This window comes from Cherax quadricarinatus, chromosome 56, assembly GCF_038502225.1.
Source record: "Cherax quadricarinatus isolate ZL_2023a chromosome 56, ASM3850222v1, whole genome shotgun sequence".
Taxonomy (NCBI): domain Eukaryota; kingdom Metazoa; phylum Arthropoda; class Malacostraca; order Decapoda; family Parastacidae; genus Cherax; species Cherax quadricarinatus.
Window position 1 is genome coordinate 17,197,425 of NC_091347.1, and position 72,089 is coordinate 17,269,513.

At 39.6% G+C, this 72,089-nt stretch overlaps 2 protein-coding genes across 10 annotated transcripts in view; both read left to right on the forward strand.

Moving 5' to 3' along the window:
* Positions 1-10,625: 10,625 nt before the first annotated feature.
* On the forward strand, positions 10,626-29,427 carry LOC128700688 (uncharacterized). Of its 5 annotated transcripts, none has more exons than XM_070097107.1 (4): positions 10,695-10,730; positions 13,442-13,550; positions 14,923-15,023; positions 25,449-29,427. In XM_070097107.1, the coding sequence occupies exon 4, from the start codon at positions 25,551-25,553 to the stop codon at positions 27,768-27,770; it is 2,220 nt and encodes a 739-aa protein (XP_069953208.1). In that variant the 5' UTR covers positions 10,695-10,730; positions 13,442-13,550; positions 14,923-15,023; positions 25,449-25,550; the 3' UTR covers positions 27,771-29,427. The 5 variants fall into 5 exon arrangements, with proteins under 5 accessions (XP_053649969.2, XP_069953206.1, XP_069953208.1 ...); XM_070097108.1 differs by lacking the exon at positions 10,695-10,730 and adding an exon at positions 10,754-10,776; XM_053793994.2 differs by lacking the exon at positions 14,923-15,023 and having other exon boundaries at positions 10,626-10,730.
* A 21,154-nt stretch (positions 29,428-50,581) lies between these two features.
* Positions 50,582-72,089, forward strand: part of LOC128700686 (ionotropic receptor 93a-like) — a 97,485-nt gene continuing 75,977 nt past the window's right edge. For 2 of the 5 annotated variants that reach the window (XM_070097110.1, XM_070097114.1), the window contains exons 1-3: positions 61,764-61,923; positions 64,390-64,649; positions 69,552-69,803. In XM_070097110.1, coding sequence (XP_069953211.1) covers positions 64,532-64,649; positions 69,552-69,803 — 370 coding nt within the window. In that variant the 5' untranslated portion in view covers positions 61,764-61,923; positions 64,390-64,531. Of the gene's footprint in view, positions 50,925-61,763; positions 62,004-64,389; positions 64,650-69,551; positions 69,804-72,089 lie in introns of those variants that run through there. The other 3 variants (XM_070097112.1, XM_070097111.1, XM_070097113.1) reach the window with 3 other exon arrangements.

Sequence of the window (72,089 nt, forward strand, 5' to 3'; positions counted from 1 at the left end):
ATGCATCTGGAGAAGAGAGAAGTGTAGAGGATTATTATTATTATTATAATAAAAAAGAAGCGCTAAGCCACAAGGGCTACACAGCAATCAGAAGACGTGTAGAGGAGAGAGAGAGATTTTGGGAAATGTTGAGTGAATGTGTGGGTAGTTTTGAACCATGACGAGGCCTCAGTAAGGAAGTTCACAGCTGACCTAGAGACTGTTGATTGGCCTACAGAATTCTCCAAGGCCAATGGTATTGATGACTGGACAGACATTTTTCATAACAAATTACTTAGACTATACAACAAACATTGTCCTATAAAAACAAAACAGATCACAAACAAACGGCTTGGTTGCCCATGGCTAACCAGCACCATTCTGAAATCCATTAACAAGAAACACCAATATGAAAAGCAATATAGACAGGGCTTAATACACAAAGATATTCTTAAACACTATTCATCAGCTCTCACCAAAGTAATAAAGAAAGCCAAACAACTATACTACTCCAGTAGATTCACAAACACTAGAGGAGATATAAAAAAGACCTGGAAAACACTCTCTCAGATTCTAGGGACCCACAAACTGAGAAAAACCAAGAATATTGTCCTAACTAAACCTAATGAAACACCACTACATCCCACTGACACAGCTAACAAGATAAACGACTTCTTCTCAACCATAGGATCTAATCTCGCCAGTAAAATCCCACATACCAATGCCCATGCTGGGGACTACCTAGATGGGAATTTCCCTAATTCCTTCTATCTTGCACCAACTGAGCCCACGGAAGTCACTGAGATTATAAAGTCACTTAAAAATAACTCGGGGAATCTGTCTCATGTCCCACCATTACTGTACAAGCGAGCGGCCCATGTCCTTTCGCATGCTATTTCATTACTTTTTAACAAGTCAATAGAGACTAGCACCTTCCCGAAACTACTCAAGATGGCAAGGGTTACACCAATACATAAAGGTGGTGACCCTACAGACTTAAACAACTATAGGCCAATATCTAACTTACCATTGCTATCCAAAATCTTTGAGAAACTCGTGCACAGGAGACTGTATTCATTTATAACGGCTCAAAACATACTCAACCCCTGCCAATTTGGATTCAGGAAAAATAAAAGCACTAATGATGCAATCATAAAAATGCTAGATCTGCTTTACACAGCATTGGAAAATAAGGAATATCCACTAGGAATTTTTATTGACCTAAGAAAAGCTTTTGACACAGTAGACCACGACATCCTACTCCACAAACTTGATCATTACAGTATAAGAGGCCATGCGCTTGCTTATTTCAAATCTTACATTACTAATAGGTATCAGTACGTCACCATTAAAGACACAGCATCAGCAACACGGCCACTTGATACAGGAGTTACGCAGGGAAGTGTCCTTGGTCCCCTGCTCTTCCTCATATACATCAATGACCTTCCAAACGTATCCCAACACCTGAAACCCATTCTCTTTGCTGATGACACGACTTATGTCATCTCTCACCCTAATCTTGCCACCCTCAACACCATTGTGAATGAGGAGCTGATTAAAATATCGACTTGGATGACAGCCAATAAACTTACGCTTAACACTGACAAAACCTACTATATTATGTTTGGTAGCAGAGCAGGAGATGCACAAATTAACATTAAGATTGACAACACTCTAATTACCAGAAATAATGGGGGCAAATTCCTAGGCTTATACCTTGACAACAACCTGAATTTCAGCACCCATATCCAGCATATAACCAAAAAAGTATCCAAAACGGTTGGGATCCTCTCCAAGATACGATACTATGTGCCGCAAAATGCCCTTCTCACACTATACCACTCACTTATTTATCCATACCTCACCTATGCTATTTGTGCTTGGGGATCATCTGCAGCAACACACCTAAAGCCAATAATAACCCAACAAAAAGCTGCAGTAAGAATAATCACTAAATCCCATCCCTGGCAACACCCCCCCCCACTCTTCATAGACCTAAACTTACTCCCAGTTCAGTACATCCACACTTACTACTGTGCAATCTACATCTACAGGGCCTTAAACTCTAATATCAACCTTAACCTAAAACGTTTTCTTGATAGTTGTGACAGAACCCACAGGCATAACACCAGACACAAACATCTCTACGACATTCCCCGTGTCCGACTAAACCTTTACAAAAATTCAATGTATGTCAAAGGCCCTAAAATCTGGAATACCCTACCTGAGAACTCTAGAACTGCAGACACATTCATCACCTTCAAAACTACCATTAGAAAACATCTTATCTCCCTGATACACCCCGTCAACTAACTACACGAATACCACCTGGTGGTTCACACTTACACTCACTCACTCATTTGACCATAAACAGAAATATTAATCTCAATCTTAAAATAATGAATCCTGTGATACTCCAATACTGAAACTATGTACTGTGCCAAAACAAAAGCATTCACATTGCTAAACTCACAAACTAGTATTTAGTCACTTAGCCATAATACCAACTTACCTCATAATTTGTAATATTTTACAATTAAGAATAAAACTAAGTCTGCCCGAAATGCCTAGCCATGCTAAGCGTTCTAGTGGTACACTCTGTAATCACATTTTTACTACATGTAAATCACACAATATCCAAATTTCTGTAAACTCAGCATTGTAACCCTTATAGAGAATAAACTTTGAATTTGAATGTGTGAGAGGAATGGCAGTTGGGGATTTCAATGCTAAAGTGGGAAAAAATGTTGTGGAGGGAGTAGTAGGTAAATTTGGGGTGCTAGGGGTAAATGAAAATGGGGAGTCTTTAATTGAGCTATGTGTAGAAAGAGGTTTGGTAATAAGTAATACATATTTTATGAAGAAGAGGATAGTTAAATATACAAGGTATGATATAGCACGTAATGAAAGTAGTTTGTTAGATTATATATTGGTGGATAAAAGGTTGATGGGTAGGCTCCAGGATGTACATGTTTATAGAGGGGCAATTGATATATCGGATCATTATTTAGTTGTAGCTACAGTTAGAGTAAGAGGTAGATGGGATAAGAGGAAGGTGGCAACAACAAGTAAGATGGAGGTGAAAGTGTATAAACTAAGGGAGGAGGAAGTTCGGGTGAGATATAAGCAACTATTGGCAGAAAGGTGGGCTGGTGCAAGTATGAGTAGTGGGGGGGGGGTTGAAGAGGGTTGGAATAGTTTTAAAAATGCAGTATTAGAATGTGGGGCAGAAGTTTGTGGTTAAAGGAGAGTGGATGCAGGAGAAAAGAGGAGTGATTGGTGGAATGATGAAGTAAAGGGTGTGATAAAAGAGAAAAAGTTAGCTTATGAGAGGTTTTTACAAAGCAGAAGTGTTATAAGAAGAGTAGAGTATATAGAGAGTAAAAGAAAGGTGAAGAGAGTGGTGAGAGAGTGCAAAAGAAGAGCAGATGATAGAGTGGGAGAGGCACTGTCAAGAAATTTTAATGAAAATAAGAAAAAAGATTGGAGTGAGTCGAACAAGTTAAGAAAGCCTAGGGAACAAATGGATTTGTCAGTTAAAAACAGAGTAGGGGAGTTAGTAGATGGGGAGATGGAGGTTTTGGGTAGATGGCGAGAATATTTTGAGGAACTTTTAAATGTCGACGAAGAAAGGGAAGCAGTAATTTCATGCACTGGCCAGGGAGGTATACCATCTTTTAGGAGTGAAGAAGAGCTGGATGTGAGTGTGGGGAAGGTGTGTGAGGCATTACATAGAATGAAAGGGGGTAAAGCAGCTGGAACTGACTGGATCATGACAGAAATGTTAAAAGCAGGGGGGGACATAGTGTTGGAGTGGTTAGTATCTTTGTTTAATAAATGTATGAAAGAGGGGAAGGTACCTAGGGATTGGCAGAGCATGTATAGTCCCTTTATATAAAGGGAAGGGGGACAAAAGAGATTGTAAATATTATAGAGGAATAAGTTTACTGAGTATACCAGGAAAAGTGTATGGTAGGGTTATAATTGAAAGAATTAGAGGTAAGACAGAATGTAGGATTGTGGATGAGCAAGGAGGTTTCAGAGTGGGTAGGGGATGTGTAGATCGTGTTTACATTGAAGCATATATGTGAACAGTATTTAGATAAAGGCAGGGAAGTTTTATTGCATTTATGGATTTAGAAAAGGCATATGATAGAGGGGTTAGGGGAGCAATGTGGCAGATGTTGCAAGTATATGGAATAGGTGGTAAGTTACTAAATGCTGTAAAGAGTTTTTATGAGGATAGTGAGGTTCAGGTTAGGGTGTGTAGAAGAGAGGGAGACTACTTCCCAGTAAAAGTAGGTCTTAGATAGGGATGTGTAATGTCACCATGGTTGTTTAATATATTTATAGATTAGATTGTAAAAGAAGTAAATGCTAGGGTGTTCAGGAGAGGGGTGGGATTAAATTATGGGGAATCAAATACAAAATGGGAATTGACACAGTTACTTTTTGCTGATGATACTGTGCTTATGAGAGATTCTAAAGAAAAATTGCAAAGGTTAGTGGATGAGTTTCGGAGTGTGTGTAAAGGTAGAAAGTTGAAAGTGAACATAGGAAAGAGTTAGGTGATGAGGGTATCAAATGATTTAGATAAAGAAAAATTGGATATCAAATTGGGGAGGAAGAGGAGCATGGAAGAAGTGAATGTTTTCAGATACTTGGGAGTTGACGTGTCAGCGGATGGATTTATGAAGGATGAGGTTAATCATAGAACTGATGAGGGAAAAAAGGTGAGTGGTGCATTGAGGTATATGTGGATACAAAAAACGTTATCTATGGAGACAAAGAAGGGAATGTATGAAAGTATATTAGTACCAACATTCTTATATGGGTGTGAAGCTTGGGTTGTGAATGCAGCAGCGAGGAGGTGGTTGGAGGCAGTGGAGATGTCCTGTCTAAGGGCAATGTGTGGTGTAAATATTATGCAGAAAATTCGGAGTGTGGAAATTAGGAGAAGGTGTGAAGTTAATAAAAGTATTAGTCAGAGGGCTGAAGAGTGGTTGTTGAGGTGGTTTGGTCATTTAGAGAGAATGGATCAAAGTAGAATGACATGGAGAGCATATAAATCTGTAGGGGGAAGGAAGGCGGGGTAGAGGTCGTCCTCGAAAAGGTTGGAAGGAAGGGGTAAGGGAGGTTTTGTGGGTGAGGGGCTTGGACTTCCAGCAGGTGTGCATGAGCGTGTTCGATAGGAGTGAATGGAGACGAATGGTATTTGGGACCTGACGATCTGTTGGAGTGTGAACATGATATGTATGCAAGGGATGGGGTTCATCTCTCTGGGGCAGGGGTGGTAGCACTTGCAGACTCGATTGAGAAGGCCATTGGTGAAATGCCTATGATTTTAAACTGATGGAAGATAGAGGTATGGGTGTGTGTGGGAAACAAGCAGGTTGCAACACTAGGGTTGGAAACAGTAAATGTATAAAAGGCATTCAGCATGAAGTTATAAATAAAGACAATAGAACAGGTCAGCAAACAAAGGGGGACAGCAGAGGGCAGCAAGGGACTAGCTCCCTTAAGGTTTACTATACTAATAGCAGGAGTGTTAGAAATAAGATAGATGAGCTAAGATTAATTGCAAGTGCAGGAAACATAGATATTATTGCTATAACAGAGACCTGGCTCAATCTGAAAGATAGAGAGATGCCCTCTGAATGTCACATACAAGGCTATAAATTATTCCACACTGACAGGGTCAACAGGAAAGGTGGTGGAGTAGCGATGTATGTCAGAGACAATTTAAATTGTTGTGTTAGACAAGATATTAAATTAGAAGCGTCAGCCACTGAATCTGTTTGGTTACAGCTTCTCGAGGGCCGAGAAAAACTAATTTTGGGTGTGATTTACAGGGCCCCAAATCTTGATAGGGAGTGCAGTAAACTTCTATGGGACGAAATTCGTAAGGCATCTACATACGAAAATGTTGTGCTAATGGGAGATTTCAACTATAGACAGATTGACTGGAGCAATTTGACAGGAAATTTAGAGTCGGGTGACTTTCTTGATACGATCCAGGATTGTTTTTTAAAACAGTTTGTGACAGAGCCAACTAGGGGAAATAACCTCCTTGACTTGGTTCTTGCCAGTAGGGAAACACTAATTAATAATCTTGAGGTTAATGATGAGCTTGGGGAGAGTGATCACAAATCACTCAGTTTTAACATATCATGGAATTCCCCTAATAATGGCAATCAAGTCTCCGTCCCTGACTTTCGCTTGGCTGATTTCATAGGACTGAAAAATTACTTAGGTGGGCTGAACTGGAATGACCTGACTAGGGGTCAGGTAGGTGGTGATGGTTGCCGATATGATGCTTTCCAGGGCATAGTTCTAGCTGCTCAGTCAAATTATGTTCCAAATAGGGAAATCAGATCAAACAAAAATGATCCTAAATGGATGAACAATAGATTAAAATATCTGATTGGTCAAAAGAGAGGCATATATAGGCAAATCAAAAGAGGAGAGGGGCAATTAAGAAATCGATATATTCAGTTAAAGAGAGAAATAAAAAAGGGAATTAGAAAAGCAAAAAGAGATTATGAGGTTAAAGTTGCAAGAGAATCGAAGACTAACCCAAAAGGATTCTTTCAGGTATACAGAAGTAAGATCAGGGACAAGATAGGCCCACTCAAAAGTTCCTCGGGTCAGCTCACTGACAGTGATAAGGAAATGTGTAGAATTTTTAACACATACTTCCTCTCAGTTTTTACACAGGAGGATACCAGCGATATTCCAGTAATGATAAATTATGTAGAACAGGACGATAATAAACTGTGCACTATTAGGGTCACAAGTGACATGGTCCTTAGGCAAATAGATAAATTAAAACCTAACAAATCCCCAGGCCCTGATGAACTGTATGCAAGGGTTCTAAAGGAATGTAAAGAGGAGCTTAGCACACCTTTGGCTAATCTTTTCAACATATCACTACAAACTGGCATGGTGCCAGATAAGTGGAAAATGGCAAATGTGATACCTATTTTCAAAACAGGTGACAGGTCCTTAGCTTCGAACTATAGACCAATAAGCCTAACCTCCATAGTGGGAAAATTTATGGAATCAATAATTGCCGAGGCAGTTCGTAGCCACCTTGAAAAGCATAAATTAATCAACGAATCTCAGCATGGTTTTACAAAGGGGCGTTCCTGCCTTACGAATTTATTAACTTTTTTCACTAAGGTATTTGAGGAGGTAGATCATGGTAATGAATATGATATTGTGTATATGGACTTCAGTAAGGCTTTTGACAGGGTCCCACATCAGAGACTATTGAGGAAAATTAAAGCACATGGAATAGGAGGAGAAATTTTTTCCTGGATAGAGGCATGGTTGACAAATAGGCAGCAGAGAGTTTGCATAAATGGGGAGAAATCAGAGTGGGGAAGCGTCACGAGCGGTGTTCCACAGGGGTCAGTGTTGGGCCCCCTGCTGTTCACAATCTACATAAACGACATAGATGAGGGCATAAAGAGCGACATCGGCAAGTTTGCCGATGACACCAAAATAGGCCGTCGAATTCATTCTGACGAGGACATTCGAGCACTCCAGGAAGATTTGAATAGACTGATGCAGTGGTCGGAGAGGTGGCAGATGCAGTTTAATATAGACAAATGCAAAGTTCTAAATGTTGGACAGGACAATAACCATGCCACATATAAACTAAATAATGTAGATCTTAATATTACGGATTGCGAAAAAGATTTAGGAGTTCTGGTTAGCAGTAATCTGAAACCAAGACAACAGTGCATAAGTGTTCGCAATAAAGCTAATAGAATCCTTGGCTTCATATCAAGAAGCATAAATAATAGGAGTCCTCAGGTTGTTCTTCAACTCTATACATCCTTGGTTAGGCCTCATTTAGATTATGCTGCACAGTTTTGGTCACCGTATTACAGAATGGATATAAATTCTCTGGAAAATGTACAAAGGAGGATGACAAAGATGATCCCATGTATCAGAAACCTTCCCTATGAGGATAGACTAAGGGCCCTGAAACTGCACTCTCTAGAAAGACGTAGAATTAGGGGGGATATGATTGAGGTTTATAAGTGGAAGACAGGAATAAATAAAGGGGATGTAAATAGTGTGCTGAAAATATCTAGCCTAGACAGGACTCGCAGCAATGGTTTTAAGTTGGAAAAATTCAGATTCAGGAGGGATATAGGAAAGTACTGGTTTGGTAATAGAGTTGTGGATGAGTGGAACAAACTCCCAAGTACCGTTATAGAGGCCAGAACGTTGTGTAGCTTTAAAAATAGGTTGGATAAATACATGAGTAGATGTGGGTGGGTGTGAGTTAGACCTGATAGCTTGTGCTAACAGGTCGGTTGCCGTGTTCCTCCCTTAAGTCAATGTGACCTGACCTGACTAGGTTGGGTGCATTGGCTTAAGCCGGTAGGGACTTGGACCTGCCTCGCATGGGCCAGTAGGCCTTCTGCAGTGTTCCTTCGTTCTTATGTTCTTATGTTCTTATGTGAGCAGGGTAATATTTAGTGAAGGGATTCAGGGAAACCGGTTATTTTTATATAGCCGGACTTTAGTCCTGGAAATGGGAAGTACGTCTGCACTCTATAGGAGGGGTTCGGGATCAGGGCCAGATTACCGCATAGGCAAACTAGGCATTTGCCTAGGGCCCCGCACATTTGGGGGCCCCGTGGTCCAAGGGGTTCAGGGGCTCATCCAAGACTGCACATGGTCCAAGTGCAAAGGGGTTCCTACCTAAAAAGTTCAAGTGTTTGGAGAGTAAAATTGATTTTTAAAAATTAATCAAAACAAAAATAAATAATGCAATAAAATAAAATAAAAATAAATAAACCTAACCATAGATGGCAACACTCAACACGCCTTTGTTTACATCAGAACAGCTGTGTTTTCCCGCTAATGGGTGAGTATGGGAGATTCCTCTCCAATTTTCTGTAGTAATTACACGTTATCTAGTAATACTATGCTGTCTTGAGTTTATTCTCTTTAAAATGCATGATTTAACAAGATAGTTATAATGGCTGTTGGTAAATGGTTTTGGTTGTCTTGATGTACTTTCCCTATTAAATTTAATATAAATAGCCAGAGTGTATTTAATTAGACCTTAAACAGGCTCACACCGACCCCCCTCCTCCCCCCCCCAAGCTGGAAGGGGTCGCTTCGCTTACCCGTAACTCAAGGGGCCCCGCCAATCTGAATAACCTAGGGCCCGGAGACTTCTTAATCCGGCCCTGTTCGGGATATTAGCAGTTTGGAGGGATATGTTGTGTATCTTTATACGTATATACTTCTAAACTGTTGTGTTCTGAGCACCTCTGCAAAAACAGTGATTATGTGTGAGTGTGGTGAAAGTGTTGAAAGATGATGAAAGTATTTTCTTTTTGGGGATTTTCTTTCTTTTTGGGTCACCCTGCCTCGGTGGGAGACGGCCGACTCGTTAAAAAAAAGACAGAAAAGGCCAGATTTTATCATCATACACTGAAACGGCCAGATTTTATCACCATACATAGGCCAGATTTTATCATATAAATTTGTAGATTTTATGATCATACACTGAAAAGGTCAGATTTTATCATACACTGAAAAGGCCAGATTTTATCACCATACATAGAAAAGGCTAGATTTTATGATCATACACTGAAAAGGCCATAGTTATGCACTACATTTCGGGCAAACATGGGGATAAACATCTTAAAATAGTAAGCACTAAAGGAGATGTGAACAATGAATTTAAGTTTGACGTCTCTCTCTCTTTAATACATCGACTACCTCCCACCAAGGTAGGGTGACTCAAAAAAGAAGAAACATTTTCACCATCATTCATTCAATCACTCTCTTGCTAGAAGTGTGCTGGCATCACACCTCAGATTAGTAAGTTTATTAAGTACAGGTACACATAAGTACAGTTACACAATTTAGGATATTAAAATTATTATATAGTATAATATGTGTAAATTTCCTAGGATAACCCAAAAAAAAGTTAGACGAAGTGACTTGTTTGTATTTGGGTCCTTGTAATATTTAATTATTACGACCCTCTGAACTACACTATCCTCACCTTCCTTCAGAGTGCAGAGTACCGGTTTCTCATTATCTCTTCAAAATGTTACCTTGCTTACACTCCAACAGCAAGTTAAATCATAAAAATCACTTGCCTCTACTCACTCTTATCTAACAAGCCTGTTTTATGTCCTAGCCTCTAGCACTCATAACCTCCTTTACCCCCCAAATAAAAAATGGTTATAACTATGACCATAATTTTTAAAGGGGTGGACTAGTAAGCCAGTGCAAAGCCTCGGTCAGATGACCAAAAGCTCCAGCTGCGGGTCATCATCTGACTAAGACCCGCGTCAGGAAACACTTGTCCTGTTTCCCAAGAAACTTTAAGTAACCTCTTAGTCCATCACTCCCATCCAGGGACTACCTTGTCCTTCCTTCCACACAAAATGTATATACCCTCTTAATTATCCCATTTTTCTTCTCATTTCTGTCTAGGTACTTATGAATTTTCCCTCGTCTTGATTTTTCGATGTGTGAAATATTTTCCTTTATATTCAAATGAATATTTCTACACACCAATAGAAAATTATCTTCAAAACTTTCAGTTCACTCAACAAATTTATGAAAACAAAAATGGGTTCAGTTGTCAAGGGATAACGGGCCATAAGTAAATAATAATAATAAAAAGCGTTTAAAAATGGCGTAAAAAAGCTATAACCTTTCTCCCTAAAATGAACCTGTTATTAATGGAGTGAATATATATGAACGTAAGTTCGAAGCAGCCGGGATTATGGAGTAAATTGATGATTGTTGGTGAGTGCCAGAGAGAGTGACAGGTGAAGTGTTAGGGAGGCAGCAAGTGTTAACAGTGCCAACAGTGAAGCTATAACACTTAATAAGTGAATCACCTGAATATTTATCCTTTAAAAGAGGTGCTATGACACTGGTGAAGAGCTCTTGATTCAAGGGAATTGCATATCCGTTCCTTGGATGGAACCAGAATGCCCCTCATACCCCAGGCACTGCATGACCCATCCCCCCTCCCCTACGTGTTTAACACTTCCCATTAATAATATATTTTACAATGGTGTTAGGACACACATGTTACAAACACACAAAAAGTACGTCATAATGATATAACTCAGGCTAATAAACTCAGTGTGACTTAATTTCCACTGGACTTCTTGCTCTTGTAATAAAATGATACTGATCATGTTTAGTGGGAAATGTCACACTAGTAGCAACTGTTTTATTGGTACAGTTTTGAGATTGTCACTTAGGGCTGCCGACCCTCACTGGTTAATAATGCCACCCTAGAGAAGTCACGTTTTAATTTGTAGATTGTAAGTAGGTACCTCTCAAAAGAAGTTGTGCTTTTCATCCAAGGAATTGAAAGTATCCTTTCCTTCCTTGGATCAAGCCCAATTGATTCTTACATCATATGAAACAAATAGTACCTACAAACTTAATAGTCTATAATCCCACTAATTTTTTTTTTTCATAATAATGTATAATGATATGCCCTTATAGTCTTAAGTTAGGCTAAAAGTTGTCTGAAGTGATCTGTGTGACCGCGGGATTTTGACGTGCAAAGTGTCGCTCAATTCTGTGTAAAAAAATAAATTTATATTTCTATATTTCCCAGGTGCTGTACAACCCCCTATGGGCTTGGCACTTCCCCTGAATATAATGATGTAAATTAAGTTTTAATTTTGGCATTTAGTAAACCTATAATTCAGTGAACTAATATTGGAGAGAAGATGGTCGGTGATGATGTTTGTGGATGGAAACGAAATTGTTTTGCTGTGATTGTAATAATGAACAATTCTTTTGTCTGTTGTTTCTGAATCGGTTGACCCAGTAGATTTTGTTCTGTATTTCTGATGCAAATTAAATTGATTGCTTACTCTACAAAATTTTATTTTTCACAGTAGTCGTGAGGATGCATGATATTAGTGCTCGTATAAGTATTACTGTACGTATATTAAATTTATGTTCATTACTCTTTTCATGTGTACATAATATCTGTGTGCTGTCTAGACCATAGCAAAAATAAATAAATCTTAGTTGTCTTCCTCTGCTCCACTTTTGTAATAAAAAAGAAGGACTGTGAAGGGCTGCAGAAATGTTGTCTTATGTATGAAAATTCCAGTGGAAATTAGTCACTTTGTTTTACTTTTTTGGGGGGGGTTACCCTAGGTAATTTACACATGTTAAACTATGTATGATAATTGTACTTATTTGTACCTGTACTTAAATAAACTTACTATAGAAGAACATATGTAAAGTGAGGTGTTATGATGAGATTTTTTTTTATATTATTGATTTTCTGTATCACAGTTAAAAAAGTCATAGTCAAAATCTATTTCCCCCAAAATATAATTAGAAGCTGCAATGACTGAGTTATACTTCATTTGTGATATAATTATGATATATAGTAGTTCCCCGTATCCACGGGGGATATGTTCCAAGACCTGCCTTGGATGCCTGAAACTGGATAGCAATTAGCTGCATGTCTTTCTTATATTTACACACATACCTATGATAAAGTTTAATTGATAAATTTCACACAATAAGTGAAGAATTAGCACTTTTTTGCTGATGGGATGCACTTCACAGCTTCTCTTAGGCTTTGAAGAACTGCCACCATCACTACTTTTGTGCTTGGGGTCATTATTAAGCAAAATTAAGGCTTATTTTCAGGCCATGGTGAACCATGGCAGCCGAATCTGTGGATACAGGGGTCATACTTTACTACATATAATTTGATACATATACATGCTCAAAAGAAAAACCAGTTAATATGCATTATCACTCTCCAGACAGTCATCCTCGGCCATATCTTTGCCAAGTTGACTTTATAATCTGATTACACATAAGTTTATAATCTGATTACACATAAGTTTATACGCTCTCTCCAAAACCATTAATAAATAGCATTAAAAACCATTAATAAATAAAAACCATTAATAAATATTTCAAAACTGACTTTGGCAAATGATTCTTTGACAATTTGGATTTTTAGTATTCACTCTTGTTGGAGGTCAGTACAGTACTTTCACCATAAGTTATGCTAGCTTTCAGAATATGTACTGCTAAATTGTATTAGGCTGAAGTAGGTGTGATACCGAAAAGTTCCACTGAGCTATCTATGTGCTAAAAAAAATTCATTTGCTATTGATATTCAAGTACTTTTCTTCTTCATTAAAAACTTCACACTGTTGTCTAAAGGTATTGCTTCCTTGGCCATTTTATCCTCCTTTATTTCTTTCCCTCAATGCTACCGCCTCTCTACCATCTTTCACATCTGCTGTCTAGCACTGATTTACCCTTAGCACTTAGCATTTTCCATGAATATAGTGATATTAATACATAATTGGCTACTTCAGAAGTGTAGAGAAAATTGTTCTGCCTAATAATAATGCTGCACAAGCAGCAATATTGTGCATTATCTATTAATTGAACTTGATATTTGCAGAAATGGTTTTTAGAAGCTCTTCATGATTAGATGTTATTTCGCTGAGGAGGAATATTTGTCATTGGTAAATGCCTTCAAAGGAATCAGCAATGCTCTCTTCATTATTAAGGTATATTTTTATGGATATCTATAACAAAATTTTCAATATAGGTACTCGGAATGCTACATTTTTGTGGTGTGGCTTCTTATTTTAGAAGTACACACCTGTACAGTATAGAGTAGCATTTGTATATGCTGTACCAATAAAAATGCTACCCTATTCACTATATGTTAAAATGTTTTACACCAACTGGAGTTACTTTAAGCCTCCAGCATTTAAATCATATTTTGAATGATTCAGCTTTAATCTCTGAGTTTGTATGTATGTACAGTAATTTATATTTTTAGTTGTAGTTCATAAATAACAAGAAGGCACAATAACGTGACTGGAGCAATACACAAATAACCCCCACATAGGAGAGAGGAGCTATGACGACATTTCGGTCCTACTTGGACCATTTACAAAGTCACACTAACAAAAGGAGAGGAGGGGGTATGGATAGGCCAGCAGACAGGGATGAGATAAGAGAAGTAGTAGGAAAGGAAGAAAAGTAGTGGAAAAGGTAGTAGTAGTAGTTGTAGTGGAGCCAGCCAAAGACTAAGGAAGAGGGGCACTACAAAGGAGCTTGGGGCTCACAAAGGGTAGGAACAAAAACACAGGGGGGAGGGAATAATAGTAATGGACTCAAAAAAACACCAAGGCAGAGAAAGAAAACCCACAGGAGAAAGAGGAAAGAGGAAAGGGAAGAGGGAGAAGAGGGAAAAAGTATGAGATTGTCACAGGTGTTCTGAAGTTTGGAGCATTTTACAGAGACAAAGCCAGGACTAAGATTCATACATGATTCATGCCTTTGGGTTTTCTTTCTCCTGCCTTGGGTTTTTTGGTCCATTACTATTATTTTCCCCCCTCTTTGTTCTTGTTCCTATCCTTTGTGGGGCCCCTAGCTCCCTTGTAGTGCTCCTCTTTCTTAGTCTTTGACTCCACTACTAGTACTACTACTACCTCTACCACTACTATTTTTCCTTTCCTACTGCCTCTCTTGTCCTGTCCCTGTCTGCTGGCCTATATATACTCTCTCCTTCTCTCCTTTAGTTAGTGTGACTTTGTAAATGGTCCAAGTCGGACTGAAACGTTGTCATAGCTCCTCTCTTCTATGTGCGGGTTATTTGTGTATTGTAGTTCATGTTTGTAATTAACAGTACATGAAGCTAAGCTCATATTATTCTGTTTTTATTATTATTTTTAAAGTTTTTAGCCTTTATATCATACTACTGTCTTTTGGGGCCCCTTCTGGTGATTTCCCAAACTGTAATTCAAGTACTGTAAATGTTTTTTGTTTTACATTTTTAACGCACTAGATATCTCCCACCGAGGTAGGGTGACCCCTGAAAAAATTTAGGAAACACATTTACATTCATTCATTCATTCACTGTCTTGCCAGAAGTGTGCTGATGTCAGAGTTCATATTGCCCTCCAAACTGCAACAACCTCACCCCTCCTTCAGAATACAGGCACAATACTTCTCAACTCCAAGGACTCGAGGTAGACTACGTAATTGGTTTTTCTGACTCCATTCATAAGTGTACCAAATTTCTGTATCAGAAACTACCAATCTGTTTTCTTGTATTATACTCTTTTTTATGGACTTAAAAGCACAATCAGATCTTGATGCATTTTCCCAAAATGGATTATGAGTCATAAAATTTTGTTTGAGTTTGTTATAACATGGGATGTATAGGATCTAATAATACAGTACTTGTCTGACATACACACACTGTGGAATCGTAATACAGAGGATATTTTCTACAACTCCATTGTTTACACCAGGTCATCTTAATGGGTATGACTTACTTCCACTCATGGGTCCCACCCACCTGTAATAGTATCCTTGATTATTGTACCTCACCACTTCTTCTATTGGCTGCAGTATAAATGCCTCCATTGTTGAGCCTCTGTATTAGATTCACTAAAGATAAGGAACTAAACACTTGTTAATCAAGGCTAAGGAACTAAACACCTTAAATTTACATCCACACTAATCAGAAAGTCCTGCCCATCTGTGATAATGTTTTCAACTACTGCACCTTTCCTCTGGCTCCAATATATATCTCAATCCTTATTCCTCTGCTTTGGATAAATCAAGACTAAGGGACAGCATCCTTTATTAAGGTTAATAATGGACTCAAACACTTAAAATGACCTCTCTACTTCTGCTATAACCAGTATAAAAATTGCCTTTATATGAGATTGAAAGAGCCTGCTGCACAGGTGAAACATCTTGTCAGTAAAGTTACCCAGGTGTTGCACTTGTGTCTTATTCCTCAACTTGTTGGAATTGTATACTGTGACATTATTTAATGATACTTGTCTGACACGGTAATATCATGGAATCTTGGTACAGAATATGTCTACAATTCCTTTTCAAACCTTTGGCTCAACTTTTGGGCATGACCTACTTCCACCAGTGGGTCCCACCAACCTGGGATGATGTCTTCAACTGCTGTACCTCTATTGATGAAAAAGACATGCAACACTTGGGTATCATCATTGATGAAATGTTGTACCTGTGCAGCAAGATTTTTCAGTCTTGCACAGAGGTTGACTAAAATACTAAAGACAATGAAAGGAGAGGGGGGGGCAATTTTGATGTATTCAGTCCCTTAGCCTTAGCAGGAGTTGTTAAGTCCCTTAGCCTTGATCTGTCTTAGTCAGAGGTATGGGGGTAGAGACTTTTACATATACGTACTGTACTGCATTTCTCCTCTTAGTCAGAGGTATGGGGTAGAGACTTTTACATATATGTACTGTACTGCATTTCTCCTCTGTTTCTGCATAAAGTCTCCATTCTTATTCCTCTGCTTAAAATAGATCAGGGCTGAGCGATTGAACATCTGTCAAGATTAAGGGAATGAATCTTCTAAAATTACCTCTCCACTTCTACCATTTCCAATATAAAAGTCACCCTTGTATTAAATAAAAAAAGAAGCCAGCGGCACACATGATACATCTTGTTAATAAATGATACATAGGTGTTGCATGTGTCTGATACTGTCAGCTAACTGTTAAATCTAAAAAATGAGATTTTGCTGTAATCTTTAAATCAATGAACAATTCTAGAAACAACAGACTTCGTCCTTTGTTTCCAAAAGCAGATTGCGTAGTGGACTCTGACATTAATAGAAATAAATGTCTGGAAGCAGCAGATATTGTGGAAACAACAGATTTTGTCCAATGTTTTCAAAATTAATTTACCTAGCAGATAATAACAATAACAAGACAATTCTGGAAACATCAGAGGGACTTTAGTCTTTGTCCAGATTTTGGCTGCTAAATCCAAAATCTGTTAAATAAAAGTTTTACTGACTTGTTGGTAGTTTTGTGCTTAATGGTGAGCTCTGACAAGCCAGTAAGTCAGATATTAGTCTTGCAGTAGGGTTAATTGTGTACATGATTTAGAGATTTGTGGTTGGTAGACAGTTGGTAGACAGCAACCACCCAGGGAAGTACTACCGTCCTGCCTGATGACTGTGAAATAGAAACCTGTAACTGTTTTGCATGATGGTAGGATTGCTGGTTTCTTTTTCTGTCTCATAAACACGCTAGATAACAGGGATATCTTGCTACTCCTACTTACACTTTGGTCACACTTCACAGACACACACATGCATATATATATACATACATCTAGGTTTTTCTCCTTTTTCTAAATAGCTCTTGTTCTTCTTTATTTCTTCTATTGTCCATGGGGAAGTGGAAAAGAATCTTTCCTCCGTAAGCCATGCGTGTCGTATGAGGCGACTAAAATGCCGGGAGCAATGGGCTAGTAACCCCTTCTCCTGTAGACATTTACTAAAAAAGAGAAGAACATAAGAACATAAGAACGAAGGAACACTGCAGAAGGCCTACTGGCCCATGCGAGGCAGGTCCAAGTCTCCTACCGGCTTAAGCCAATGCACCCAACCTAGTCAGGTCAGGTCACATTGACTTAAGGGAGGAACACGGCAACCGACCTGGTAGCACAAGCTATCAGGTCTAACTCACACCCACCCACATCCACTCATGTATTTATCCAACCTATTTTTAAAGCTACACAACGTTCTGGCCTCTATAACGGTACTTGGGAGTTTGTTCCACTCATCCACAACTCTATTACCAAACCAGTACTTTCCTATATCCTTCCTGAATCTGAATTTTTCCAACTTAAAACCATTGCTGCGAGTCCTGTCTAGGCTAGATATTTTCAGCACACTATTTACATCCCCTTTATTTATTCCTGTCTTCCATTTATACACCTCAATCATATCCCCCCTAATTCTACGTCTTTCTAGAGAGTGCAGATTCAGGGCCCTTAGTCTATCCTCATAGGGAAGGTTTCTGATACATGGGATCAACTTTGTCATCCTCCTTTGTACATTTTCCAGAGAATTTATATCCATTCTGTAATAAGGTGACCAAAACTGTGCAGCATAATCTAAATGAGGCCTAACCAAGGATGTATAGAGTTGAAGAACAACCTGAGGACTCCTATTATTTATGCTTCTTGATATGAAGCCAAGGATTCTATTAGCTTTATTGCGAACACTTATGCACTGTTGTCTTGGTTTCAGATTACTGCTAACCAGAACTCCTAAATCTTTTTCGCAATCCGTAATATTAAGATCTACATTATTTAGTTTATATGTGGCATGGTTATTGTCCTGTCCAACATTTAGAACTTTGCATTTGTCTATATTAAACTGCATCTGCCACTTCTCCGACCACTGCATCAGTCTATTCAAATCTTCCTGGAGTGCTCGAATGTCCTCGTCAGAATGAATTCGACGGCCTATTTTGGTGTCATCGGCAAACTTGCCGATGTCGCTCTTTATGCCCTCATCTATGTCGTTTATGTAGATTGTGAACAGCAGGGGGCCCAACACTGACCCCTGTGGAACACCGCTCGTGACACTTCCCCACTCTGATTTCTCCCCATTTATGCAAACTCTCTGCTGCCTATTTGTCAACCATGCCTCTATCCAGGAAAAAATTTCTCCTCCTATTCCATGTGCTTTAATTTTCCTCAATAGTCTCTGATGTGGGACCCTGTCAAAAGCCTTACTGAAGTCCATATACACAATATCATATTCATTACCATGATCTACCTCCTCAAATACCTTAGTGAAAAAAGTTAATAAATTCGTAAGGCAGGAACGCCCCTTTGTAAAACCATGCTGAGATTCGTTGATTAATTTATGTTTTTCAAGGTGGCTACGAACTGCCTCGGCAATTATTGATTCCATAAATTTTCCCACTATGGAGGTTAGGCTTATTGGTCTATAGTTCGAAGCTAAGGACCTGTCACCTGTTTTGAAAATAGGTATCACATTTGCCATTTTCCACTTATCTGGCACCATGCCAGTTTGTAGTGATATGTTGAAAAGATTAGCCAAAGGTGTGCTAAGCTCCTCTTTACATTCCTTTAGAACCCTTGCATACAGTTCATCAGGGCCTGGGGATTTGTTAGGTTTTAATTTATCTATTTGCCTAAGGACCATGTCACTTGTGACCCTAATAGTGCACAGTTTATTATCGTCCTGTTCTACATAATTTATCATTACTGGAATATCGCTGGTATCCTCCTGTGTAAAAACTGAGAGGAAGTATGTGTTAAAAATTCTACACATTTCCTTATCACTGTCAGTGAGCTGACCCGAGGAACTTTTGAGTGGGCCTATCTTGTCCCTGATCTTACTTCTGTATACCTGAAAGAATCCTTTTGGGTTAGTCTTCGATTCTCTTGCAACTTTAACCTCATAATCTCTTTTTGCTTTTCTAATTCCCTTTTTTATTTCTCTCTTTAACTGAATATATCGATTTCTCAATTGCCCCTCTCCTCTTTTGATTTGCCTATATATGCCTCTCTTTTGACCAATCAGATATTTTAATCTATTGTTCATCCATTTAGGATCATTTTTGTTTGATCTGATTTCCCTATTTGGAACATAATTTGACTGAGCAGCTAGAACTATGCCCTGGAAAGCATCATATCGGCAACCATCACCACCTACCTGACCCTTAGTCAGGTCATTCCAGTTCAGCCCACCTAAGTAATTTTTCAGTCCTATGAAATCAGCCAAGCGAAAGTCAGGGACGGAGACTTGATTGCCATTATTAGGGGAATTCCATGATATATTAAAACTGAGTGATTTGTGATCACTTTCCCCAAGCTCATCATTAACCTCAAGATTATTAATTAGTGTTTCCCTACTGGCAAGAACCAAGTCAAGGAGGTTATTTCCCCTAGTTGGCTCTGTCACAAACTGTTTTAAAAAACAATCCTGGATCGTATCAAGAAAGTCACCTGACTCTAAATTTCCTGTCAAATTGCTCCAGTCAATCTGTCTATAGTTGAAATCTCCCATTAGCACAACATTTTCGTATGTAGATGCCTTACGAATTTCGTCCCATAGAAGTTTACTGCACTCCCTATCAAGATTTGGGGCCCTGTAAATCACACCCAAAATTAGTTTTTCTCGGCCCTCGAGAAGCTGTAACCAAACAGATTCAGTGGCTGACGCTTCTAATTTAATATCTTGTCTAACACAACAATTTAAATTGTCTCTGACATACATCGCTACTCCACCACCTTTCCTGTTGACCCTGTCAGTGTGGAATAATTTATAGCCTTGTATGTGACATTCAGAGGGCATCTCTCTATCTTTCAGATTGAGCCAGGTCTCTGTTATAGCAATAATATCTATGTTTCCTGCACTTGCAATTAATCTTAGCTCATCTATCTTATTTCTTACACTCCTGCTATTAGTATAGTAAACCTTAAGGGAGCTAGTCCCTTGCTGCCCTCTGCTGTCCCCCTTTGTTTGCTGACCTGATCTATTGTCTTTATTTATAACTTCATGCTGAATGCCTTTTATACATTTACTGTTTCCAACCCAAGTGTTGCAACCTGCTTGTTTCCCACACACACCCATACCTCTATCTTCCATCAGTTTAAAATCATAGGCATTTCACCAATGGCCTTCTCAATTGAGTCTGCAAGTGCTACCACCCCAGCCCCAGAGAGATGTACCCCATCCCTTGCATACATATCATGTTTGCCATAAAAGTTGTTCCAGTTGTCAATGAATGGGATTGCAAGTTCCTTGCAGTATCTGTCTAGCCAGCAATTTACACCAATTGCCCTAGACAACCATTCATTTCCTACTCCCCTTCTAGGCAAGATGCTACATATGATTGGGATCCCTCCCTTAGACTTAATGAAATCTATAGCTGACCTGTACTTATCTAGCAGCTCTTCTCTCCTACCCTTCCCAATATCATTTCCACCAGCACTGAGACAGATAATGGGCTTGCTCCCATTACCTGACATGATATTATCCAGCCTGTTGACAATGTCCCCAACACCAGCTCCAGGGAAGCACACTCTATCTCTCATCTTCTTATTCCTATTACAAAAAGCACGGTCAATGTATCTTACCTGAGAGTCACCAACCACAAGAATGCGCTTACCTCCATTAGCAGGGGCAGTAGTACCCTTACCTTCACTGGCCACTGAAGTACATTCATCCTGAAGAACAGAGAAGCGATTTCCTACCTTCAGATCTTCACTCTTAACTTTCCTTACTCTGATGCGCCTTCCATTACTGTGAACTACTCGCCACTTGTAGCAGGTGCTGGGCTGCACCTCACTGCTGGTAGCCGTTGCTGCCTCCCCAACTACAGCCTCCTCACAGCGAGAGACAGACTGCACCTCGCTGCTAGAAGCCTCATTCCCCACAACTCCAGCCACCTCACACTCTCTCCCAGACCCATTGAGGTGGACCTTCAGCCTCCTAATCTCCTCCTGGAGAAGCAAGACCTCCTCCTTCAACTCTCCAACCTCAATTTTTAAAACACTGCAGAAGCAAGCCATGCTTTGTAACCGTCCACACTAATCCCCAAAGCAGCTCAGGGTCTGTGACCTCACGTGACGACTGACCACTGAGTACTGACGACTGACCACTGAGTACTGAAAAACTTTATAAAATTGGGATGCTTAAATGTGCGTGGATGTAGTGCGGATGACAAGAAACAGATGATAGCTGATGTTATGAATGAAAAGAAGTTGGATGTCCTGGCCCTAAGCGAAACAAAGCTGAAGGGGGTAGGGGAGTTTCAGTGGGGGGAAATAAATGGGATTAAATCTGGAGTATCTGAGAGAGTTAGAGCAAAAGAAGGGGTAGCAGTAATGTTAAATGATCAGTTATGGAAGGAGAAAAGAGAATATGAATGTGTAAATTCAAGAATTATGTGGATTAAAGTAAAGGTTGGATGCGAAAAGTGGGTCATAATAAGCGTGTATGCACCTGGAGAAGAGAGGAATGTAGAGGAGAGAGAGAGATTTTGGGAGATGTTAAGTGAATGTATAGGAGCCTTTGAACCAAGTGAGAGAGTAATTGTGGTAGGGGACCTGAATGCTAAAGTAGGAGAAACTTTAAGAGAGGGTGTGGTAGGTAAGTTTGGGTTGCCAGGTGTAAATGATAATGGGAGCCCTTTGATTGAACTTTGTATAGAAAGGGGTTTAGTTATAGGTAATACATATTTTAAGAAAAAGAGGATAAATAAGTATACAAGATATGATGTTGGGTGAAATGACAGTAGTTTGTTGGATTATGTATTGGTAGATAAAAGACTGTTGAGTAGACTTCAGGATGTACATGTTTATAGAGGGGCCACAGATATATCAGATCACTTTCTAGTTGTAGCTACACTGAGAGTAAAAGGTAGATGGGATACAAGGAGAATAGAAGCATCAGGGAAGAGAGAGGTGAAGGTTTATAAACTAAAAGAGGAGGCAGTTGGGGTAAGATATAAACAGCTATCGGAGGATAGATGGGCTAATGAGAGCATAGGCAATGGGGTCGAAGAGGTATGGGGTAGGTTTAAAAATGTAGTGTTAGAGTGTTCAGCAGAAGTTTGTGGTTACAGGAAAGTGGGTGCGGGAGGGAAGAGGAGCGATTGGTGGAATGATGATGTAAAGAGAGTAGTAAGGGAGAAAAAGTTAGCATATGAGAAGTTTTTACAAAGTAGAAGTGATGCAAGGAGGGAAGAGTATATGGAGAAAAAGAGAGAGGTTAAGAGAGTGGTGAAGCAATGTAAAAAGAGAGCAAATGAGAGAGTGGGTGAGATGTTATCAACAAATTTTGTTGAAAATAAGAAAAAGTTTTGGAGTGAGATTAACAAGTTAAGAAAGCCTAGAGAACAAATGGATTTGTCAGTTAAAAATAGGAGAGGAGAGTTATTAAATGGAGAGTTAGAGGTATTGGGAAGATGGAGGGAATATTTTGAGGAATTGTTAAATGTTGATGAAGATACGGAAGCTGTGATTTCGTGTATAGGACAAGAAGGAATAACGTCTTGTAGGAGTGTGGAAGAGCCAGTTGTGAGTGTGGGGGAAGTTCGTGAGGCAGTAGGTAAAATGAAAGGGGGTAAGGCAGCCAGGATTGATGGGATAAAGATAGAAATGTTAAAAGCAGGTGGGGATATAGTTTTGGAGTGGTTGGTGCAATTATTTAATAAATGTATGGAAGAGGGTAAAGTACCTAGGGATTGGCAGAGAGCATGCATAGTTCCTTTGTATAAAGGCAAAGGGGATAAAAGAGAGTGCAAAAATTATAGGGGGATAAGTCTGCTGAGTATACCTGGTAAAGTGTATGGTAGAGTTATTATTGAAAGAATTAAGAGTAAGACGGAGAATAGGATAGCAGATGAACAAGGAGGCTTTAGGAAAGGTAGGGGGTGTGTGGACCAGGTGTTTACAGTGAAACATATAAGTGAACAGTATTTAGATAAGGCTAAAGAGGTCTTTGTGGCATTTATGGATTTGGAAAAGGCGTATGACAGGGTGGATAGGGGGGCAATGTGGCAGATGTTGCAAGTGTATGGTGTAGGAGGTAGGTTACTGAAAGCAGTGAAGAGTTTTTACGAGGATAGTGAGGCTCAAGTTAGAGTATGTAGGAAAGAGGGAAATTATTTCCCAGTAAAAGTAGGCCTTAGACAAGGATGTGTGATGTCACCGTGGTTGTTTAATATATTTATAGATGGGGTTGTAAGAGAAGTAAATGCGAGGGTCTTGGCAAGAGGCGTGGAGTTAAAAGATAAAGAATCACACACAAAGTGGGAGTTGTCACAGCTGCTCTTTGCTGATGACACTGTGCTCTTGGGAGATTCTGAAGAGAAGTTGCAGAGATTGGTGGATGAATTTGGTAGGGTGTGCAAAAGAAGAAAATTAAAGGTGAATACAGGAAAGAGTAAGGTTATGAGGATAACAAAAAGATTAGGTGATGAAAGATTGAATATCAGATTGGAGAGAGAGAGTATGGAGGAGGTGAATGTATTCAGATATTTGGGAGTGGACGTGTCAGCGGATGGGTCTATGAAAGATGAGGTGAATCATAGAATTGATGAGGGGAAAAGAGTGAGTGGTGCACTTAGGAGTCTGTGGAGACAAAGAACTTTGTCCTTGGAGGCAAAGAGGGGAATGTATGAGAGTATAGTTTTACCAACGCTCTTATATGGGTGTGAAGCATGGGTGATGAATGTTGCAGCGAGGAGAAGGCTGGAGGCAGTGGAGATGTCATGTCTGAGAGCAATGTGTGGTGTGAATATAATGCAGAGAATTCGTAGTTTGGAAGTTAGGAGGAGGTGCGGGATTACCAAAACTGTTGTCCAGAGGGCTGAGGAAGGGTTGTTGAGGTGGTTCGGACATGTAGAGAGAATGGAGCGAAACAGAATGACTTCAAGAGTGTATCAGTCTGTAGTGGAAGGAAGGCGGGGTAGGGGTCGGCCTAGGAAAGGTTGGAGAGAGGGGGTAAAGGAGGTTTTGTGTGCGAGGGGCTTGGACTTCCAGCAGGCATGCGTGAGCGTGTTTGATAGGAGTGAATGGAGACAAATGGTTTTTAATACTTGACGTGCTGTTGGAGTGTGAGCAAAGTAACATTTATGAAGGGGTTCAGGGAAACCGGCAGGCCGGACTTGAGTCCTGGAGATGGGAAGTACAGTGCCTGCACTCTGAAGGAGGGGTGTTAATGTTGCAGTTTAAAAACTGTAGTGTAAAGCACCCTTCTGGCAAGACAGTGATGGAGTGAATGATGGTGAAAGTTTTTCTTTTTCGGGCCACCCTGCCTTGGTGGGAATCGGCCAGTGTGATAATAAAATAAAATAAAAGATGATGATAAAATTATTACAATATTAGTACTCGTCCTAGGTAGCAGGTTGGTAAACAACAACCGCCCAGGGAGGTACTACCGTCCTGCCAAGTGAGTGTACAATGAAAACCTGTAATTGTTTCACATGATGGAAGGATTGCTGGTGTCTTTTGTCTGTCTCATAAACATGCAAGATTTCAGCTATGTCTTGCTACTTCTACTTGCAGTTAGGTCACACCACACATACATGTACAAGCATATGTATACACACCCCTCTGGGTATTCTTCTATTTTCTTTCTAGTTCTTGTTCTTGTTTATTTCCTCTTATCTCCATGAGGAAGTGGAACAGAATTCTTCCTCTGTAAGCCATGCGTGTTGTAAGAGGCGACTAAAATGCCGGGAGCAAGGGGCTAGTAACCCCTTCTCCCGTATAAATTACTAAATTTAAAGGAGAAACTTTTGTTTTTCTTTTTGGGCCACCCTGCCTTGGTGGGATACGGCCGGTGTGTTGAAAGAAAGATTAGTACTCGTACACAGTTTTAAATAAATTTAAAATCCTCCTCAGGAAAGTAGAGCTTATGTTGTAGATATGACATATGATTGATCTCATCTAGAATATTTGGTAATGTATTGTGGATGATTGTGTTTTTAATTAAACTTTTTTAAGAAGTGATAATTACTTATTAAGAAATCTAAAACTGAAAGATGTAATTATTTTGTTATACATATAGTACTACATGTACATATATTTTTTAATGTCTAATGCTATTTTGTGTCTTGCAGATTGTCCCAGCAGTCGTTGGAACCAAAACTGTCGGTAAAATTGAACAAAAAGCTGGGAAATACTTTACTCATCTATGTAGCATTGGTCAGTTTGAAAAGAAAATGTTTGTTTTAATGGAACCAAGAAATACACAGTTTGTTGATACAGATGAAAACTCAAGATCATGTAATGATGTTTGTAGCCTTGACAGTAAAGAAATATGTTGCAATGTTTATGATAATGCACATTGCTCTCTTCAAAATGAAATGGAGGTTATACCCAGGGAAGATGGGCACTGTAAAGCTGATTCTGATATTTTAGGTTATAGTGTTATAGAGAAACATAAGTCTGACTCATGCTTGACAGTTCGGATTGCAGTGAAGAAAGGAAATTCATCAATAAAATCTGAAGATCAGAATGCAATTAATGAAATAGCCCATGAAGGTGATTCACAGAATGATCGAATGCCAAGGTGTATGACAACCCCTGGAATGTGGAAACCCCCTCGACGTAGAAAAAAGAACTTGTATTCAGGAAAGCGAAAAAAGAGCTTTCGGATAGAATGCATGGTACCAGGTTGTTTTACAAGAGCATACTCCAGTAGATTTGTTAAATTCCCAGATGATGTTGAGTGGAGAATAAAATGGGCCAGAAAATCCAAACTAAATGAAAAGTTCCCAGATGTAGATCCCAGAGAAGTTTTGCCTGGAAGAATTGGACTGTGCATGGGACATTTCAGAGAAGATGATTTTCACGTCATTTGCCGAGGGGATGGGAAGGTCTGCCAACTTAAAATGGGGGTGGAGCCCAGTATTTTTCCTTGGGGTGAATTACCATCAAATGTCAACTCTGCCATGAGTCTCTTTGAGAATACAAAATTTAGCCGTGAGATGAGGCTGCTGAATATAATGAAAAACGAATTGCATAGCATGATGAATCCTCCCAAAAGATTTTGTACTGTAGTTCCAGGAAATACTTTGAATTTGAGTGAAAATAATACCTTGAAAATGGAAAAATCTAGTATAGACCATCAGGACACCTCCAAAACGAGTAAATTTACGGAGTCGAGTAACTGTGAAACAAAAATCCTAAATGAGTGTGAGGATACCTCAACAGATCCACTAGATACATGTCAAAGTGACGAGTTTTGGAGCTTTCCAAGGACCCGTAAATTTAGAGTACCAATTAATTATGATGAAAGTATTTTATCAGAAGAGATCGATGATTTGGAGGGTGATGAAAGTAAATCATTAATTTGTTATTCTTCAAAAAGAAATAAAAGCAAAGTGAAATTACATTCTGAATCAAAGATAGTAAGTGAAAGTGCAGAATTGGAGGGTGATAAGAGTAAGTCTTTAATTTGTTATTCTTCAAAAAGAAATAAAAATAGAGTAAAGTTACATTCTGAGTCAGTGGTAATAAATGAAAATAAAGAAATTGCGAAGGATTCTACAGAGATAGTTGAAAACAATGGCATTACTTACAATCTCCCGAGGAAATGCAAAATGGAAGCAAAGGCTGTTTCTGATTCCAGTAATGTACGAGAAGTTGATGAAATTCTGCAATATTCCTCAGACCAGGAAAGCAATAAAGTTTTTGACAATTTCCTAATGAAGCAAGTTAGGTTCCCTCGTAAATCTAAGTTAAATAGTGGACTTTGCTCTATTATTACTGAGAAAAATAACAGTGTAACTTCGAAAGACAAAACGTTTGCAAGACATGGAAAACAGTATGACAAAAAAACAAAAAGAAAAAATGTAACAAATTTAAATTGTAATGAAGAGTGTGTGTATGATATTAAAATAGAGAACTGTGAAGTAGAGGTACCTGAAGTAGATTTTAATAATGAAGATTCCAATCCATCTTTTTCCATGAATCAAGAACAAATATGTGGAGAATTCAGTCATTTTCTGTCTCCCATTTCAAATAGTACATTGTCTAATGAACAGCCGTATCAAGATGTCCTAGGCTCTCTAAATGCTCAAATAATTGCATCATGTATAGAAGCTGCCATGACTCCCATGATGGCCAAGTTAGAATTGTTTCAGGGAAAAGTGGAAAGTAAAATAGAGCAGTTGGAGGGTAGAGTCAACTCCCGTCTGGAAAATCTAGAGGGAAGAGTTAACTTATGCTTAGAAAAACTGGAACATGTGAGCAGCAGTCATCATTCTAAAGCTTCAACTATATCATCAGGTATTTGGCTGAATAAGTGTGATCATGTCTCAGAAAATTCCTCTCATATAACACCCTCAAATGGCATGACAACTCCAGTGCATTATACAGATATCAGTCTCAAACCATTTGCCATCAGTGAAACAGAATATGAGATGATGGAAGGCTAAGCAGAGGTGAAGTGCTGAGAAAGAAGCACATTGTAAATGATTTCAGTGTAACAAACCTTAGATTGTGACAAAGTTGGTAAAGCATAACAAAATACTGTAGATCCTGGTGTTACATTTATATGCTTAGATTAAAGTGTCATAAATACAAATTGATGCATAAATGGGAAATGCTTGGACAGAAATATGAAAGCCAGCTAAAAGATGTGTATTTTGGCCTCAGTGAGAGAAGACTCTTCAGCCTTTGAAAGGTTTCAAACACACCAAGATATACAGACCCCTCTTACTTGTGTTTCATATTTCTGTTAGAGTAGTTTCTCACTTTATATTTACGTACTTGTCTGTACCTGGTGATGCTAAATCTCTGGAGCTGTTAGTCAGCTGTATGCATAAGTCAGCAAAATAAAAACTAAGGCTGATTGAAATTATGAATTATCAGTACAGTACTGAAATTTTTTGTAAGATTTTTGAGATCATCTGAAGATTGGCCCCAAAGGAAAACAGTTAACAAAAGTTATACAAGAGGTCTTTTTTTTTTTTTTAATATGTACCAAAACTAACCTAAAAAATCTTGCATAAGCTTCCTATAATTTAAGTAGTATAAAATTACTTATTTTACTTTATCTGTCTTTAAGAATGTGTTTAACTTTATTTAACTGTGTTTCTTGGGAAATAGTATAAATCTTCTGGTGACTTCAGTTTTTATGGACACTATTCATGCATGTCTCTTGTGGATGTGTTATTAATTTCTACAGTACCTTTATTTATCTGATGTACTGTATGTACTACAAGTATGATACAGGTATAAATCCAGAGTTTGGTCCAAGTAACTGCAAGGGAATATTGATAGGGATGGTTCATCAGTGGATCTCTTGAACAAAGGAGTCCATTAAGTTCATCTAGTTTCCCCATCCATTTACTAACTCATTAGTGCTTAACCTGACTGACCCAGTAATTTATACATATTTACATTTCCACTGTGGGTGTGGATGTGCAATTAAATGTGGAAGGCTAAATTTTTAGAATGTTTTAATTAATAATTGTCTTGATAAAAATGATAATTAATATGCAATTTATGAAATGTAAAGGAATATATACTGGTAAATATTTTTTTTATTTTGTTTAGTATTGTTTGACATATGGTAATATACAGTGGTGGGCACAGCTTACCGAAAAGTTAGCTTCGCTAATCCGCTAACTAAAAAATTAGCTCCGCTGACGCTAAACTGCTAAACAGCTGAAAAAATTAGCAGAAGCTAATGCTAACCGCTAACTTTTTCACATGAATTCAGATTCGGCTTAGCATTTTAGTCTTTTACTTTTAAATGACACGACCATCAGTGTTGATTACAAACTCCTACTGTATGCGGATGACAGTGCTTTGTTAGTGCCAGGTAAAGACCCATAAGATATAGCTAATGTAATAACACTAGAATTGGAGTCCTGCAGCAAATAGTTAGTAGACAACAAACTATTGTTACACCTCGGGAAAACGGAAGCCATACTCTGACGTGAAAAGTAAACTGAGAAGGGCAAATAATTTTAATGTCCTGTGTAATGGGGAACCCGTCACTTCAGTTTCCTCAGTAAATAAGACACATAGGCAACATTTAGGCAACTTTATTCCGAAACGTTTCGCCTACACAGTAGGCTTCTTCAGTCGAGTACAGAAAGTAGGCGGGAGAAGTAGAGATGTGAAGACGATGTAATCAGTCCATCACCCTTTTAGTCGAAGATTTGAGATTTTCAGTCCCTCAGCCTGGTGAAGTTCTGTTCCAAAGTCTGAAACTAACTGAAGATCAAGTGACAGTGTTGAGACTTAAATACTGTCGGAAGGAGAGGTGCAGAGTAGAAGTAGTGAGAATGTAGCCACTGAGAGGTCAGGTCCCTCTCAGATCAAACATTTCTCACTTGAAAAAGTTGTCCAAGGTGTTTTCTCTTCTGTACCAAGATGCCATTGTGTTGCAGTGTCTGACAGAGTAATTATCAAATGGTATACAATACCGACAAGTTGGTAGATAAGACACATAGGCAACTTTATTCCGAAACGTTTCGGAATAAAGTTGCCTAAATGTTGCCTATGAGTCTTATCTACCAACTTGTCAGTATTGTATACCATTTGATAATTACTCTGTCAGACACTGCAACACAATGGCATCTTGGTACAGAAGAGAAAACACCTTGGACAACTTTTTCAAGTGAGAAATGTTTGATCTGAGAGGGACCTGACCTCTCAGTGGCTACATTCTCACTACTTCTACTCTGCACCTCTCCTTCCGACAGTATTTAAGTCTCAACACTGTCACTTGATCTTCAGTTAGTTTCAGACTTTGGAACAGAATTTCACCAGGCTGAGGGACTGAAAACCTCAAATCTTCGGCTTCAAGGGTGATGGGCTGATTACATCGTCTTCACATCTCTACTTCTCCCGCCTACTTTCTGTACTCGACTGAAGAAGCCTACTGTGTAGGCGAAACGTTTCGGAATAAAGTTGCCTAAATGTTGCCTATGTGTCTTATCTACCAACTTGTCGGTATTGTATACAATTTGATAATTCCTCAATAAAATATCTGGGAATCCCCTTTGACCCATGCATTTCAGGAGAATTGATAGGGAACAGCATAGTAAAGAAAGTGAATGCCAGACTAAAGTTCCTCTACAGACAAGCACAGTGTCTGCCTACTGAGACACAGTGTCTACCTACTGAGACACAGTGTCTACCTACTGAGACACAGTGTCTGCCTACTGAGGCACAGTATCTACCTACTGAGGCACAGTGTATACCTATTGAGGCACAGTGTCTACCTACTGAGACACAGTATCTACCTACTGAGGCACAGTATGTACTTACTGAGGCACAGTGTCTACCTACTGAGGCACAGTATCTGCTTACTGAGGCACAGTGTCTACCTGCTGAGGCACAGTGTCTACCTACTGGGTACAGTGTCTACCTACTGAGGCACAGTGTCTACCTACTGAGGCTCGCAGGACCCTATGTCTAGCCCTTATACAATGTCATATGGACTACACTTGCTCTTCATGGTACTCTGCCTTGACAAAAAAACTGAAAGCTAGACTACAAATCACTCTGAACAAAATGGTAAGATTCATCCTGGACCTGTGTCCAAGAAAATATCTAGGCCTGGGTCCAAGAGAACATGTAGGCCAGGATGAATTACAACAGTTGGATATGCTGAGAGTTGAAGACAGAGTAAAACAACTGAAGTTAAATCAAGTTTATAAAATTGCTCACAAACAGTGTCCAGAATATCTTGCTGCCAGTTTTGTCAAGGCTGAGAACCAAAGTAATCATAGTACTAAGGGAAGGGAACACAACTTTGTTGTACCCACAGTCAGTGGCCAGGCTTCAAATACCTTTTATTGTACAGCAATAAAGACGTAGAACAGACTGCCTGCACATGTCAAAGCCAGTCATAGCATGAAGCAGTTCAAGAAGAGAGCCAAAAGGTTCCTAATGAATGTAGAGACAGAAAGGGAGGAGAAAGATTTTTTATTTTTTTTAGCTTACACTTGTAAATATAAATACTAACTCATTTTACCTTATTCCTAGTATATATCCTTTATAGTATAATAAAGATAGGTAGTAGGTTGGTAGACAGCAACCGCCCAGGGAGGTACTACCGTCCTGCCAAGTGAGTGTAAAACGAAAGCCTGTAATTGTTTTACATGATGGTAGGATTGCTGGTGTGTTTTTTCTGTCTCATAAACATGCAAGATTTCAGGTAAGTCTTGCTACTTCTCCTTACACTTAGGTCACACTACACATACATGTACAAGCATGTATATACACACCCCTCTGGTTTTCTTTTATATATTTTCTTTCTAGTTCTTGTTCTTGTTTATTTCCTCTTATCTCCATGGGGAAGTGGAACAGAATTCTTCCTCCGTAAGCCAGTTGTGTTGTAAGAGACAACTAAAATGCTGGGAGAAAGGGGCTAGTAACCCCTTCTCCTGTATCTATTACTAAATATAAAAGGAGAAACTTTTTTTTTTATTTTGGGCCACGCAGCCTTGGTGGGATACGGCCGGTGTGTTGAAAGAAGAAAAAAGTATAATAATAAGATATTATCTCTTTTATGGTATAATATAAGGTATTAAAAGAACCCCAATGGAAATAAGTCACTTTGTCTAATTTTTTGGGGTTATCCTAGGTTCTCTACACACATGCTGCTATGTGTGATAATCTATGTAACTGTATTTGTGTATACCTGAATAAACTTACTAGAATATAAGAGACAAGTACAAAATTAGGAAAAATAATGTCAGAGATCACAGTAAAACAAATATGTACAGCAAACGGCAGAATAATGACAGCTTACATAATGAGAAGTTTCAAAATAGGAGATATATCTCCTAAGATGGTATTGTCTGATTGAGGGGAAGGGGTATGGAGGACTATAACAATGCTACTCAGATGCTGCTGCATTGACAAGTCACATTTACACATAGTCAGCCAATACCGTGCCTGACTGACTGTTGGAGAAACACCCACAGCAGACAGGAACAAACACATGCGCCATTGAAAAGGCATTGCTTTCCGACTACTAATAACGTATGATTTTTTTTAGTGGACTCAAAGTTAGCGGAACTTTATTTAGCGGAAGCTAATTAGTACGCTAACAGTTTCTGAAGTTAGCGGAAACACTAATTCACTAAACAAAAATTTAGTTCTGCTAATTTGCGGATTAGCGGAACTGTGCCCACCACTGGTAATAAAGCTATTTAAATTATTTTAACACTGGCTATCTTCCACCGAGGTAGGGTGACCCATAAAAGAGGAAACACCTTCACCATCATTCATTCCATCATTGTTTTTCAAACTTTTCTTGGGCAACCACTACCCCTTCCTTTCCTCCACCCGAGATTTATACACCCTCCTAGTCATCCTATTTTACTCTATCCTCTCTAAATGGTCAGACAACCTCAGCACCCCTCCTCATCCATCTGAATAATATTTTTGGTAACCCTTCATAAAATCTCCTTGTTCCTCTGTAATCATCCTCTTTGTCTTGCCTTTAATTCTTTCAATAATAACTTCTATACACTTTACTCTGTATCTCGTTAGGCTTATTTCCGTACAGTTCTTACACACGCTTCTATTCTTTTTTCCCGTGTATACAAAGGAACTACACATGCTCTCTGCTAATCTTTAGGTACCCCTCTCCTCATTGCTTGCATATATTGAGTAAATACATCATTGACTCTAAGCAACATCCTCACAAGCCTTTAACATTTCTATCTTGATCCCATGTATCCCAGCTACTTGACTCATTTTCATTTTACTCACTTCCTCACGTTCTTTCCTCCCCACACACATCTTGTTCCACCTCACTCCTTCAAGATGTTATGCCTCCCTGCCTATTGCATGAAATCACTGTTTCCCTTTCCTCCTCAGCATATAACAACTCAAAAGATTCCCTCCATCTTCCCAGTACCTCCACTTCCTTCCCCCATCAAATGGATCCACTTTTATTTTTTACTGCTAGATCCATTTGGAAAATGTAGATGCATAACACATTATACATCTAAGTATATCATCTGAGAAAATAAAATGAGATTTTTTTTAGTTTTGAAGTGCAATAACAGTAGAAAAAATCATAAAACTACCATTTAACCAATATGAGATGGTAAAATTTTTAAGAATAAAAAGGCTTAACTTTAATTGAATTTACTTCACCTTATTACTTCTGCAGTGTTTATTACAGTACAGTACTTCTTTAGTTTAATGAATGTTTTATGATTTTTTGTAATTTTTTTCTAATCACAGCATAATTTTTCTCTTGTTTTAGACAAGAAGTTTTTAAAATAATCTTGAACGGTTGCTACAACAGTGGTGGTCTTTATCCTGTCTTTGTTACTATTAATACTCACTCTTTTTAGTATTTATTTGATATTTAGCAGATTGTACATCATTATCTTGGCATGTTTAGTAGACATTCTTGATTAAGGATAAACTATATTTTCCTATATTTTTGTAAGAAATTCATAAATGATAATGTATCAGTTTTGTTTATTTGATTTTGATGGAATTAGCAATTTGTAATAAAAAATACTGTTATATTGTATTTATATGATTCAGAGGTTATAGCTGTTTGCCATTTCCATTTTTATTTTTAGCATTATATAGTTTTTGGAGTTAAAGGTAGACATAAAAAAAGTGGGAGTACAGACACACCTCACTAATATAGTGGTTTGGTTCAGGATAACACAATAATTTGTTACGTGAGCAATAGTGTTAGACCTAAAAATAACGATGCTTGATTCAGCTCAGAGTCAGTTGGTGTGCACATCACTGCTGCAAACCATCTTAAGAGCAACCCAAGTGCCGGTAATAATAATAATAATAAACATAATAATTAATTAAAAGTGCAGTATTAGTGAAACATCTTAAAGTGAGGTATGCCTGCATTTATGCATATATGTATATACACAATGTTCTTTTTGTCAATTAAGGAGATGACCGTTAAATTAAAAACTATCATATTCTAACTGAAACAAATATCTCCCACCAAGACAGGATGACTCAAAAAAAAAAAAAAAAAAACATTTACCAGTTATTCAGTCACCATCTTTTCAAAATGCTGACATCACAGTCAGCTTATCCTCTGACAACAATAGCCTCGCCCCTTTTTCAGAGTGCAGGCACTGTCTTCTCCACCTCTAGGACTCTAGTCTGGCTAACTGATTTCCCTGAATCCTTTTTTTATAAAGGTTACCATGCTCACAGCCCAGTAGCACATCCATTAAAAACCACTTGCCACCATTCACTCCTATCTAACACACTTCAAAATGCTCAAGCCCATAAAACTAAATGCTTCTTTTACCCCCCTTCCACTCTTTCCTTCCACCCCAGATTTATACACACTCCATCCTCTATACATATCCTGGAGTTTACCTGGAGAGCGTTTTGGGGGTCAACGCCCCCACGGCCCGGTCTGAGACCAGGCCTCATGGTGGATCAGGGTCTGATCAACCAGGCTGTTACTGCTGGCCGCACGCAAGCTGACGTACGAACCACAGCCCGGTTGGTCAGGTACTGACTTTAGGTGCCTGTCCAGTGCCTTCTTGAAGACAGCTAGGGGTCTATTGGTAATACCCCTTATGTATGCTGGGAGGCAATTGAACAGTCTTGGGCCCCGGACACTTGTTGTGTTGTCTTTCAGTGTACTCGTGGCACCCCTGCTTTTCATCGGGGGAATGTTGCATCTCCTGCCAAGTCTTTTGCTTTCATATGGAGTGATTTTCGTGTGCAGGTTTGGTACCAATCCCTCCAGAACCTTCCAAGTGTATATTATCATGTATCTCTCTCGCCTGTATTTGAGGGAATACAGATCAAGGACCTTCAACCGTTCCCAGTAGTTTAGGTGCCTTATCGCACTTGTGTCCTAGGTAGTAGGTTGGTAGACAGCAACCACCCAGGGAGGTACTACCGTCCTGCCATGTGAGTGTAAAACAAAAGCCTGTAATTGTTTTACATGATGGTAGGATTGCTGGTGTCCTTTTTGTCTGTCTCATAAACATAGAAGATTTCAGGTATGTCTTGCTACTACTACTTACACTTAGGTCACACTACACATACATGTACAAGCATATATATACACACACCCCTCTGGGTTTTCTGCTAATTTCTTTCTAGTTCTTGTTCTTGCTTATTTTCTCTTATCTCCATGAGGAAGTGGAACAGAATTCTTCCTCCGTAAGCCATGCGTGTTGTAAGAGGCGACTAAAATGCCGGGAGCAAGGGGCTAGTAACCCCTTCTCCTGTATAAATTACTAAATTTAAAAAAAATAAACTTTTGTTTTTCTTTTTGGGCCACCCTGCCTCAGTGGAATACGGCCGATTTGTTGATGTGTGCTGTGAAAGTTCTTTGTACACTCTCCAGGTCTGCAATATCGCTAGCCTTGAAGGGGGCCGTTAGTGTACAGCAGTATTCCAGCCTAGAGAGCACAAAAAAAAAATCCTTAGCTCTCTGAATTTTACCCTTGGTGACTCTGTGCCACCTTTTAATTTCTGCACTCTAAATTCTCTATAAACATTCATTGACACTAATATTATGGCCCACACACTTCACTCACACTCTGTACCACTTAGAAACCTCTGCTCCTACATAAATTCTTTAAAAAACAGTGGATGAAATTCTTCTCATATCAGACAACAGACTCTGATTTGTATGCTATTGACTATAACATTGGCAAAAAACTCATTACTTATATTGTCCAAGATATGATATTCCATGTCCTGAAGAGTTGAATGTATATTATCAACATAAACGATGCTGACTAAGCTGCCAAACTTATCATATTCGTACTATCTGCAACACCATCACCACATTACAGTGAGATTCATCCCTCAATTCAAACTGTGGAACTATTATTTTCCTACACAGTTTAATACATTAAGACTTTACAGAATGCACTCTATAATCAAAGATCATTTCAATTTACAACACAGCCCACAGATGAAGACAATACCCAAGCAAGGTAATGAAATTAACTTTCAATTGACACGACCTCCCTACCTTAGTCTACATTGCAGGTTAGTGTGAGGGCTACCCAACCCCTCATGGAAGATGTCCTGATGCCAGTGTGGGGCTCTTGATCCAATGAACTGGACTTATCCTTCCTTTACATTGAATCTGATTACCTTCCATTATCTGAATGCTAAGTGACCATTATGGATTTAGCTGTCCCCAGATTAAAATAAATTTGGCTACCCATCCAACTGTTGTATATGGCAATCAGAATGCCTCAGTATGGGAAGCAGCATAGCATAAAAATCCATCCTGTGACCACTTGTCAACTGTGGAAAAGCATACCCCTTGAATTCTCATTGGTGCCATTACCTTCAGAAAGGCGAGATCCAGTGTTTGAAGGAGAAAGAGGATCTGTTATGTAAATAAGACATTCTCCAGCTATGCCAACCAGGGACAATATGTTGCTCCTACACCAGAGTTGCCCAACAAGTTCAGCACCCAATAATTACCTGTACCACAGTTACTCCGCTGTCCACTTTGTCTGATGTTCTCACCTCTGATATGATATTCCTACCTCTTCACCAGCTGTCTGCTATCTCCCAGTCTACACAGTCCTAAGCTATTCCTTCAGCACCTGCACCACATGCCTAAAGACCTTAAAAACCCATTACCTCGAAACCTCATCCTCTCCTCCTTTTCAAGTTTGAACTTATTAAATAGACTACTACATACTTTGGCCTCTCTTATATCTATAACAATTGCAGAAATACATGCACCTTAATGTCTTTGCCCTATTATTTCCTGATACCCTCAGACCCTATCATCTCAAAGTAACTGACTCCTCGCAATGCTTTCCTTGGAGGTTGCTATTCATCTCTGCCTTTATTTTCCTCTACCACTTCTTGCACCACTGCCAGGCTATTCACAGACTTCAGACACTTCCATTGAGTGGGCTCTTAATCCAAGGAATTGGACTTGATCTTATCTTCCTTGGATTGAACCTGGTTGTCTCCCATTCATCAGTCACTATATAACTCCTACCAGTTTAGCACTTATCCATGAATACCTGGAGTATACCTGGAAAGGGTTTTGGGGGTCAATGTCCCGTGGCCCGGTCTTTGACCAGGCCTCATGGTGGATCAGGGCCTGATCAAAAAGGCTGTTACAGTTGGCCGCACGCAACCCAACGTATGAACCACAGCCCGGCTGGTCAGGCACTGACTTTGAGTGCCTGTCCAGCACCTTCTTGAAGACAGCCAGGGGTCTATTGGTAAGCCCCCTAATGTATGCTGGGAGGCAGCTGAACAGTCTTGGGTCCCTCACACTTATTGTGTTGTCTCTTATTGTGCTAGTGGCTCCCCTGCTTTTCATTCGGGGGATGTTGCATCGTCTGCCAAGTCTTTGCTTTCATAGGGAGTGATTTTCATGTGCAAGTTTGGTGCTAATCGCTCTAGGATTTTCCAAATGTATATAATCATGTATCTCTCCCGCCTGCATTCTAGGGAATACAGGTTGAGAAACTTTAAGCGTTCCCAGTAACTGAGTTGTTTTATCACAGTTATATGTGCCGTGAAGGATCTCTACATTTTCTAGGTCTGCAATTTCACCTGCCTTGAAAGGTGCTGTTAGTATGCAGCAACATTCCAGCCTAGATAGAACAAGCGACCTGAAGAGTGTCATCATGGGCTTGGCATCCTTAGTTTTGAAGGTTATCATTACTCATCCTGTCATTTTTCTAGCAGATGCGATTGATACAATGTTGTGGTCTTCGAAGGTGAGATCCTCTGACATTATCACTCCCAGGTCTTTTACATTAGTGTTTTGTTCTATTGTGTAGTTAGAATTTGTTGTATACTCTGATACAGTTTTAATTTTCTCACATTTTTCCATATCAGAGTAATTGAAATTTCTCATCATTGAACTTCATATTGTTTTCTGCAGCCCATTTAAAGATTTGGTTGATGTCTGCTGGGAGTCTTGCAGTGTCTTCAGTAGAGGACACTGTCATGCAAATTTGGGTGTCATCTGCAAAGAAAAACACGGTGCTGTGGCTTACATCCCTGTCTGTGTCAGATATGAGGATGAGGAACAGGATGGGAGCGAGTACTGTGCCTTGTGGAACAGAGCTTTTCACCGTAGCTGCCTCAGACTTTACTCTGTTTACTACTACTCTTTGTGTTCTATTTCTTAAGAAATTATGGATCTGTCTACCAACTTTTCCTGTTATTCCTTTATCACGCATTACACCATGGTTACACTCGTCAAAGGCTTTTGCAAAGTTTGTTTATACTACATCTGCAGTTTGTTTGTCTTCTAGAGCATCCAGGACCTTATCATAGTGGTCCAGTTGCCTTGGGTTGTGTAACTGATGGGTATCTAGATGGGTGGCGATCTTGCTTTTTAGAACCCTTTCAAAGATTTTTTATGATATGGGATGTTAGCACTATTGGTCTGTTGTTCTTTGCTATTGCTTTACTGCCCCCTTTGTGGAGTGGGGCTATGTCTGTTGTTTTTGGCAGCGGTGGGACGACTCCTGTGTCCAGGCTTCCTCTCCAAAGGATGTTAAATGCACATGATAGTGGGTTCTTGCAGTTCTTGATAAACACGGAGTTCCACGAGTCTGGGTCTCGGACAGATTGCATGGACATGTCATTTATCACCTTTTCGAAGCCTTTTGGCGTCAGGATAATATCAGATAGGTTTGAGTCTACCAAATTCTGTGTCTCACTCATAAGAAATTCATTTAGGTCTTCGACTCTCAGTCTGGTTAGCGGCTCGCTAAAAATCGAGTCATATTAGGACTTGAGTAGCTCACTCATTTCCATGCTGTCATCTGTGTAGAACCCATCTCATCCAAGTAGGGGCCCAATACTGGATGTTGTTCTCGGCTTTGATTTGGCATAAGTAAAGAAATGTTTTGGGTTTCTTTCAATTTCATTTATGGACTTTAGTTCTTCAAATACCTGAGGCCACATCAGTGTTTATCAGAGTGAGTACAGGTATGTATTTTGACAAGCCTCATCTTAAACTAGGAAAATAATATCGAAGGTGGTTTCATGATGCTGGGAAGGGGCTGTAATAATGTTAGTAGAATTACTGACAATATATTAAGTACAAGGGCACATGCAAATGTCATATTAGTTACACATGTCCATTTACCTAACACTGAAGGGTTCTTGACCCAAGGAATTCGATTTGTTCTTCCTTGGATCATTCACAAGGAACTGGATTTGTCCGACCTTGGATCGAACATGAATGCCTCCCGGGTGCTGTATGATCCCTACAGGTTTTGTGCTTCCCTCTATAATGAACGAGGAAAATACATAGTATCCTCAACTAAACCAAAATGCACAAATGTGCCACTTGATACTGACTGCAACTCTTGATAATTCATTACTGTTATCTGTGTCCAAAAATTGTATATACTTTTGACAGTTGCTTCTGTTTCACCTTCACTGTCAAATGCCACACTTCAATCATTATCAAACTAGGTTAGTGCTTTAAAATCCCTTCTTAACACCATACCTCTACCAATGTATATCAACGTTATTGGCTACCTTAATCTATAGCCACCATCTACCCCTATACGTAGGCAATAATGACAATGGGATATTAAGAGGATACAGGGGAGAACCTTCCTGTTTTCTCTTATATCTATTTGTTTAGAAAAATTAAACTATTTTTATGTATTTTTACAGTCACTCGATCCTTATCCCGATGCATCCTACAATGAAAGTGCCATTCCTCACCCCTCAAATTTCCATTCATACCCCACAACTATACAGCAGCCCACACAAGAGATTGGTGCAAAAACTGGAGGACCAAGCAGGGATAACAGGGAAGGCACTACAATGGATCAGGGAATACTTGTCAGGAAGACAGCAGCGAGTCATGGTACGTGGCGAGGTGTCAGAGTGGGCACCTGTGACCAGCGGGGTCCCGCAGGGGTCAGTCCTAGGACCAGTGCTGTTTCTGGTATTTGTGAACGACATGACGGAAGGAATAGACTCTGAGGTGTCCCTGTTTGCAGATGACGTGAAGTTGATGAGAAGAATTCACTCGATCGAAGACCAGGCAGAACTACAAAGGGATCTGGACAGGCTGCAGACCTGGTCCAGCAATTGGCTCCTGGAGTTCAATCCCACCAAGTGCAAAGTCATGAAGATTGGGGAAGGGCAGACGGAGTACAGTCTAGGGGGCCAGAGACTACGAACCTCACTCAAGGAAAAAGATCTTGGGGTGAGTATAACACCAGGCACATCTCCTGAAGCGCACATCAACCAAATAACTGCTGCAGCATATGGGCGCCTAGCAAACCTCAGAACAGCATTCCGACATCTTAATAAGGAATCATTCAGGACCCTGTACACCGTGTACGTTAGGCCCATATTGGAGTATGCGGCACCAGTTTGGAACCCACACCTAGCCAAGCACGTGAAGAAACTAGAGAAAGTGCAAAGGTTTGCAACAAGACTAGTCCCAGAGCTAAGAGGTATGTCCTACGAGGAGAGGTTAAGGGAAATCAACCTGACGACACTGGAGGACAGGAGAGATAGGGGGGACATGATAACGACATACAAAATACTGAGAGGAATTGACAAGGTGGACAAAGACAGGATGTTCCAGAGATTGGACACAGTAACAAGGGGACACAGTTGGAAGCTGAAGACACAGATGAATCATAGGGATGTTAGGAAGTATTTCTTCAGCCACAGAGTAGTCAGTAAGTGGAATAGTTTGGGAAGCGATGTAGTGGAGGCAGGATCCATACATAGCTTTAAGCAGAGGTATGATAAAGCTCACGGCTCAGGGAGAGTGACCTAGTAGCTATCAGTGAAGAGGCGGGGCCAGGAGCTCGGACTCGACCCCCGCAACCTCAACTAGGTGAGTACAACTAGGTGAGTACATCTTTTTGGACGAGTGGCAAAACGATCTGCTCTCTCGTATCTCTTCCCATCCCCCTCTCAAGGGAGGTTCCTTGACGCTGGTGAGGGGCTCTTGATCTAGGGAATTGGATCTGTGCCCCAATTCCCTGAATTGAGTCTGAATGCCTTCCATCCCCCCCACATGCGCTCCCCCATGATCATAATAATAATGTACCTCTTCCTGTCGTACCCTTTTTCTTTAAATGACATAAGAACATAAGAACGAAGGAACACTGCAGAAGGCCTACTGGCCCATGCGAGGCAGGTCCAAGTCTCCTACCGGCTTAAGCCAATGCACCCAACCTAGTCAGGTCAGGTCACATTGACTTAAGGGAGGAACACGGCAACCGACCTGGTAGCACAAGCTATCAGGTCCAACTCACACCCACCCACATCCACTCATGTATTTATCCAACCTATTTTTAAAGCTACACAACGTTCTGGCCTCTATAACTGTACTCGGGAGTTTGTTCCACTCATCCACAACTCTATTACCAAACCAGTACTTTCCTATATCCTTCCTGAATCTGAATTTTTCCAACTTAAAACCATTGCTGCGAGTCCTGTCTAGGCTAGATATTTTCAGCACACTATTTACATCCCCTTTATTTATTCCTGTCTTCCATTTATACACCTCAATCATATCCCCCCTAATTCTACGTCTTTCTAGAGAGTGCAGATTCAGGGCCCTTAGTCTATCCTCATAGGGAAGGTTTCTGATACATGGGATCAACTTTGTCATCCTCCTTTGTACATTTTCCAGAGAATTTATATCCATTCTGTAATACGGTGACCAAAACTGTGCAGCATAATCTAAATGAGGCCTAACCAAGGATGTATAGAGTTGAAGAACAACCTGAGGACTCCTATTATTTATGCTTCTTGATATGAAGCCAAGGATTCTATTAGCTTTATTGCGAACACTTATGCACTATTGTCTTGGTTTCAGATTACTGCTAACCAGAACTCCTAAATCTTTTTCGCAATCCGTAATATTAAGATCACTTAAATCACTTCCCTACCTACACCACTCTTTTATTGGGTGATTTTAATTCATCACTACCTCTGTATGTTTTGAATATTGGTGTTCCCTCAAGGAAGTTCCCTCGTCGCTGCTGAAGACCTCTTGATTCTTCCATGGATTAAATCTACCTCCCATTCCACATGTGCTGTATTATACCTGTGGGTTTATCAATTCCCTGATAATAATAATAATGATCATCAGTGGTCCAACACACCTAGATCCCAGAACCTAGACTCTTGCATGTATAGATTTCTCTATCTGCGCCTCACCCGCAGAGCCAGGGTTTGACTGGACAAATGATCATTTCCCTGTTTCTATTTCTTCCCAGTCTTACACGGAAGCTACTTGCCGATTCTGGTGACAATCTGTGCATCCAGATTATGCACAACATAACTTTTCTTAATATTCCTTCTTTGCAGATGAGTTGTAACTTATCACCACTTCTGCTGTCTCTCCAACTATAACTTATTGCGTCAACTATGACTTCAATTTTACAACCGCATTAACTACCTTCATTAACCCCTTCCCTTGTACACCCCTACCCATCGAACACCCTCACCCTTTGCTCACCCATACCTTGGCACACCCTTACTCACAGCACTCTGATTCATACAGGTTTAGTGATTAAAATTAATAGAATTATTGTCATTCCATAGACCTCGACCTCAGGTAAGTGTAGAAAATTTGTTTCATGGTGGTTTCCCAAATTTTCTTGTGCAGTCCATTTGAAACAAGCAGCTTGGGGGGACGACAGTTGCTAGGCTACAAATGAGCACATTGAGTTATGTGAACACTTAAACTTGATAGTAAACGTACGTTTCAACTGTAAGCACCACTACTTTTTATGTGCAGTCTTGAAAAATGTATGATAGAAGGCAAGTATTTCCCAGGTTCTGCACCCTTGATGTTGCCAGTCAGAAAATATCAGACCCAATTGGAGTCGCTAAGGCAATTCTACATCTTGTTCATGTTTTTCAAGCGCTGCATTTATCCCTTGCCTTTCTTTAGCTCAAACTCGAGTGGGAGTCTACCAACAGAGTGTCAAACAATAGCATTTAGGCCTGATGACTTCCTTGTTCATATGCTTCAATACTTTTACCCCTCAAAGTAGGTGCCTTGATGCCAATGAGGGGCTCATGATCCAAGGAATTGTTTCTGGTCACTTCCTTGAATCAAATCTGACTGCCTTCTATTTCCATAGGTGCTGTGTAATCCCTTCGGGTCCAACGCTCTTTTCCCTTTCCATGAATGTAAGAATAATTTCTCATTACATACCAGTCTCTACTGTAGGTTGCTGGAACTCTTGGTTAACAAATGACTCGTGTGGTATTTAAAAGTCTGAAACTCCCTCATTCCTCTTCACTTCGGTTTCAGAAAAAAAAATCACCACATGTGTCCCTTGACACGTCCAGTTCCCTCTTTATGACAGACAGGGATTTATCGGTAATCCCCTTTATATATGATGGGAGGCTGTTGAACAGTCTTAGGCCACTGACACTTACTGTGTTTTCTTTCAGTGCACTCAGGGCACCCCTGCTGTTCACTGAGGGTATAATGGGTCATGCTTTCATAGGAAGTGATTTCGGTACAATTATTATTATTATAATCAAGGGGGAAGCGCTAAACCCGGAGGATTATACAGCGCCTGGGGGGGATGTGGAAGGCATTCAGGCTTAATTCGGGGAACTGGAGCACAGATCCAATTCCCTAAATCAAGAGCCCCTCACCAACATCAAGGAACCTTACTTGAGGGGATTTCGGTACAAAGACTTGGAATCAGTCCCTCTATGATTTTTCAGATGTAAATTTTGATGTTCCTTTCTTGCCTGCGCTCCAAGAAATAGTGTACAGGAGTACACTGTATTTCTTGTATTCTCCCGAACTGCAGTTTTGCCTGCCTTGAAAGGGTCTGTTAGTGTACAGCAGTATTCCAGCTTAGAAAGAACAAGTGACTTTAAGAGGATCATCATTAGCCAAGAATCCCTTGTCTTAAAGGCTCCTATCATTCTCCTTGCATTTGTGATAATGACACTGTTGTGGTCCTTGAAGATGAGATCCTTTGACATTATCACCCTTAAGTTCTTCACATTTTCATTGGGAACTTAAAGACAAACCCTTCTCTGTCTACATTCAGCCCTAATCGTGCCTCAGCTAGGCTATGGAGACCAATATATGTTCCTCAGCCTCCCCAACTATTCTAAATTTGATCCCTTATCACTAGGAATTACATTTGTGTCCCCAACCGAGAGACTGTACACAGGCAAACGTCCATCTTTTGCAGGATCGATGAGATACCCATTATTTCCTCAATTTTGTCTGCTTTCACACCCTCAACAATTCTCCCATGCACAGAATGCTTGTACTATATTAAGATTAATTAAATTAACCATCAATCGCATTTATTTTGTCATTTTAATCTCCGTATTCGAGCACTTGTAACAAGTTATTTACCTTCCCGCTCCCTCAGGAAGTTTTGATTGTTTAAGCTTGCCCTTTCCTTCTTCTATGCTCTAAGGCTGTATGACCCTTGTAGGTTTAGCTCTTCTTTTTTGAACACTTTCAATCACATTTTCGTTCTATGACCGTGTACACCGTGTTTTAAAATCTAAATCTCAAGATGGAGTAGGGTACGCGTTTTTTTTTTTCAAGAAAGATTAGCCCAAGGACATATAGTAGAAAAGTCAACTCTACACATATAATCCGCACATAGGAGAGAGAAGCTTACGACGACGTTTCGGTCCGACTTGGAGCATTTACAAAGTCATACTTTGTAAATGGTCCAAGCTGGACCGAAATGTCGTCGTAATACAAGTACTGCGTATAGCTGTCACAACAGAGCTATACGCAATACTCGCTGCTATAACACGCGTAACTGTCACAAGAGAGTTATATGTAATAGTGCTATAACACGCATAACTCTGTCACAAGAGTTAAATACAATAGTGGCTGCTATAATACGCCTCTAAACTATACCCCTCTTCTTATTCATTGTTATTTCTGATTCCTATACCATATACTGGTTCAGTACTTCACTATGGCTATAATATTGCTAATCCTTTCTTTCCACACCCATTTCTGAAAAAAAAATCAAGTGAGGTTTTGTGGTGTGACATTTCGAACCGATGCTCACTTATAATTAATGACCATCTCCCTGGAGTTGACGTTTGGACTTGGATGCAACATGGACCTTCAGTGTGGGACGAAGAGGACAGCGATACTCGCCCTTACTGGTAGCATCCATATGGGTCTTAATAGTCTACTCACATGGATTGAGTGGAATCCGCCTTTCAGCCGCCCTCGCCGTCATACTGACATTTCCGCTTTAACTAAAATTATTCACGAGACCTTGACTCACTGAGATCATTTTGTGGGTGAGCTAGTTGCTAGTAAAGGCCTCGTGATATAAGGAAATGGAAATACCATCCCATTCCTCGGATTAAACCAGATAATCCCCCATTCCCTGGGTACTGTATCATGCTTACTCGCTTAATACCTGGTACCTTATTTATTATTTTATTTTATTATCACACTGGCCGATTCCCACCAAGGCAGGGTGGCCCGAAAAAGAAAAACTTTCACCATCATTCACTCCATCACTGTCTTGCCAGAAGGGTGCTTTACACTACAGTTTTTAAACTGCAACATTAACACCCCTCCTTCAGAGTGCAAGCACTGTACTTCCCATCTCCAGGACTCAAGTCCGGCCTGCCGGTTTCCCTGAACCCCTTCATAAATGTTACTTTGCTCACACTCCAACAGCACGTCAAGTATTAAAAATCATTTGTCTCCATTCAATCCTATCAAACACGCTCACGCATGCCTGCTGGAAGTCCAAGCCCCTCGCACACAAAACCTCCTTTACCCCCTCCCTCCAACCTTCCCTAGGCCGACCCCTACCCCGCCTTCCTTCCACTACAGACTGATACACTCTTGAAGTCACTCTGTTTCGCTCCATTCTCTCTACATGTCCGAACCACCTCAACAACCCTTCCTCAGCCCTCTGGACAACAGTTTTTGTAATCCCACACCTCCTCCTAACTTCCAAACTACGAATTCTCTGCATTATATTCACACCACACATTGCTCTCAGACATGACATCTCCACTGCCTCCAGCCTTCTCCTCGCTGCAACATTCATCACCCATGCTTCACAATCATATAAGAGCGTTGGTAAAACTATACTCTCATACATTCCCCTCTTTGCCTCCATGGACAAAGTTCTTTGTCTCCACAGACTCCTAAGTGCACCACTCACCCTTTTCCCCTCATCAATTCTATGATTCACCTCATCTTTCATAGACCCATCCGCTGACACGTCCACTCCCAAATATCTGAATTCACATTCACCTCCTCCATACTCTCTCCCTCCAATCTGATATCCAATCTTTCATCACCTAGTCTTTTTGTTATCCTCATAACCTTACTCTTTCCTGTATTCACTTTTAATTTTCTTCTTTTGCATACCCTACCAAATTCATCCACCAATCTCTGCAACTTCTCTTCAGAATCTCCCAAGAGCAGCACAGTGTCATCAGCAAAGAGCAACTGTGACAACTCCCACTTTATGTGTGATTCTTTATCTTTTAACTTCACGCCTCTTGCCAAGACCTTCGCATTTACTTTTCTTACAACCCCATCTATAAATATATTAAACAACCACGGTGACATCACACATCCTTGTCTAAGGCCTACTTTTACTGGGAAATAATTTCCCTCTTTCCTACATACTCTAACTTGAGGCTCACTATCCTCGTAAAAACTCTTCACTGCTTTCAGTAACCTACCTCCTATACCATACACCTGCAACATCTGCCACATTGCCCCCCTATCCACCCTGTCATACGCCTTTTCCAAATCCATAAATGCCACAAAGACCTCTTTAGCCTTGTCTAAATACTGTTCACTTATATGTTTCACTGTAAACACCTGGTCCACACACCCCCTACCTTTCCTAAAGCCTCCTTGTTCATCTGCTATCCTATTCTCCGTCTTACTCTTAATTCTTTCAATAATAACTCTACCATACACTTGACCAGGTATACTCAACAGACTTATCCCCCTATAATTTTTGCACTCTTTTGTCCCCTTATTAACCTTATTAACCTAATCAAACCAAACCTTGATTAAAAGTTAAATTCTAGGGTACAGTAGGTTAGGTTTAGGTTAGGTTAGTTTTTTTTTTTGGTTAGGAAAAAAAGAACTTTTGCCACATAGTCCCAAAATACATCTATATCCATTGTACATCCTGCTTAATATTAAAGAATTTGCTTAAAAGCAGGTCTTATAACTCAATATTAGCCGGAAGCGCTAAATCTTATTGTAGCCAGCTGGCCCAGTGGTTTACGCACTGGCCTGGAGTTATACGACTCACTCGCCATGGATGCAAACCCCACCCGTTCCGTGGTTATATTTGCAATCATGTTACGTATTACGATTCCGTGAGTCAGAATGGCAGCGCATGGGAAAGGCAGATTATCAACTATTATTGGATGGTAAAGGGAATGATAATAGACCATTCTCTCCCCTTGACATGGAGGGTACCTCCATGTTCGTTAATGAGGTTTGAAGCTTATCGACTACAGTAATAATAATAACAATAATAATAATATCTTTATTTCTACAAGTATATGTACAAGGTATACAGACCATAGCTGACATCAATGACATACTACTATTTAGGAATCCGCTTGTTATGCAGAGTATTTCGGGCAAATTAGGCCAATTTTGTCCCAGGATGCGACCCACACCAGTCGACTAACTCCCAGGTATCCATGTTATACTGATGGGCTAACAGGGACAGCAGGTGTCTTATGGAAACACGTCCTAATGTTTTCCAGCCATACCGGGGAATCGAACTCCGGACCTCAGTGTGTGAGCCGAGTGCCATTTAGGCTGCACTTACCTTTTCTCCACTACATTAGAATATTTTAATCCCTGTAATAGAGTTTAAAGTCAACTCTCAACACACATATATATATATGTATATATATATATATATATATATATATATATATATATATATATATATATATATATATATATATATATATATATATATATATATATATATATATATATATATATATATATATATATATATATATATATATAGATATATATATATATATATATATATATATATATATATATATATAGGCTGAGAGAAATGCACCTCAGTGTATGTATCCTGTATAAAAGCTCAAATTCCTCGGATCATGAGCCCTTCACGATAAAGGGTAAAAAAAGAACCTCACATAGGCTGATAAAGCACCTAGCAGGTGAAGCCTTGAAGAATTGAGACACTTATGCAACACATGGGAATCTTTATTGAAGAAACGTTTCGCCACACAGTGGCTTCATCAGTCCAATACAAAGTAGAAATGGGTAAGGAGAGGAGAAGTTTGAGGTAATCAGTCCCTCAACCTGGGATCGATGTGTTCAGTCCATCACTCTTGTAGGAAATGCAGCATAGGGCCAGAGTGGTGGCTTATATACTGCAGTCAGATGAGGTGAAGCAGGAGGAGGCGGGATCACAGTGGGACCTACCACTAGTGTAAGTGGGTCGTCGTCCAAAGGTTGGGCAAGCGTTGAAGTCTTTGTACCAAGATCCCATGATGTTGCAGTGTCTGACAGATGTGATGAATGGTTTTGAAAACCGACAAGTTGAAGAATTCAGACACTTATGCAACACATGGGAATCTTTATATAAGCCACCTCTCTGGCCCTATGCTGCATTTCCTACAAGAGTGATGGACTGAACACATCGATTCCAGGTTGAGGGACTGATTACCTCAAACTTCTCCTCTCCTTACACATTTCTACTTTGTATTGGACTGATGAAGCCACTGTGTGGCGAAACGTTTCTTCAATAAAGATTCCCATGTGTTGCGTAAGTGCCTCAATTCTTCAACTTGTCGGTTTTCTACACCATTCATCACAGGTGAAGCCTTGTACATAATAAAGCACATAGTCAGTAAAACCTCGTGCTTGATAAAGCACCTAGTTACTCAGCAGATGAAATCTTAATAATAAATGCTTCTTATTTCTTATAGGTGATTTTAAAGTCACAAATTAATAGTTACACAAATGAAAGACATCTGAAGATTTTATTAAGATTATTAACCCTGAAGGTTATTAACCAAGGATAACCTAAGAAAGCCACTGTGATTCTCCGGCCATCACCAGGATGCTACCCACCACAGTCTGCTAGCACCCAGGTACCTACTGTCACACATTCCACCCGTCCAGGGTTCGATCCCAGGTCCTTTCATTATGAGTCGAAGACGCTACCAATTGAGCCATGAAGAGGAAAGAACTCAGAGCCTACCAGCACTCTGTGTGTAAATAATCAGTAATTAAATATATTAATTACCAATTCATCAGGCTATTTCTGTTGCAAACTGCGATAAGTATTTATAAAAATATAAAAAAGTAAATGAGATTTAAAGAAAGATAAATAATTAAGGTGAATTAAAGTTAGCGCTCTATTTTGCAGCATTAAATGACTTGTACAAGTTCAGCGTTTTAATAATAATAATAATAATAATAATAATAATAATAATAATAATAATAATAATAATAATAATAATAATAATAATAATATCAATGATATCAATGATAATAATAATAATAATAATAATAATGATAATAATATCAATGATATCAATGATAATAATAAAATAATAATAATAAAAATAATTCATAGTTTAAAATGCAATAGAGGTAGCTGTGTATTGTACCAATTCTTATAAATATTGGTTGTTAGGTTAGATTGGGTTGTAGCCCAACCTAACCCAATTCAAGGTAACCCAACAACCTCACGCGACAATAATAGTATATGGGTTAAAAACTCTACGGATGGAGTACGCAACATTTCAATTACCCCCCTTCATCAAATCCCAAATTATAATATATGTATAACCCCCAAAAAATCTATAACAATTTGTACAGCCTGAAATTATCCCCAAATTCTGTGGAGTCTCTATGCTAAATACGGATCAGTAATTAATGTCAGCTAGGCCTGTATACGTAGTACATGTACTTGTAGAAATAAATTAGCATTTTTTAATAATGATATTAATTTAAAAAAGGGAGATGACAATACTGATTATTATTATTATTATAATCAAGGGGGAAGCGCTAAACCCGGAGGATTATACAGCGCCTAGGGGGGGGGGATGTGGAAGGCATTCAGGCTTAATTCGGGGAACTGGAGCACAGATCCAATTCCCTAAATCAAGAGCCCTCGCCAACATCAAGGAACCTTCCTTGAGGGGATGACAATACTGAGAGATGGCAACTAGCGTGAGAGAGCAAAGCAAGATGGCGGCGGCGAGGAGCTCTCAGTGTACCCAGGGAGACTGAGCAGGTTACTTAACGCTGTGCTTCTCTTACTTTTTTAATCTCTTAGTATCTCTCCCTTCCTCGCTCTCGTCTCACTGAGATCATTCATCTTGCCTGTTTGTGAGTCTTGCTTTATCTCTCGTTCCCTCCCTGCTCTCGTCTCACTGAGATTATACATCCTGCCTGTCTGTGAGTCTCCTGCTTAATTTCTTTATATCTCTCATCCCCTCCCTCATGCTCTCACCTCACTGAGATAATATCCTGGCTCAGTGATTCTCTTATTCTTTTATTATCTCTTAGTATCTCCCTCCCCACGTCTCTCTCCCTCAGACTCCCGTCATCCAGGGACCTACAGAGGCAGATCTTACAGGTATGCTATGTTTTCTTCAGGTGCTGAATAATCCACGAAGGTTTAGCGCTTTTTTGACATTTACAGTACAAGGCATGTTTACTCGTGATATATTATTTCAATAACGTCACTGCTTCATTTTTTTTAATTTGGCAAAAAAAAAAAATGAAAAAAAAAAAAAAACGATGCCTCAAGTATCAGTAGTTCAATGGTGAACTAGTCGACTCACAGCTGTTTGGGCAGGTCTTATTTTTACGCCTGTTGCCTCTGTTTCCCCTCTAGCTCCTGTTAGTCAGCAGTTGTAGGTGGCATTATGAGTATAGTGGGAGTAGGGGGGTTGATAGTACCCCTCGGATAGTTTTCGAAAACAGGCGCTATTATAACCCTCACAAGTATAGGGCGTCCTCGTGAATATGATTGAAAAGGTCAGCATTGAGTTTATGGCCCGAATTATTTTATTAAGTAAAGTCTCCAGTGTTAAGTGGGTCGTGCAACTGAGGCATTTATATTTTTGGCCTTTGGGGAAAAAATGCTGTTTTTAGTAACCCCCCCCCCCAAAAAAAAAAGGAACCAAAGGTTTTTTGGGAGGGTTTAATTAATAGTGAATGGTCTTTACCGTAGGCTGAAATTATAACTCTTCAATGAGTAATTCATTTGATACTAGAGAATTTACATAAGAACTATCAATACACTGAACAATGTGGCCATAAACTCAATATTAACCAATAATAATAAACGGGCTTTGAGATGAACTGAATCAGGGAAACAGCTCATAGTCTGTAAATTAGTTTGTGTCAAAAATAATACTGAGGTCTGGATTATGCAGCAGTTCAAATTATCGAGAACCGGACTCACGTCAACGCGTTTTATCGTTGAATAACTCTGGTAGATATAGTAATATTTGTAACTGAAAACTATCATTCCCTGGACTCCTGCAGTGTGTCTCTGGTTAGGCTAAGGGAAGGGAAAGAAAAATTAATAAAAATGAAAATGAGGATTAGTAGTCTTTACCTTTTATGGGAGGTGCCTCCTTGAGGTTAGTGAAAGATACCCCTCTCCTTACTTATGAGCAAATCGGATTACCTACTGTATAAACCACGGGTGGGGTTGAACTCGTGGCGAGTTCAATCATTCGCCACGAGTTCAGTCCCCACCCATGGTATGGTTTGTTTACAATCGCGTCATTACGATATCTATGTAAATTTAGCACTTTCCCAGTATGATAATAATGGACAGGACTGAATGAAGCCTCATCCAGGTTTCACTTTCATTTTGTGAAGTGTAGTGTCGATGAGGGTTTATAAAATTTTATATACTAATTTTACACGGAAATTTAAGCCAATTAAAGAATGAAAAAAAAATAACCGTGATCATTACTTTTACGTTCATGGGGAACCCCAAACTTGTACGGGTTATGCGGCGCCTGAGGGAATGGAAGGCATTCAGGCTTAATTCAAGGAATTGGATCTCATCACATGTCCAATTCCTTAGATCAAGAGCCCCTCACCAGCATCAAGGAGCCTCCCTTGAGGGGTATCTGTGATGATATATCGGCAATGAAAAATTAAAATTGTTAGTGCTTTCTCATCATTAATTTAATGATGAGGAAGCTCTAAATATGTACCATACAACTCCTGGGATATGGAAGGTAATGAATTTTGATCTAGAGAAAGGCGAGGACAGCTATAATTTGTATGGTCAGCATAACAAGGACTTTGTAGAAATGTTGCCAAGGTGAGCAAGAACGTGAAAAAGATTGTCTTCGGATTAGTAAACCCAGGGGACTAATAACCCAGGAAAATTCAAGACTAGTACTCCCAGAGGGTTAATAACCCACGATAACCCATGACTAATAATCCGGGATTTTTTTTTAACCTACAGTAACCTATAACCTACAATAACCCAAGATTTTTCTCTCAATGCTGTGCTGTGTCGGGCATACAGGAACAAACACATACAAGGTACTTGGTATCTCATTACTATGCTCCATATAATATACTCTGAGGTTCCTTTAACACGCAATGAGGTATAAGATGCTACGAGATCCATTATAATGCGCTGGGGTACCTTACAATACGCTATCATGTCAGTTACAATGTTCTACAAGGTACCTTATATATTTCAAGGTAATTTATTAAGCCCTACGAAGTACCTTATAATACGGTACAGTGAGCAACACGATACCTTAAGGTATTCTACTACTGAACTACCAAGGTACCATATAACACTACCACTGAGCTACAAGGTACCTTAAACCACTAAGGTCCAAAGCACCTTTTAACTATATCACAGATGGGGTGGAAAATAAACCATCCAGCGTAGCTATGAGTTAATTAAGGCTAGAAGCAGTATGACTATTGATAAGAGATTTTAGAAAGACTTATGCGAATGACATTTTTTACTTACCGCGTAATGTATGAATAAACGTGAATGAAAGAGGGTATAAATGCATTTACAAGAATGATGAATGAAGGAAGGATGCCCTCATAAAGGTATGGTGACCCACCATGGTAGAGTGACTCGCAAAGGAAAGGTAATCCACTGAAGCACGGTGAGCCAAAGAAGAAAATGCATTAACCATTCTTCGCTCCCATAACCTGTCTTTACAGAAGTGCTAAAAAAAAAAATGAACTATAGATAACCCCCTCGAACTTCAACGTCTCCACTTCAACTTCCAAGTATAAGCAGTGAACTTCTCACCTATAAAAATTAAAGCTAGATAACTGGATTCCATGAATGATTTCAGAGATCTTACGTTCTAACAGCACGTCTAGTCCAAAAACCACTTGTCTCCATTTTGATTTACCAAGTTCGTAACATACACGTTCCAATCCCTGCCTTTTACAACCTCCTTCCAATATTGTCTTAGACATAATGTACACCACTTTTTATCGTTAAGCGTTTTTTTAATACAACAACAACAACAACAATAATAATAATAATAATAATAAGTATAATTATAAATATAATTCGCTAAAGATTTATAGTCGATTAATTGTGTTGTGCAACTTTCTACATGAACAAACCCTATCGATAACCCGCGTTTAAAACATCAAAAATGGTTATAATAATTACCATAATTTTAAAGCGGTAGTCCAGCGGAAGGTCTCAGTCAGAATAGAAGCACCAGTGGCGGGTCGTCATATGGCTAAGACCCGCGTCAGGAAACACTTGTCATATTTCCTGACAAACCTTACCTAACCGACAACCCATGTTTCACCCCCGACTCAAACTATCACACCGTCTTTTAATTTCTTGATACCTTAATCACAGCAGATATTAGTCTCAAGCACATCTCCACTACCTCCAGCCCCATCTACTACTCCCGGTTTCCTCCAGCCTTCTCTACAGCCTCCGGCTACCTCCAGCCTTCTCTACTCCCCCCCGGATACCTTCAACCTCTATTGCCCCAGCTTCCTCCATTGTGCCCAGCCTCCTCTACTGCCTCTATCCATCTGCAGTACTTAGAGTATACCTGGAGAGGGTTTCGGGGGTCAACGCCCCCGCGTCCCGGTCTGTGACCAGGCCACAAAGTATTCAAAGACCATGCCTAACACTCACACAGAAGTGGCGATATGACTATATTCCGGCTCATTCTGTTTTCTTAGTAAACATCTCTCCCTCACACCTTTCAGTCGCACATTCATCCGGTGATTCACTTCATCCATCACAGACCCGTGTGATGACTGGTCCACTACTATTTTTTACCTAAGTACTTGAATGAAAACACAAGTGTAAGACAAGTTTGTATTGTGTCAGTAAATGGTAAAGAATACCGACACGTTGCAAAAATAGACACGAATGTTATATAATGCGAGCCTTTATTGACAACGTTTCGCTCACACAATGGGCTTTATTAAGTGACAGATGTGATTATGGTTAATGGGGTTTAAGGTCTATCGACTTCATGGGGGGTCATTAAGGCTGCACGGTAATCTTTTCACCACCAGACAAGGTAGGTAGGTACAATATTTGCCAGGAAACAGGACAAGTGTTTTCTGACGCTGGAGCTTTTGGTTATCTGACCGAGGCCTTCCGCTGGCTTAACGGTCCTTTAAAAATTATGGTCATAATTATAACCATTTTAGTGTGCTGTTCCAGCGCGGGTTGGTTATTTAAGCACTGTCTCAACTACTTTTTTTAGTTATTGCCATTCTTCATGCAATTTTATTCGTAAATGTCATTACTTTATTTTCAACGCCCTAATAAAGAATGTAAAAATGTTAAACATCATAAACCAAAATGAATTAAAGAGAAGCACAAATAAACGGCGATACAAAATTACTTGTGATTTATTCGTTAAAACGTCACAAGGTTTTAATGTATTAGAAATAGAAAAATTATTATGCAGATGACTGTTGTTGTATAATAAATTTATTTTAGAAGATTTATCTTTTCATATTTCGGTATAATGTGTTACGAGAAGTAGCGAATGTTGCTGTGCTGTCGAGGGCAGACTTATGTATTATGATTTGTTCTTTGTGTGAGTGTGTGTGTGAGTGGGAGAGAGAAAGGGTGGGGGGAAGTGGGGAATACTTCCCTACGGTCGTGCACTTGAGACGTATGCGTGTGTGAACATAAATAATTCTCCTGGAGGAAGTCAATATTACCCAAGACAGTGGTGGAAGATGCAATATTGACAGGTATGGATCACCCTCTTCACTGACTTTTGCGTTGCGGCTTGACTGGCTGGTAAGTAGATTAGCTAGTTGGCTGTTTACCGACTGTCTGGCTCTCTGGAAAACCATTTGGCTGGCTCGCTGCTTGACAAAGGCCAATATAAGACTGACAAACCCCAGTGCAGTACTGGTAAAGGTCAGTATAACAGAAGAACAAGAATACAAGACTAAAAGTTCCAGTATAACGCAGATGAACACTATAATATTGATGATTACCGTTATAACACCGAAGAACACCAGCACTCGTAACACAGATACAATCATACAGAATTGTGTTAAACGTTTTGTCATTACAAGCCAACGTCTGTGTTCTCGGTAACAATAAACTTTATTGGCTTACCCAGTAATAATAATAATTAGGTGTATTTCGGTCGTTGCACCATCCGAGAAAGACATTCCTGTATTCCATAAACCCAGCCACCTCTACCTTAGTGAATACAAAAGGTATAGTGGAGGGTGGTTATAAAATTCGAATTCAACAAAATACGTATATTTAAATTGACTCACGAAATCGTAATAACACGATTGAAAGCAAACCAGGGTACTGGTGGGGTTAGGACTCATGGCAAATGAGTCGTAAAACGCCAGGCCAGTGCGTAAACCACTGGGCCAGCTGGCTACAATAAGGTTCATCCAGGTATGTATAGGAGGTTAGCATAGGTCCCACTGTGACCACAAATGCTTACGCACTGGTCTGGAGTTTTACGACTCACTCGCCATGGGTTCTAACCCCACCCGTACCATAGTATGGTATATTTAACCCGATTATCGGGAAGGGAAATTTCATACTAGTTTACACACAGAATTAGCAGATGTGCGCCTACGCAACTGAACTTCATTGTCCGCAATCGTCGAATTAGGTGGCATCTTTCTTCTTTGAATGAAGCTACGACACTGAGGGTTTGGGAAATATCGGAGCCATTCCAGGATGCTGGGAATGGGTTCAGCAACTTTGGTGATGGAGAAACCCGCACATGTTAAGAGTTCCTAGAATTTTGCCAAAGTTGCCGTGCACCAGTGATGAAATTTTGAACACGATTATATGAGGATTTCACGTGTAATACACGAAATAATTATGAAAATTTGGAGGAAGAAAAGATAAAAGGTAATGAAATTCAGGCTACTTGAAGGTCGCCTTTGGGGATAACTACTACAACTGCTTCTACGACGACGACTGTTACTACTACTACCACCACGACAACGACTGTTACTACTACTACGACGAATCTTCATATGACTACAAGTAATACGACGACAACTACTACAACGATGAGTACTACCACTACTACTAATAATAATAATGAGATAATTATTACTATTATTGGTATTACCCTCCTCACGTATGATTCCCCCTCCACTGTAAGATTCCCCCTCCACTGTAAGATTCCCCCTCCACTGTAAGATTCCCCTCCACTACATAATCCTCTCCCCACTGTATGATTACCCTCTCCCTGTATGATTACCGCCCCTCTGTGATTCCCTCAACCCCCCATATCACTGAATGGATATAAATATGCTTGAAGATGTATACTGAAGAATGACGATTTTGATTCCATGTATTATACACATTTTCTACAAAAACCAGCTTGAAGGGACTGGCTTGCAGTCTTTGGAAAGATGTAAAATTAGGTAATATATAATTGTTCTTATGTTAACTGTTATTCTTTCATTGTTCAAATTTCTAAGCACTGATCAGGGAGTTTTTTTTTCAGTCTTTGAACTATTATATGAAAAATAAATTATTTTGAAATTGAACTCCAGCAGCCAAGTTCTGGAATATTCTCGCAACATATCCATCTGCTCCTACTCAATTTTTTATCAATTTAATCGCAGTGTTGCTTTCGTATTAATTTGCCACACTGTCACCGCTGCCATCCTTAGCGTTATTCGTATAGTGTTGTGTGTCTCAGTGTATGTACACTCAAGAGTTTATTTTAATCCTTGTCTTAGGGATTGAAGTATTCTAGACTGGTAATGAAGAGGCTACATACACCTTTAATGATCCTCGTGTAGTCAATAGATATTAGGTCCCATTAACCATCCAACCAAATCATCCTGTTCCTGCAACCTTATCTCTCACCATCACTACTATTACCACAACCAACACCACCCATTAGAATTATTCATACAGTGTAAGCACGCTATGTATAACGCTGTATCTGGTGGCTGTAATATACGGCGTTATTATATGTTGCTCAGAAGTGCGTTATAAATCCTTCACTGATGGTGTACACCAATTGTTACGCTCAAATCATGAATTCATAGCAATGTGTTCATTCTTCGCTGAGTGAACATTGATTTTTGCAACACCTTTTTTTTCATCGGCATTATTATGGAAAAGATTATTTATAGGCTACCTTTTTATATTTTATTTGTAAATAATTTATTCGTTCAATTTATTACACTGGTCGTATCTTGGAAGGTGTCCCGTTCTGTCTTCCGTTTCTGAATTACATGATATGCTTCTCTGCTTGTTCTTCCGTTCGTTCCTCTTACCCATGTTTCAGATCGACGTTCCCACCGTTCCTCCGTCCATCATTCCCACTTGTTCCTTCATTCATATTCCTACCCATTTCTCTGTTTATCTTTCAGTCGCTTCCTCCGCTCATTTCTATGCCCGTCCGTTCTTCCGCTCACTTCTATGCCCGTCCGTTCCTCCGCTCGCTTCTATGTCCGTCCGTTCCTTCGCTCACTTCTATGCCCATCCTTTCCTCCACTCACTTCTATGCCCATCCTTTCCTCCACTCACTTCTGTCCCCGTCCGCTCATCCATCCACTTCTATGGCAGAGGAACTGAGAATCAATATCATTATAGAGAGTAAAATGCTGACGGTGGATATGTGTGTACTTGATATTTACATTAAAATATAACTTAAGAGAATGAAAGATGGAAGTTGATTGCAAACAAATTCTTCAAAATCTAACGAACTGTTTTCTAAGAATTAACGTTCCTGGTCACCTTCCCTTCATTCTTATTGCTTATGGCAAGCTGTGCTCTAGAGATTAACTGCTGGACACACAAGACTTACGTGGACACATAAGACTCACACATGGACACAAAAGACACACACGGACAGAAGACACTCACACGGACAGAGGACACACACACGGACAGAAGACACACACGGACACCTCATTAAGACGTTCCCACCCCTTTTTTTTGTCAGAAGTGTCAAGTTATGGTGTGAGTGAAATATCCCAGTATTGACCTAATGACAGCACCAACCCTTACTATGAATGACCCACATGGATAATAATAAAAATTATAATAACAATAATTCCAGGTAGCGTGCCTATCTGTCTCTATCGCCTGTTTTCATTAATAAGAAACCCCATGCAATATTAGTGGTAAGGCATGAATTACAAAATTGCTATAGTAGACATATGACTCATCAGGAAAAAAAAATGTCTCGATGGCTAAGTGGTTCATTGGCTAAGTGACCGCTGAAGTACCAGGGCTAATTTCACACTACATAGGTTAGGTAAGGGAAGGTTTGTCAGGAAGCAGGACAAGTGTTTCCTGAAACGGGTCTTAAGTGATATGATGACCGATCCACCCTTTTAAAAAATTTGGTTATAATTATAACTATTTTATAACATAATGTAAACAACGAATAACATTATGCCCTACTGCACACCTCCGTATACTAATGCACTTATTAGTAAGTATGCTAGTACTATTTAGCAAAGGAATTTTATTTGAAGCTCTGTACCCATGGGTGCCATTCAGGACAAGGAGTGGTGGAGGATCAATATTTTGTCAACTGGTCGCAAGAATGGTACAGTGGTAAATCTCATGAATTAAAGAGAGTTGTCAACAAGTAATATGTAAACATACATCTGAGGGCATGAATAAGGACGCATTTCATGTCTTTGTTGAAATGACATAACATGTATTATCTAAAACAATGAGTTTAGGAATTACAAAACACTTGTGATAATACTGTCGACATCATGGACTTGAATTACTGCTATCGTGTGTGTCAGTTAGTGTCTCACCCAGTACAAAATATTAATTTTGCATATACAGAAGAATAAAAGTCACAGTACCGCAGCCTGAACAATTCTCAACTGTTACACAATCAGGAAAGGAAATTTAAGACGAAGTTGCAGTCTGTCCTGGAGGAATATTAAGTCACTACTTGACTTAATGGTCCAAAACGGACTGAAAAGTCGTCTAAAGTTTCCTCTGTAAATTGTACGTGATTCGTAAACTATTATATACAGCTTGTTGGTAAATCATTTATATCCTTGGAAGTTTCAAGAAGCAGCACAACTTCAAGGACAAACTTATTAAAATTCATGTTGGAAGAGAGGTCGTGTAGCAGCTTGTACTAATGAAAGGTAATTAACCGGTTCATGTTAAGTGCTCTTCAACCTTGGGTTACGACGAGGATAATTAGTAATGCGGAAGATATTCCACTGCCCAAGTACTGGGATTATTACTGTAGTCTTGTAATACATACATTACCATAAGGACTCCCTGGCAAACATAATCCTTATCTTTTGTTTTCTACGATGATATACAAAGTTATCCCTCTTGTTTACTACGGGGATATACGAAGCTATCCTTGTTTTATTTGCTAGGGGGATATACGAAGTTATCCTTCTTTTGTTTGTTGCGGAGATACACAAAGCTATCCTCTTATTACGGGGATACAAAGGTCTCATTTTGTTTACTACGGGCATATAGATATGTAAAGTTATCCTCCTTTTGTTTACTACTGGGATACAATGTAATTCTTTTGTTTACTTTGGTGATACGAATCTATTCATCCTTTGCTTGCAATGGAGATACGAAGCCATCTTTATTTTATTTACTACGTGAGTACAAAGCTATCTTTATACCCTTTACTATTATGATACCTTACATATTACCTGTTATGCTACACGGAGCCACACAAAGATAATTACTGTGAACAACTGCAAATATTCTAGGGATAATGTCAGGTTTACACCAGGGTTATATCCATTGAGTTTTCGGGGGTGGGATCATCTCTCAGATCCTGGTTCCCACCGCCCCTTAGAGTCGACCCGCTCATAACCGAAATGTTCCGGGTTCGATTTGTGGGCTGGGTAATATGTATTAAGCGAATCTCATAAATTTTGAAAGAAATCCCTGCTGCTTTTGAGATCTTCCTTCTTTTTATGACCCTCGTGTAGTCGATAGGCTTTAAACCTAGCAAATCAATCACTAATAATAAATTATAATAATAATATTCTTCCTTAGAGTTATGGTGTGTTGTGTCAGTTGATGGGATTAATTAAGAGTATTTTCCGGCATATAAGGCGCATGAGCATATAAGACTGTTTCAAAGCGGTTGTAACGTAACGTTAGTAAACAACTATTAAAGCGTAACCCAAAGCCTACCCTTGACCCTGATCTTGAGTATATAAGGCGCAGGGTGATTTTCCAAGTTTTTTTGTGTGAAAAAAGCGCGCCTTATATGCCGGAAAATACGATAAATGTTTGGTGTCAAATTTATTCGTATCCTCCTGTGAGGCAAAGATGACAGCCTTTGCCGTCTACCTTTTTTTGTAATGTGTACAATTTTTTGTTTGGTGAGCAAGTAGGTTCGAGATAGCGCCTTCGGCTCACAACCGGAGAACTTCGGTTCGACCTTGGGACGGGTGGAGACGTTTGGAATCGTTCCTTACATGCTACTCATATTTACACAGCAGTAAATAGGTACTAGGCGTTAGCTACTGTTTTGGGTGGAATCCTGTAGTGTGACAGTGTACTTATTATTATGTTTATGGGAAAGCACTAAACCCATAGGGTCATATAGTGCCTGGTAGGTATTCATGTTCGATCCAAGGAAGGAGAGGGCAAGTCCAATAATTGTGCACTTAGGGCTTAACTGATGCTTGATGAGATAGCTTAATAGCTTTAAAATTCAACGATGTAAAGATAAGGCTATTTCTTAGCTTGATTGCTGAAGCAAGAATGTCTCTCGTGGGATCAGAAGCCCATGTCTGAGGGTACAGAAAAATGCGCTGGGAACGGAGGATCGATGACTTGTTTCTTTCTGGTGATTTGTTCTTGAACTGACTGGCTGCCTTGATGGCTAACTTTGTGTATGGCAGTCGTGGTGGTGACGGACTGGCTGGTCAGCTGCTAGCTTGTGGCTGGCTGTTGACTTATAATTGGTTGGCTGTATGATTGACTAGCCAGCTGTATGTGTGTGGCTAGCATGTAGCGCCGCCTGGTAGATGACGCGGCTTGACAGCCGTCTTGCTGTGGTAGCTTCACTAGTGTGTCAACAACGAGGTGCTGGGCTGGTCATGTCGCCCGCCGGGCCACAACCTACTCTCTAACATGATACTCAAGCCTAGTAAAGGTAGGCCTGTGTTCTCTGTGACTCAATGGGTATTATGGCAAAATCTTAAGACTTGGCAAATCGACTTAAGTCAACCAAAGGTAGGCAAACATTCTCAGTGACTTCTAAAATATATTATATTTTTGGGGGGCTGATATACAATTGGAATTCTTCTATTTTGAACTTAGCTATAGATTATTATGCAAATTTTCAAATATTAAGTGGGTTATGCAGTAGATACAATTATATTTTGGGATAATGGGAAAAACGCATTTTTTTTGGTTACCAAAAGCAGGGTAACTTCACTTAATTTAATCACACCTAGAATACTAGTTAAATCCTAAGTTAGGTTGGATGACATTGGTTACCAAATAAAGCTCTCTCCCGTAGGCCCAACATGTAACTGTTTTCAGTGCACATCCCACTTAACGTTGGATAATTTACATAATAAAAACACAAGGAATTTCTCTGTACGTATATCATTTTATTTATTTTATTATTATCATGGAACCGCTAAACCTGTATGTAGTCATACAGCGCCTTGGTATTGGAAGGCAGTCAGGCTTGATCCAAGGAAGGGATTTCTAGCTCAAGTTCTTTGGATCATGAGCCCACCATCTTTACGAAGATGAAGTAAAATGGATAAACTGAGCTCCCGCCCATAGTGTCCTGCAAGAGATAGAAGTTTCAGTGAAACCAGGGTCCCTTCCTCTCTAGGTAGCGGAAGTTTCGGTGACACCAAGATCCCTTCCTCTCTACGTAGTGGTAGTTTCAGTGACATCAGGATCCCTTCCTCTCTACGTAGTGGTGCAGCGCTGTATAGCCCTTGTGGCTTAGCGCTTCTTTTTGATTATAATAATAATAATCTACGTAGTGGTAGTTTCAGTGACACCAGGATCCCTTCCTCTCTACGTAGTGGATGTTTCAGTGACACCAGGATCTCTTCCTCTCTACGTAGTGGTAGTTTCAGTGACACCAGGATCTCTTCCTCTCTACGTAGTGGTAGTTTCAATGACACCAGGATCTCTTCCTCTCTACGTAGTGGAAGTTTCAGTGACACCAGGATCTCTTCCTCTCTACGTAGTGGTAGTTTCAGTGACACCAGGATCTCTTCCTCTACATAGTGGAAGTTTCAATGACACCAGGATGTCTTCCTCTCTACGTAGTGGTAGTTTCAGTGACACCAGGATCTCTTCCTCTCTACGTAGTGAAAGTTTCAGTGACACCAGGATCTCTTCCTCTCTACGTAGTGAAAGTTTCAGTGACACCAGGATCTCTTCCTCTCTACGTAGTGGTAGTTTCAGTGACACCAGGATCCCTTCCTCTTTACGTAGTGGAAGTTTCAGTGACACCAGGATCTCTTCCTCTCTACGTAGTGGTAGTTTCAATGACACCAGGATCCCTTCCTCTCTACGTAGTGGTAGGTTTAGTGACACTAGGTAGTGGTTTCAGTGGGACCGGAATCTCTTCCTTTCTAGGTAAACAAAAAAAATTTTACTTTGTAAAATATCTCTTTTCACCATTCTATGAATAAATAAACTTTCTCACAATTGCTACCGTCACCACGACGGTCATGGACTGTATAGTATAACTAATTAAGCCTAGTATTGCATGTTATTTGGTATATTTATGTATAGCGCCCCAGTCTGTTCGTATGAATCTGTCAGTTTGTATGTACCAATTTGTTTGTCAGTATACATCTGTCTATGTCTGTCTTATTTCTGTTTATATCTTGTGTCAATCTGTAAATGGTTAATGGGATTTAAAGCCTATGAACTACACTAGGGTCAATAAGGCTGCACGTAATTTTTTCACAAGCAGACAGGAATACCCTATAACAGTGATTAAAATAAACTCGGCATATATACGCTTAGAGAAATACATCTCTCGGTGTATATATCTTGTATCTGCAAATGTACAAGATGGATAGAAATACTACCAAATACTGCGGAAATCAAATGTCAAGGTGAAGTAGAGGTCAAGTGGCAAGCTCAGAAGCCAATATCGGAAAATTAATAGAGATTTCGCCAAGTAACGTAAAAGCTTTAGATATCGCAAAAGTGACAGCCCGAATCTCTTCAAACTATTGCAAGTATCGATAAAGTTTTACGAAGTATCATCAACCTGCAGAGGAGAGGAAGAGGGAAGGAGGGAGGGAGGCAGGCGTATGTCCTGTCTCGGCCATATAATAACATCACACAGCTTGTAAATTGTCTCAGGATTTTATTCTTAATCAATATTATGGAGTTTAGAAACTCGTGAAAGTACGTACGTGTGTGTTTGTTTGTGTTGTGGTGTGTGTGTGTGTGTGTGTGTGTGTGTGTGTGTGTGTGTGTGTGTGTGTGTGTGTGTGTGTGTGTGTGTGTGTGTGTGTGTGTGTGTGTGTGTGTGTGTATGTATGTGTGTATTTATGTATATGTATGTATATGTATGTATGTATATACGTATGTATATACGAAAATTCATGGACATTTTTTTGCCTTTCAGGCAGTGGGTTGGTGAGGGCTTATCGAGGTAACTTCTCCAGCCACACCAGCAGCGTGGAGACCTGCAGGCGCGTCCTCCTCCTGCTGCTCAGACGGGAGGGACCTTAGTGCAGGAGGTGGTGGAGGCTGGGGCTGGGAGAGAGATGAACGGGCACAAACCGGGAGGTGGAGCCTGGCCAGGGGTGTGCTCGTGGTGTCTCTCTCTCCTGGTTCTTGCTGTCTCTACACAAGCACAACTCGACCATGAGAATTCTACTTTAGGTCAGTCCTTTTGGCGTTTCTTGAAAGACAATGAAACCCCTTAAGTGTAAACAACACATCTTGTGTGATGGAATATGACAGGAAAACATTATTAGCTTTTATACTCGCTCTGTAACTGTTATATACAGTAGATACATCAGCGCACTGCTGATGCATCATATTTTGCTAAACAAGGTAGAGTAAATTAAAGGAAAAAAGGGAGAAAGATGGCGCAGAGGAAGAACAGTCATTCTCAACAAAAAACCATAATTTCAGGTCTGTGTCCTCGAGGCAAGAGATGAAACACAAATGCGGTTAAAAGAGTGTTTACAAAAAAGTTTAAAGATAAGTAGAATAAATTGCCTACTGAACAAGCTGTTAAGTGCAAACAGAATTTTAGTGTTTTAAGAACCGGCTGGGAAAAAAACTGCAAATATAAAATTCAACAACACACTACACAGGGACTGTCTATGGTACACTAACCACTGTACAGGGACTGACTGGTATACTAACCACTGTACAGGGACTGACTGGTACACTAACCACTGTACAGGGACTGACTGGTACACTAACCACTGTACAGGGACTGACTGGTACATTAACCACTGTACAGGGACTGACTGGTACACTAACCACTGTACAGGGACTGACTGGTACACTAACTACTGTACAGGGACTTATTGTGATACTGAACACTGTGCAGGGACTGACTGGTACACTAACCACTGTACAGGGACTTATTGTGATACTGAACACTGTACAGGGAAGGTATATAGACAGACAATGGTTATAAATAACCATAATTTTTAAAGGGGTGGACCGGTAAGCCAGCGGAAGGCCTCGGTCAGATGACCAAAAGCTCCAAAGGCGGGTCATCATCTGACTAAGACCCGCGTCAGGAAACATTTGTCCTGTTTCCTGACTAACCTTACCTAACCTAACCTAACTGTACAGGGACTTACTGGTACACTAAACGATGTACAGGGAGAGTGGTGCACTAAACACTGTATAGGGACCGACTGTTACACTACACACTCTGTAGAGGCTGGCTGTAGTTAAGGGAATCCCGAGATTTAACAAACTACCTTAGCACGACAAGTTAACGAGTTACCCAGGGCATAATAATAGTGGTAGATGCAGTGGCGGCGGTGATAGAAGTAACAGTCAGCATCTTATCAATTTAAGAAACAGTTGAAATTCCGCCTGTTTATAAAATATAGGTTTTCTCGCAAAACTTTAAAAGAAAGTTCCTGTTTAAATTATTTATAGTTAAGTAAGGTTTAGTTAATTAGAAATTTTATCTAACCATCAAAATTAACCGGGTATAACATACAAGAGCAAAATTTACAATGTAATGTAGAAGAAAACACAAAAGATGGTGGACTCTTTCCTAATCCCGGTCTCTTTTAACCTTTATTACAATTTTATTTATTGGCTCTCAGGTATGTTATAATTTGTTTTTGATTGCTAGGCAACAGTGAAACGTAACAACAGCTGCTGTTATAATGTTCTCCGAGACAGAGTCCTGACACGGGTCCTAGTCTTTCGACGACTTGTAACTTAATTACAGGTTATATTTGGCGGGAGGGGGGGGGTGAAATTGTGTCAAAAGTTTCAGCCTTCACAGGTATATAACTCTGGTATAACTGTGTGTATATGGTGTGTGATATTAGGTTGTCAGAACACTTTTGTCTGTTGTACTCATTTTTGTAAGGGTGAATTGGGAATTTGTGATTTACCTCATTTGTGTACCTTAATATAATTTCCACCTTGTATTGTAATGTTTTAAATAAAATATAAAAAAAAAATACAGTTAACCTTACCCAAGTTTAGGTCAGTATGCGCGTGAGTTCCTTGTATCTTTTATTGTGTAAATTCTCTAACGTGAAGTGAGTTGTGCAATGGAAATAGTCATATTCTGAACCTATGAGATAAAAATCTAACCTAATCTAACTTATATTTAACTCTCTAGGTTAGATTGTGTTGGGTTTGGGTTACCTTTTTTGGTTAATTGAAAGGCTTTTCCCACATTGGCTTAAACATGACTGTCTCCATTTCACAGCTTACTTAATATTAGAACATTTACATACTAACCTATCGCTGAGCTTATAAAAAGCACAAAGACCCCTTCTGAAGTTTAATATAAAACTTGTTGCAAAGATAAAATGGCTAAAAATTCTGTGACAAATCTGACTGTTCATAAATATAGTCGGAATAACTACTGTTGCTTAGGAGGATGAGTCTCATGTCATCATATTTATATTCACGGGAAAGCATTAAACCCGTAGGGATCATACAACGGCTGGGAAACAGGAGATAATTAGGGTTGATCTACAATTCCTTGGAATTGTCATGGTTAGCCTAACTGGCGCGTCGATAGCTTTCATATATATATGACACCTGTATAAATATTCATGCTAACACCCAGAGCCAATGTTACCTCAGCGTTATACCGTGGAAGCCACCCACGAAAAGCAAACACTTAATTTTTCAAGCATACAACGCTTTTTGTGTGAGTGAAGGAGACGTGTCAGCTAGTACTGGAGTCGAGGCGGTCGTCACACGCACCTCTCTATCCTAGTGAAGCATTGTCCACCATTCTGAAACCAACGAGGTGCAGAACAAGCTTTTATTTGGACAGTTTCACTCTGTATAATTCTTTATCGTAGTGACTTGATAAAGCTCTATACAGAGCGAAATGTCTCGAGCATGTCTGTGTCTTTGCTGCATGCTCAATGATCCTCGCTTTTAATGAATATAATAATAATAATAATAATAATAATAATAATAATTGCCTGGAGATATATCCATCTATAATATTGGCATCTTGGTCATAATTTATTCCTCTTGGCCGGAGGATCGACTACCACAATGGATTCTTAAGACTGGAATCATTTTCACGTGACAAGGGAAAGCTTCACTGTGACGGCATATTGAAGTCAACTTATTCGTTGCTTGTTGGTATGACACCTGCTATACTTTAGTTATTTATTTGTATGTGTTCAGCTGGTATTTTTTTGTGTAAAAAATATTTTCCTGGTGTTCGGTTTCGGTTTCTTGTTATTGATATGTTTAGAGGGAGTTTTTTTTATTTAGCAAAATTTGATCCATCAATAATGCGATTCTTCATTTTCCTATATATTAGTTACATATTATTATTGTCATTGTTTTTATTATTATTCTTATTATTATTATTATTATTATTATTATTCTTATTATTATTATTATTATTATTATTATTATTATTATTATTATTATTATTATTATTATTATTATTATTATTATTATTAATGTTATTATTAGTCATATCACACAGGATGGATTTCATACGTAGTGTTAAAATCTGTCAGCCTGAGCTGGGAGATTTCAATAGGTAAATGATATCGTCAGGTATTCTATTAGAGCCTCGTTAGCTACGGGAGCTTCGAAGATTTTGTACAGTAGAGCCGAAATTGGGAATTACCATTTCTCGTGATAATCTATCCCATACACAGGAAAATTACTTTTTATGAGGATATCTGTATCATCAGACTGGGGCAACAAAAAATTATATATATATATATATATATATATATATATATATATATATATATATATATATATATATATATATATATATATATATATGCAATAAGATCACAGTAAACAGGTGATATCAGAATATGCAAAATAACCACTGTGAAAGAATAGCGAAATTCCAAGCGTTTTCGTGACTTCTCACATTTTCAAGGGATTTGATAATGTGAATGGTGCACTAAGGAGTTTGTGGAGACAAAGAACTTCGTCCATGAGAGCAAAGAGGGGAATGTATGAGAGTATAGTTGTACCCACGCTTTTGTATGAGTGTCAGGCATGGGTTGTGAATGTTGGCACGAGAAGGCTGGAGGCAGTGGAGATGTTGCTTCTGAGGGCAATGTGTGGTGTGAATGTAGTGCAGAGAATCCGTAGTTTGGAGATTAGGAGGAGGTGTGGGATTACCAAAACTATTATCCAGAGGGCTGAGGAGGGGTTATTTAGATGGTTTGGACATGTAGAGAGGGTGGAACAAAATAGAATGACTTCGAGGGAAGGCGGGGTAGGGGTCTGCCTAGGAAAGGTTGGAGGGAGGGGGTAAAGGAGGATTTGTGTGTGAGGGGCTTGGACTTCCAGCAAACGTGCGTGAGCGTGTTGGATAGGAGCAAATGGAGACAAATGGTTTGTAGGACTTGACGTGCTGTTGGAGTGTAAGCAAGGTAACATTTATGAAGGGATTCAGGGAAACCGGCAGGCCGGACTTGAGTCCGGCACTCTGAAGGAGGAGTGTTAATGTTGTAGTTTTATAGCTGCAGTTTAAGCATGCCTCTGGCAAGACAGTGATGGAGTGAATGATGAAAGTTTTTCTTTTTCGGGCCACCCTGCCATGGTGGGAAACGGCCGATGTGTTTAAAAATATATATATTTATATATATATATATATATATATATATATATATATATATATATATATATATATATATATATATATATATATATATATATATATATATATATATATATGTGTGTGTGTGTACAAGAATGGTATATAATACCGACAAGATGAAATTAAGACACATGTGCAATATATATATATATATATATATATATATATATATATATATATATATATATATATATATATATATATATATATATATATATATATGAGAGAGAGAGAAGAGGTGGGAGGGAGAGGGATGGAAGGATCGGAAGAGACAGAGTGAAGTAGGAAAGGGAGAGAGGGAGGAAGGTGGAAAGGGAGGGAGGAAAGAGAGAGGAAGAGGAAGGAGGAAAAAGAAACTCCATGTTCTCACAGGATGAAGTAAGATTTCAAATTGCGAAGCTGATTACTAATCTCTTTAGGCCAGGCAAGACCTTTCCTCATCTCTTTCTCTCTCACTCCTGCAGGAGTTTATCTGGAGCCTAGCATGCTACAGGGCCTTAAGACGCAGACGGAGGAACTGATCCAGGAGGCGGTGAAAGAGGGCTCTGCAGCTATGACACGCGGCTCCCTGACTGTACAGTTCCTGTCATCCATGAACGAGAACATCACTCTGCCTGACGAGATGACAGCGGTGCTCACCCTGGCATCCTGCAGCAATACACGCGCCTGGGCACCCAGCCTCGCGAAGATGGGCAAGCTCCACATAGCAATTACTGGTATGTTGGTTTCTTGGCTGGTTTATTGCCCTCCTTTTCCTCGGATCAAACCAGATTCCCCGTCCATTTTCCAGATTAAGCGTTCCATGTGAATATAGGTTGATTTATTTGGTTTAAAACCTATCGGTTACACGAGTCATTAAGGTTGCATTTCACCAGTACATCCCCAGTCAAGAATAATTTAATACCTGATACAAGAATTAAACTGGAATTAAACTGTGTATATATACACAGTGTATATACAACTCAGTTTATATATTTTTGGTAGACATACATTGCACTCTTAAATAGTTGGAAACAACACGTTCATTGTTTATGAGGTGAGGCCTACCTGACTGATTGTGTCCGTAACACGTCACGTTAAATACGTAGAGAAGTGTGTATATATGTGTATACTTATATGTATACATGAACGCTCACACATTGCAAAACTAAATGTACTTATTTAAGAAAAAAGTTACCATCATCTACAACAACGCGTACTCGTTCATAACATAAAAATGCATTATAAAACTATCTGGAAACAAACACACTGCTTTAAAACGTCACACAAAGGCAACCTCTCCTTCATGCAAGGTAATAATTTGTTTATTTGTTTAGTATTATATTAAATGTTTATCGACTTATTGTCAGACATGGACAGTGACGTTGGTGTAGACAGAAAGTCTGTGGCTTGTGTCGGCTCGCTTCCCTATTATACTTAATGATTATAATGACTCAGTTATAACTGTGTTGTGGTATATCAACAAGACAGCAATACTACTACTACTACTACTACTACTACTACTGCTACAACTACTACTACTATTACTACTGCTGCTTCTGCTGCCGCTACCACCACCACCACTACTAAAACCATTACTACTGCGACTACAACTGCTGCTGCTGCTGCTGCTGCTGCTGCTGCTGCTGCTGCTGCTGCTGCTGCTGCTGCTGCTGCTGCTGCTGCTGCTGCTGCTGCTGCTGCTGCTGCTGCTGCTGCTGCTGCTGCTGCTGCTGCTGCTGCTGCTGCTGCTGCTGCTGCTGCTGCTGCTGCTGCTGCTGCTGCTGCTGCTGCTGCTGCTGCTGCTGCTGCTGCTGCTGCTGCTGCTGCTGCTGCTGCTGCTGCTGCTGCTGCTGCTGCTGCTGCTGCTGCTGCTGCTGCTGCTGCTGCTGCTGCTGCTGCTGCTGCTGCTGCTGCTGCTGCTGCTGCTGCTGCTGCTGCTGCTGCTGCTGCTGCTGCTGCTGCTGCTGCTGCTGCTGCTGCTGCTGCTGCTGCTGCTGCTGCTGCTGCTGCTGCTGGTGGTGGTGGTGGTGGTGGTGGTGGTGGTGGTTTTTTCACATAAATGGAGAGTACAGTACGTTATTCAGTGGTTTACACACAATATATACCCTGATGGGTGCATTTCTTAGCTTATATATGCTGAGAGTTTACTATAATCCCTGTTGTCTGGTGGTGAAAGGGTCATGCATGCATTAATGACCATTGTGTAATCGATAAGATTTAAACCTCAATAATCAACCTAACCATTGGTTTACATGAACAATATACTTGGCCATGTTATGAATAATACCTGTCTCAGGAAGCACTGGACCTGTTTCGTGAATAAAACAACAGCAGTAGTGGTTTACACCCAGAAGTTTATGTCAATCTGCCTCTGGATAATAATAATGACGATCTTCATTTTTACAAGTACACCAAGAAGTGTATGTCAATGTGCCGCTGTTTAATATAATAATAATAATAATAATAGTAATAATAATAATATTTATTTCTACAAGTGCACCGAGAAGTGTATGTCAGTCTGCCGCTGTATAATAATAATAATAATAATAATAATAATAATAATAATAATAATAATCTTTATTTGTACAAGTACATGATACAACGTATACAGGCCATAGCTGACATCATTGACATACTATATAGACAGTCTCTTGTTATGCAGAGCATTTCGGGACAACTTAGGTTAATTTTGTCCCCAGGATGAGACCCACACCAGTCGACTAACACCCAGGTTCCTGCTTACCTCTAGGTACACAGGAACAGCAGATGTCTTAAGGAAACACACCCTAATGGTTCCCCCTGTACGGAGATCGAACCTCGGACACTCATTGTATGAGCTGAGTGCGCTACCAACTGTACTGGATTTAACCCTTTATTATTATTGCAGTCAATCTGTATTATATTCCGAGAGTTTAATCCCTGCTTAAACAGCTCTGTATGACCCTAGTGGGTTTAGAACTTAGTTTTGATTATTATTAATAATAGTAATAATAATCCCTACTTAAAGGATTGAAGTATTC

Bases quoted from the DNA above. Each gene is read 5' to 3' on its own strand.
- LOC128700688 (XM_053793994.2), top strand. From the start codon at position 13,464: ATGATTAGATGTTATTTCGCTGAGGAGGAATATTTGTCATTGGTAAAT. The intron at 13,551-25,448 runs GTATATTTTTAT...TGTGTCTTGCAG, and splicing joins ATGCTCTCTTCATTATTAAG to ATTGTCCCAGCAGTCGTTGG.